The sequence below is a fragment of the Eschscholzia californica genome, unplaced genomic scaffold (genome assembly GCF_041429995.1).
Source record: "Eschscholzia californica isolate CP2 unplaced genomic scaffold, dmEscCali1.0.p SCAF_3, whole genome shotgun sequence".
NCBI lineage: Eukaryota > Viridiplantae > Streptophyta > Magnoliopsida > Ranunculales > Papaveraceae > Eschscholzia > Eschscholzia californica.
This window is the reverse complement of record NW_028238420.1, coordinates 23,943,462-24,015,550: the sequence shown is the minus strand read 5'-3', so window position 1 is coordinate 24,015,550 and position 72,089 is coordinate 23,943,462. Positions and strand designations below refer to the sequence as shown.

General features: G+C 38.6%; 4 protein-coding genes and 2 long non-coding RNA genes across 9 annotated transcripts; all 6 read right to left on the bottom strand.

Annotated features, from left to right (window-relative positions):
- Window positions 1-17,590: 17,590 nt before the first annotated feature.
- On the bottom strand, window positions 17,591-18,457 carry LOC147549132 (uncharacterized). The gene has a single exon (XM_086668241.1). It carries the CDS (start codon window positions 18,455-18,457, stop codon window positions 17,591-17,593), a length of 867 nt encoding a protein of 288 aa, XP_086524367.1.
- Window positions 18,458-20,920: 2,463 nt separating this feature from the next.
- LOC147549131 (uncharacterized) lies at window positions 20,921-21,403 on the bottom strand. The gene has a single exon (XM_086668240.1). It carries the CDS (start codon window positions 21,401-21,403, stop codon window positions 20,921-20,923), a length of 483 nt encoding a protein of 160 aa, XP_086524366.1.
- A 6,074-nt stretch (window positions 21,404-27,477) lies between these two features.
- Window positions 27,478-28,866, bottom strand: LOC147549130 (uncharacterized). Its single transcript, XM_086668239.1, has one exon. It carries the CDS (start codon window positions 28,864-28,866, stop codon window positions 27,478-27,480), a length of 1,389 nt encoding a protein of 462 aa, XP_086524365.1.
- Window positions 28,867-30,804: 1,938 nt separating this feature from the next.
- LOC147549129 (uncharacterized) lies at window positions 30,805-31,668 on the bottom strand. The gene has a single exon (XM_086668238.1). The coding sequence runs from the start codon at window positions 31,666-31,668 to the stop codon at window positions 30,805-30,807; it is 864 nt and encodes a 287-aa protein (XP_086524364.1).
- Window positions 31,669-46,059: 14,391 nt separating this feature from the next.
- On the bottom strand, window positions 46,060-47,925 carry LOC147549128 (uncharacterized). Its single transcript, XR_015238281.1, has 3 exons — window positions 47,842-47,925; window positions 47,295-47,363; window positions 46,060-46,147 (listed from the first exon to the last, which is right to left on the bottom strand). It is a non-coding gene; the product is annotated as an uncharacterized LOC147549128 (long non-coding RNA).
- A 3,318-nt stretch (window positions 47,926-51,243) lies between these two features.
- LOC147549127 (uncharacterized) lies at window positions 51,244-58,003 on the bottom strand. Of its 4 annotated transcripts, XR_015238278.1 has the most exons (4): window positions 57,413-58,003; window positions 53,641-55,972; window positions 51,934-52,053; window positions 51,244-51,724 (listed from the first exon to the last, which is right to left on the bottom strand). It is a non-coding gene; the product is annotated as an uncharacterized LOC147549127 (long non-coding RNA). The 4 variants fall into 4 exon arrangements; XR_015238277.1 differs by having other exon boundaries at window positions 51,244-52,053; XR_015238280.1 differs by lacking the exons at window positions 51,244-51,724; window positions 51,934-52,053 and having other exon boundaries at window positions 52,061-53,853; window positions 53,989-55,972.
- Window positions 58,004-72,089: the final 14,086 nt, after the last annotated feature.

Genomic DNA, 72,089 nt, shown 5'->3' with positions numbered 1-72,089 from the left:
GCTGTTCCACACTAGTATGCTTGAACAAGGAAAGCTTCTAAGTATGCACAAGAACACTCTAAGAGAAAACTCCAAGCTTTATTGCTTATGAAAAACTCTTTACAAGTGGGCACACTTCCCAAGTCACTCACTCTCTTGGATACCAACTTGGTTGCTCTCAACTTGTTCCTTAACTTGTTCCTTAACTTGTTGATTTACAAATGAGGGTCTCACCCCTATTTATACTACTTTGCCTATACAATGGATGGCTAGGATTAAGCCACTTGGTTTGCATCTAATGGCTAGGAAGCTTCCTAGGAATTCTCTAGAAAACTTGGGCTCCAAGCAACTCTAGAAGCTTCCCACCAAAATATCTCCTCCATTCTCTAGAGAAGTCCCTTGGGCTGGGCCAAGGATGAAGCTTCCACATGTGCACAAGGCAGCCCAGCTCCTATGTGTTATGTCCCATCATTTGTAGCTGCTTCTGGGCTGCTTTCTTGAGCTTCCAAGCTGCTGTCCGGCCCACACTTGTAGCTACTGTTTGGTGCTTCCATCTTGGGCTGTTTGGGCAGCAACCTTGTGCCAAAATGTTGCTGGTCCGGGCCACCTGAGCTGCTAGATGGGGCCATTAATTTTGGTCCGTGACATTCTCCCCCACCTAAGCCGCAAACGTCTTCGTTGCGTACTTGGCCGCATCCTTTACAGCAACATGTAACTCCTCCTTTGGCCTGCTCCAAGATATTCTGGTGCTCCTCCAAGGCTCTCCTTTGCCTTTGCCTTTGGCGCCTCCGTGCGTTTTTGCTATGCACAGGTCCCGCCTCTCGAGCTTCTCGACACTTTGGCTCCTTCTCGTCCCGTGCCGGCTCCTTACTAGTGCCATCTGCTGCACTAGAGCTTGGTTGGTCCCTTCCATCCTTGGTGGTACCTGAAGTTGGCTTTGGTTGCCTCCTTTGCCCATCACCTAGTTGGAGTGCGGACACCGTCCCAACCTTGCTCTCTTTGGTGCGCTCCACTGGCACCACACATGGGGACTTCTCATCTAACACCTGCAAAACATTCAAGTGTGGTATCACAGATGCCTTGGCTACCTCGAGAAAGTCCAGCCCCAAGATAACTTTGTGGTCGTCTATGTCCCCGACGTAGAAGTCTACCCTTCCACTCCAACCTCCTATCTTGAGTGGAACGTGCCTTGCCACTCCATGCACGGCCTTTGCCTCCGAGTTCACCGCCTTTATTGTTGAGTTACGATCTCCTTCGACCTTCATCCCCAACCTTGCGGCTTCCTTTGGCGTGATGAAGTTTTGATTGGCTCCACAATCGACCATTGCACGGGCCGACTGTCCATTCAAGCTCAGGTCCACATACATGAGACCCTTCCTTACCTTCTTCTTTGGCATGGTGTCCCGGCCTTCTACCTTAAGAGCACTAAGGTGAATAGCACCAACCTGTGGGCATTCCTCCTCTTCCTCTTCAGCCTTGGTCTTGCCTCTGTCCCTATCTTTGTTTTTATCTTCTTTGGCTTGCAAGGCGTTGAGTGTACTCTTCTTCGAGCATTCCCACGATCTATGGTCGCCTCCACATTTCCAGCACTTCCTAGGTGGGTTGGCATGCTCCTTGGACTTTTGGTCCTTGGGTGCCTCCCATCTCCTCGGGTCCCTGTCGTGGTTCCGACCTTCTCGTGCATTCCGGTCTCGATCACCATCTCCCCCACCATGTTCCTGGCCACCTTCTTTGGGCTTCTTTGCATAGTCCACCCTGAAATCTTCAAGTTTCTCCGCCATGACCAGGGCAGCGGACAAGTCCCCCACATCTCTGCGTCTCAGCTCGGTCCTTGCCCAATTCTGCAACCCATGTAGGAAGAAGTATAGGCGATCTGTGTCTGACATGTTTGGGATGTCAAGCATAAGGGTGTTGAACTCCTTGATATATGCTGTGATTGTTCCCGTATGCTTGAGCACCATCAACTTGTCTCGTGCTCGAAACTCGACATTCTCGGGAAAGAATTGCGCCTTGAATTCTCTTTTGAACTCCTCCCAAGTGTCGATCCTGCAACGTCCCTTGGCCATCTCGTCCGTCTTCCTTCGCCACCATAGCAAGGCGTCCTCGGCCAAGTACATTGCTGCCGTCTCCACCATGTCCTCTTCTACTTCAAGCCCCATAGCTTTGAAGTATCTCTCCATGTGCCATAGGAAATTCTCCACTTCTTTGGCATCCCTGGCACCATTAAAGCACTTAGGGTCAGGTATCCTTACCTTAGGTGCTGTTAGGCTTGGCCTGCTCTCCATGTTGGCCACCACCTTTTCCATCACTAGGTATCTCGATTTGAAGTCTTCAAACTCAGCACGCATCCTCTCCGTGGATTGGCGCATACTGTCCATGTCCCGTTTCAAGACATCCACCACCGTTTCCACTGATTTCTCGATCCCATCGATAGCATCTTGTTGACGATCTAGGATGTTTGTCACGTCCCCACAGAATTCTTCCGACTTCTCGATACGTAACGCCATCAAGTCCAGCCTTTCCTCGATAGCTACAAATCTTGCCTCCATGGAAGAAGCCTCTCGGTCTGCCGACTTCTCTCGTGCAGCCTTTCCTCCCTTTGTCTTGGGCCGTCCCTCCTTCCTGGCAGCATCTTGTGGCACATTCTCGATCTCACTCGACATGGTTCCGACGTAGCTCTGATACCAACTGTCACGGGGTAAAATCTCGGCTATGCTGTTTACTCCGTGCGGCACTTGTGTAGCTTCTCTTCCTGCACAAGTCTAAGCCTTTTGAACTTGGATGCCTATGTAACTAAGACTAATAGGCTGTTCCACACTAGTATGCTTGAACAAGGAAAGCTTCTAAGTATGCATAAGAACACTCTAAGAGAAAACTCCAAGCTTTATTGCTTATGAAAAACTCTTTACAAGTGGGCACACTTCCCAAGTCACTCACTCTCTTGGATACCAACTTGGTTGCTCTCAACTTGTTCCTTAACTTGTTCCTTAACTTGTTCCTTAACTTGTTGATTTACAAATGAGGGTCTCACCCTTATTTATACTACTTTGCCTATACAATGGATGGCTAGGATTAAGCCACTTGGTTTGCATCTAATGGCTAGGAAGCTTCCTAGGAATTCTCTAGAAAACTTGGGCTCCAAGCAACTCTAGAAGCTTCCCACCAAAATATCTCCTCCATTCTCTAGAGAAGTCCCTTGGGCTGGGCCAAGGATGAAGCTTCCACATGTGCACAAGGCAGCCCAGCTCCTATGTGTTCTGTCCCATCATTTGTAGCTGCTTCCGGGCTGCTTTCTTGAGCTTCCAAGCTGCTGTCCGGCCCACACTTGTAGCTACTGTTTGGTGCTTCCATCTTGGGCTGTTTGGGCAGCAACCTTGTGCCAAAATGTTGCTGGTCCGGGCCACCTGAGCTGCTAGATGGGGCCATTAATTTTGGTCCGTGACAACTTGCTGTTCCAGCCGGTCCTAGCTTTGGCCGGCCGAGCCATGTTGGCCGGCCAAGCTAGAACCGACAGCCTCTTCTCTCTCAAGCTCCCTCTCTTTAAACTCTTGCCTTGAAACCCTAGAACTTGGTGATGAAGAACTAAACCCTCTTGCCTCTTTCTCCTCTCTAACTCCTTTCCAAGGTTGTTGATTGATCAATGAAGAAGAAGATGAATAGTGTATTTGTCTCAAACCCTAGACTTAGTCAACCTTGACTTTGACTCAAACTTGGGTCCATTGGGTGCCTCCAAAATCTCTTCCTTCTTTCATCTTCTTTGGGCTTGGGTTTTATTCCTTCATATCTAGGCTCTTGGGTTTTAGACTTAGGCTTTAATCTACACTTGGAAATCAAGGGGGGTGCCTTCATAGAATCTTTGTTTTAAGACCGAACCTCGACTTCTTTCTTTCACAACTTCCCCGTCCGAACTCGGAATGGACTTCCGTTTTCACCGTTGGACTCGTCTTTGACTCCTCTTCTCATTTGATTTGTTTGAAGTCTTTTTCTCTCGTTTTGGGTACATGAAATGATAGTGATAATTCGCTCCCTTTATTCCGAATTAAGTTCTTTATTCCAAATATGGAACCTAAACAAGAAAAACACATAAAATGTTATTGATAACACTCGAAAAGGACTAATTAGTCTATGTTAGGCTCCTTAAATGTGACATTTTCGTGTCACATCAGCCCGCACTGGGCCCCCCAACTAAAGGGCCCACAAATTAATTTGAATAGAAGAAGGGAGCCAGTGAAAGGTCAAATTTGGGTGGGCGTGGCGCTTGGGGATCAAAATCTGTTTCTCTTTCTCTTTTAGATCTTCCCATAAATTGAAGAGAGAATCGTTTCTCTCCATGTGCATGTGGCGGCAATCTTCCCATTAAATCTCTCTTATGTTATGTTTCTAAATCTCTACCTAAATTGCCAAAAAAGAATTCCTTTTAAGATTATAAAAACTTTAGAGCTTATACTATATAAAAATGGTTTTTTTCTCAACAAAAATAAATAAATATAAAAATGGGTTTTCTTCAATTTTTGGATTCGTTAGTCTTTTCCAGAAAAAACTACACAACATTATTCAAAATTACACATAACATTTCTCTTTTAAATTTTAAAACTAACTAAAACATGTAAAACACATACGTGGTGAAGTAATGTTGTTTGAGCGAAGCCTAAAAAAAATATACAAAAGTGACCGAATAAGCTAATGACGTGTGGAAACTTTCGTGAATTTTTTTCATATTTTAGGTTTGATTATACGAAGGGAGACACAACTAAAATTTGGCACTAGGCCTCCCAATTCTCAGCCACGACCCTCATTAGCACGTGCGGTGCGCTTCTGTCTTCCCATATTCAGGGTGTGAGGCATCAACCTTGCTTACGTGGACCTCCCCAACGCTCCTTTGAATCTGAGGGCATACCTGGTTGTGTTTGAGGAGACTGTAACAAACACTCTAAAAGTCTAGTTGTCAAGTGTCAATGGAGATTCACTTTCCTAGGTGTCAATATAGAGACACTCTAAACTTTTTTGGTCTCCAATGGAGATCTCTAAAATCTCTATACTTAATGCACATATCACTCTTCAATTCAATACATAAAAAGTAGTCAAAAAGCAAAGGTTTCTATTGGTTATAATTTTAAAGTGAAACTTAGAGTCTTAAGGAGACACTCTAGTTATAGAGTGTCTCTTTCTAGAATCGCTATCAATAAATGCTCCACAGCATCATAGAGTGTCTAGTTGAGTGCCCCATTAGAGAAGATTTTTTAACAAAATCTCTAAAAATCCTAAGTGACACTCTAAGTTTTAGAGTTTGAGTGTCCCATTGGAGAGCTCTAAAGCTCCTTAGATGATCTTGCCGACCTCCCGATTCGGGGCTTAGGTGGCAGACCTCTTTGGACTCAGATATCATGTTGCCTTAAGACGGATGGACTCCTTGGGCTTCTGGTCTTTTCTTGACTTCTTGACGTTAGTCAACGAGTGACCATTTTATGTATCATCACCAGTCCCGCCACTCCTAGGCGAAAGTAAAAAAACTAAAGAGTCTAAGTATACTGTAGCTTTCACAACATATATAGTTAGATAACTTAAGTAAATAAACTAAAGGTGTTTCAGGTATACCTGGGCCAGCGCTGTGCATGAAGCCTAGCCATCCTTTGAGTATCTGATTTCTTGAGCCTCGCATGTCGGGGTTATTTTAAGGTGAGCAGATGTCCGCGTGACTGAGCTCCTGGGGCTTCTGCTTGGTAGGGCTGGTTTGTTAGAATGAACCTGATTGAGATTTCTGAAGGATTCGTCCATATGTTGATTTGCGCATGAAAAATATTAACTCTTTGTCTTGGGAAGGAAGTTTCATTTTTTTACATGATTTTGTGACGTCATAATATCTGATCTTATGATCACACATTTTCGACGTTGATCATTAGGGTAACTGCCCACGGTACCTCCAATGTCATGCATGGTGTACGTGACTTCTTCTGATTGGACGAGCAGTTGAGTCTCGTCAAGCCTCATTAACTCTCCTCTAACTTGGTCAGTCTTTTAGCCGCTATTTGACGTACGGTCATTTAGAGTTGGTACGTTTCCGAGACAACTTTATTCCCTCCTTAATGTTTTCTTTTTACCGAGAAGAACCTTTGATCTTTTTCCTCCACTATAAATAGCCTTCTTCTTGATGTTTCTTTTTACCTCCTGAGTTTTCTTCAAGAATGACTTTTTCTGAATTGCTCTTTTTTCTTGATATTTTGTGATGAGACCCTTATTTTAGTTTCGGCTGAAATTCTTTGAGTGATTTTTTTCCCGTAATGGTAATGGCGAAAGGTGGAATTGCCCGTAATGGGAATGGCGACCCATTTTGGGGTTTTCCACCAGGGGGGAGGTGGTTCTAGATGCCAATTGGGGTTCCGCCACCGGAAGGAAGGTGATTCATGGAGTCTTTTTTTCCTCAGTTTGATTTCTTCATGGAGTCTGGTCGACATATTTTCTTTGGGGGCCAAATGATTTAGCGGAACCTGCTGAGGCATCTTCTATCTCTCCTACTTGGATTCTCTTCTTTTTCACCGTTCTTCTCTCTTTCCTGTTGGATAGTTTTAAGGGAAGGTGATCGGAATTTTTCCTTTTGTCTCTTGCAATTTCTTCTGTAATAGACCTAAGCGGATGCGTCTATTTTGGTGTCCTTAACTGTGATTTCTTCTATAATAGATTTTCTTGAGAGTGAATAAAGGAATTTGTTGGCTGCCTTCTATAACTGATTAATTAACTAGCTGCTGCTCCTTTTTTTCGTCCATGTGGAGGCCCCTCTATTTAATTTTCTTTAATTGCTTCATTAAATCCCTTCGGCGATAGCACCTGTTCGCTCAGGCTTCTTGACCGCTCGACCTAATTTTGTCTAAATGAAGAAAATAATTCCATCATTTTCCAAGCTTTGTTTGATGGTTCGTGGCACTCTTCTTGAGAGTGATACTAGAATAGCCTTCTACATGACCCTCAACCATCCTGATTTCTTTGTCTGATATCTCTATATAGAGGTCAGGGGTGAAGTTTTTGCTATTGTTCTTCGTCTAGGCAACATAAATAACTTCAGGATTCTGGAGATACTCCTTTCCTCTGATCCCTTCGGTCCACTGGTTCATTCGATGCGAGGCATCCTGAGTGACTCTCGACCCATGATTTTTGAGACGATGGGGTTTCTTGTCTGTCGTGGAGGGGATGGTCAGTTTCTGACTATAGTTATCTGTGCCTCAGTGGGTTTGGTCAATCCTCCGGTTGTTCTTCCTTCTCCCTCACTGTCTTCTTCTTCTTCTTTTTCAAATATGTAATTACCTTTTGTGAATTTAGTGAACAGTCTCTTTTGGTGTTGACGTGATTGTTGCTTTCTTTTGCTGTTTGTTTTCTACACAAGGATTAGTGATGCAAGAATGGGGTTTAACATAATGACGCATGATCTAATGTTACTAATGCTCATGTCCTAACTTATTAAATTCTGTGATAATTCTTTCCGCCGGTATCCAGCAAAACAAGAACTTAGCTAGAATTGTAAAATGTTTTAGAGTGATTTCGCCGCTCAGTGCAGGAGGAGCAGAGCTAAAGGAGATGTCCTTGTGAAGGAAATGTCATGTCGATCTGAAGGAGATGTCCTTTGAAGGAGTGTTTCGACCAAGATGATAATGCGCTCAATTTTTCGAATAGGATCAAGATGACTTTATCCAGAAGATCATCTAGTCCAGTCGAATTAGGGATCGTAATGCTTAGCTATAAGCCTACTATGATGGTCAAATGAGTTCGGTCATTCGCGACTAATATCGACCGGATCCTACAATGGGTACACCAAAAAGTGGTGACTTGATCGGAGAGAAATGACTGGAGGGAACTAGGAAAATGGATGGAGTAGATCCAGTTTAATAAGTCCAAAAGGTTCAGAATCAATCCGGACAAAGATAGGAAGAACCAGACCCGGAAGAAGGCCCATACTGATGATACATAAAATGTCCAGACGTTGACTAACGTCTAAAGAGTCAAGATCAGACCTGAAGTCCAACGGGTCAACCCGGCTTAAGGCAACAGGACCGCTGAATCCTTGACAATCCGCATATTCCCTAACTGAGAGGTCGACTAGAGGAAACCAACCCTGTAACGCCCTCGGCATGTACAGATCAGCCCTGGGGTCTTCAGAGGAGTAAGGGGGGTCCAAACAGATCCGGCCAATGTCTCACGCCCAGAACTGGGAGGCAATAGCGCTAGGCGATTGACCGACTTAATCTCGAATCTTCTAGAAGGATCTCAGTCGGTTACAGATCTGGAAGTGTTTAAGCAAGTTTGGGCTTCAAGAGTCTTAAGGGAGGAAATATCTCCTTGAAGATCTATCACCTCGGCAGGATATCTACGAAATAACCTTAAACTTAGGATATTTTTATTTATCCTAGATACATGATAACTACGAAGGGAAACCCTAATTCAGCCTATAAAAGGGCCTCATATCATCTTCTTCAAGGTAAGCTGAACTAGTCTAACAGACTCCACCCCCAAAAGGATCATTCGATACTCATTATTTTACTGCAAAGAGCACCCTGACTGGCTCGAGCGTCGGAGCCGTTTTCTTTCTTTTTGCAGGTTTTCCCCCTAGATTTCTAAGAGAAGGAGCGGGAATCAAAGGAGCATCAATCATCAATATGGAATATTCGATCATAACGGAGGTTGTCATGCATCAACTCCCTTTTTCATGCTGATTTAACCGGGAGCCAATTTTCGACATCAACACATACCAAAAGAGATGCGAGCATATAAAGTTGCCGGCCAGGCCCAGCTCACTAATGGGGCTGCCCTGACCAGCCACATTAGGAATCACAGATGGGACATAAATCCCATCTGAGAGTCCCGCTCAGATTAGGTTTCTAAATCTTATCTTTTCTGGATATCTTATTTGAATCCTAATTAGAGTATGACTCTTACTTTAAGGCTCTCTATACAAGGACTCATATAAGAACAGAAAAAGTGTGGAATTTTCTCAAGAGAAATCCATCTCTACAACATCAAGTAGAAAGTAAATTTTAGAAAAAAAACTCCCAACCTATCTATCTAGTCAAGGCAAAAGAGGTCTTCTTCTCAACCTTCCATTAAGTACCTAGCTGACATTAAAGAAGGGAGATCAAGTCAGCTTTCGGGTGTCTCAAGTAGAGGAGCTACTATTTGGAGCTCTCATCTCCGAGAAAAGGCATCGGATTTAGTTCGAGGAAAAGTGATTAAGGTTATCTCCTGTTACAATACAATTCATCTTTAGTTGTTGCATGTGATCTTGGAAACTAGTGTTGGACGTATTAGACGTCTCATATTCTGCTTAGAATACTAGGTGACACCATAACCCAACAGTGCATCAGAGCCTCTTGCATGAGCTAACTTTGGCAAGAAGAATTAAATAATTTGGACATCAATTTGATTAGTTTGAATAATATTTAGGCTCAATCAAATAGATATTGGAAGAGTTTCAATTGTTTAAAGCTATAAAGTTTTCGATTTTTGAAAATAGTTTTTCGAAAGAGAAGATTAAAGTTTTAACAAATTTTTTTAAAAACTTTTCAAATATGGAGTTTTGGTTTTGACTCAATGAAGTCCAGTTGGTGGAAGAGAAAGAAAATAAATCTGGTTAGAAAAGCTTCCTGTCTGGCCAGGACGCGTCTGGGCCAGACGCGCTCGTCCCGGAGCTAGTCTGAGACTGTCCTGGACCAGGAGTCTGAGACGTGCGCATCTCGGACGAGAAATCCGACACACGCAAGGATGCTTCCATTCCAGACGCATCTAGGACGTCCTAAGGCATCTCGGACTTGAAGTCCGAGATGGCTTAGGACCGACCGAGGACCAGACGCGTCTGGGAAATTCTAAGGTGTCTCGGACTTGAAGTTTAAGATGGCAGCCCCGGACTCTGTCCTTGGGCCAGACGCGTCTGGACTAGAAGACAATGTCCCAGCTCAAGGGGCCAGAACACGTTCTAGCCCATACCAAGACGTACTTGCCACAGGCCAGAACGTGATGGCCCTCGGTCGAGGCATGCTCGACCTATGCCAAAGCATGTAGTGGCTTTTGTACCAATCGTGGTCAATGTGAACAATACGAGTAATCCAAGACAAGCAATAGGAATAGTAAAGAACAATCAAGAACAGAAAACAGAGATTTACGTGGTTCGGTTGGTGAGACCTACTCCACGACGACAACTGCGCGATGATTTTCACTATGATAAGCAGACAAGTTTAAACAAGAGATTCGTGAGATTGTGCTTACTGGTATCTCCTTAGGGTTTAGTTTATATAGCCACTAAACCCTAATCCCACTGCCTTACCGACTCTCTATCTACAACCGACATTATACACGGATAACACTAATCACCGACATTAGCCTAGCTTCCGCATTTCAGCTCTGTCTCGGAGTCCAGCTCTGCCTCACAGCCCTGCTTCGCATACCAGCTCTGTCTCAGCAATCAGCTCCGCTAACGGGTCAGAAATTCGACGGTAAGCGGGTTAGCGAGTCGTAAACCGGGTCCGATACCAATCCATATTCGAGTCACTTCTAACAGTGGCCATACCCGAGATCAAGTAATGGGTTTAGGCACATAGTGTCCCAGACCTTGACCGATCCTTGTCCCGGGTGATTCTGAGTCTGGACTCAGATAACGGACTGAGATTTTTGGGTGTCGACTCGATTGGGAGTTTTTGTGTTTTTCTCAATCATTCTCCCGCTTCCACGTACATAATTTTGCCAAAGATGACTCGGGCCGTCTGAAGGCCCAGATAGAGCTTTTTGTTTCTAAAATTGATTTTAGAAATCATTAAGGATAAAACATGAATGCGCCATTAGTGTTAGCGTTAGCGGAGCTGATTACTGAGACAGGGCTGGTATGCGAAGCATGTAGTTTTTAAGGTGACGAATTCAACCTTGAATCACACCTAAGGGAGGTGCTGATCAACTTCTTAGAATGGAAGAACGAATCCGAGAATAGTTCTCAGATTCAAAAGGAAAGCGTACTAGAATACCCAATCTCAATGTTAACTCATACTAGAGAAGGTCAAAAGGCTTTTGCAAGCAATCATATAACATTCTCTTTGAAAGAGTGATGGATGCTAGCTAGACCATCAAGACAAACTGAGGAAGAGGTTCCTACAGAAGTCATAAATGGAGAGGTACGATACCTCCAAGGCAATCTCGATTGAACAAAGATAGATAAGACCTTAGATGAGTCACTCAGATTGTTACGAACAACTTAGCAGAATACACGGGAATATCAAATCTAAGAAATGTTCTTGAGATTTGGTACAAGGAATCTAAGAAAGTGTTTCTTGAGATTCAAAGGGGCAAAGGGTCAGTAAAGTGAGAAAAACATTTGATCAAAGAAAAGGCAAGCAGTTGGCGAGTACATGATCAAGAGTATTCCTCAATACTGTGAATGTTTCCAAACAATGGCTAGACCATTTAAAAAAGGAAACTACCTTTAGCACCTGGAGGACAAAAGGAATGGAATTATGAATTCCGGTTCCAGTATCCTTGTTAACAAAGTTAAACAAGTATCACAGAATTCCTTCATCAGGTATTTAAGACCAGATGAGCGGCTCAGTGGGAGCTTAAGGGAATTACATACTTGACTAAAAGAAGTAAAGATCCAAGAGGGAGCAGAAGCAGTAATGCTAGGGATGCTGAAAGGGATCGAAGTCTTCTTTTAGACACTGATCTAGATAGAACTTAATAATGATTATTTTGTTCTTCTAGAAACATGTGATGTTTTAAACCAGTGGAAAATTAACAAAAAGTTAACATTAATAATGGCTGATATCAAGAGATTCAAACTCATTAACTTCAGCATTGCCGATTAGGTCTTAAGTTTACTTGACAAAGTCACCCTTTCAAAAGGGCATAGAGACTAGTAATCTGTTGGGACTCATATAGTGTTATGCAGACCTATAAGTTTACTTGCAGAAGCTAAAGAGAGAGACTTCAATACGTACTCTGACAAACTTCATGAAGTATGAAAACGTACAAGTCATAAAGTATAAGTCAGAATGTTTGAAAGGGTCAAACGAAGTACACACCGAAGTAAAGAAACATTTTGACAAGAGAGTTTAAGTCATCTGATTAGATTGGAGTGGTAAAAACTTGAGACAAACACTTGATAACCATCAAAGGATTTGAGAAACCGTTTCCCAACTCGCTCCATGAAACACATCTGACGGATGGTGGATTCAGTGGGAGTAATCGAAAACTGCTATGCATGATTCGATCAATGATGGGTTTAAGCCAGTCTTCCGAATATGTTGGGATATATTCTAGAAACGATGTTTTCGCACTTAACCTACTCCGTCTAAAGCTAAACCTATGTAAAAGTGTTTTACAAGGATACATGAATTAGCTAAAAGTCTGACGCAATTTCTTTAGAAGAAATTTGAGCTTTTTCCACAACCGATCAAGAGAACAAAAGTGTTTGTTGCTCATGATAGTATTCTTATAGTAATCAGCATACCTAGTAATCTGGGAGAAAAGTACTAATTATTACAAGAATAAGTGGGAGAAAAGTACAAGTCGAATTAATTCGACCATATGAGAAAAATCATGAAGAGTCATGAAGAACAATCATGAAAAATTTACAGGCCGATTAAGTTCGACCAAAAGCAACAAAACTGTTGAAAAACAGTAAAACCACGGTTCCTCGAAAAAGAAAAAGGTAAAGATTGGATCTTAAAAACCTACCGCACAAAAGCGAATGTAATTCGCAGGAGAACTCTCAAAGTAGTTGAAAGTGTCTCGAAAGGAATATCGCAAAGCTGTTGAGAACATTCCAAATTGTTGTTCAAAAGCCCTTAAGGTCAAAAGAAAAATCTCAAAGATTCAGAAGATAAAGGTTATTTCTGAAGAGATAAAAGACCTGCGCAGAGACGGAAACTGACTCTAAATTTTGGCTAGAAGCCAAAAATCATCACGAAATACATATCTCATTAAGACATGTAGCTTGATAATTTAAGTCAACGGAAGACCTAAATTAGTTTTCTAGAATAGAAAACTGAGAAGGATGAAAACATTCGAGTTTCTCGAAACTAAACTAAAGGAATTGGATTTCCCCCGTCCAGTTATGTCCATACGCATGCTTAAAGAATCCATCGACGGATTAAAGCATGCAAGAGTCAGAATTTTCGATTCATAAAGGCAATCAAAATGGTTTTGATCCCTGAGGAATGAAGAAATTCTTGAATCACGATATTCAAGAAGGTAAGTGGGAGCAACAAACCTTCCAGATCCGTATGCAGAGTACATGCAAAATGATTGAGTATGACATAAGATGTTGTGTAACAGCAAACGTACTGACTCAATAAAAAGACGACACACAAGGATAAAAATGTCGATTTGGACATCCAAGATCTATGAGCATAGATCAAAAGGATGATAGGATTAGAGAGACTCAGTACGCTGAGACACTTGAGATTCAAAACCGAAAATCTAAGACTCGGAAAAGTCTAAAAGAATTTCGACCCAAAAACTCATGACAGAGGGCGTTGCAGAAATCGGAGTCTGAAAAGACACCGATAAGCAATCACACATGACAGAGACATTTATGTTCGAAAACATAAAGTCAATCATGTTGGACATGATCAGCAATTTGATATCCAAATTCGGATTGGAAAACCGAAGCACAACTTAAAACACCCTAGAATGCTAAAGGATGAAGTAGTACAAGAGTTACAAGTCATGGTAGCAAACTTCCAGACATGGAAGGAAAGTAGGCTAAAAGTGTTCAAAGCCGGGAACTGTTGCAAATACTACATAAGAAATGAAAGCCTTAAATCTAGTAAAAGGTTACTAGAAATTATCAAGGTTGAAGATGGCAATCTTCAAATTAATTGATAATTTGCAAAGTTTAAAACGGACTACGTCGGTAGTCAAATTAAACTGTAACCTAAGACAAAGTATGAGACTCAAACACAAGTCTAAAGGCATGGGGTATATTTAGAATAGACCTCGACAAGTAAATTGAGCGAGTAAAAGGAGTTTTACGGAAGAGGCTCAAATTTACAAAGTCTCGTTATCGGAAATAAAGTCAATTATTTCACAATAGTCTAAATACGGTTTAGTATTTAAACGACAGTCCACAGATAATAAAGCATTCCGAATAGGTTTGTCAGATACGTGATCTAATGAATGAAACCCTATTAAGTGAACTTGGAATATTTATTATCATCTCCCTAGTCCAGGTCGTTGCATGGACAACAACGATTAAGGAAGACTAGCACGGGATGTCGATGAGATAGCGCAGTTGCATGGGCTATAGAATAGGAGTTTTCAATTCGACTACGTGGGTGTGTAAAAGGTTATACACTGGATAACCCTCGATATGAGAAGTACATCACTCGTCATGAAACGTCAAAATACTTCTCATAAAAGACAATTGGAGAGATTCCTAAAAACATGAGTGCCGCACTCATCTTATGTAAGGAATGTCCGACTTTGGTTCCGTTAAACGTTGCGCTGTAAAAGGAGGTTATAAAGGCGGATACTGGAAAGGACAGGATAGACATGAAGTTAAGTGGGAGCGCAAGAATGGATTGAGTCATCCTAATCACATTAGGTACAAAGTGTCTCAAGGCCACTTGATGAGTAGTAACTGAAAATGCGTGGCCACGCTCAAACGGATTAGGCGTTAATCGTTTGTCTCATACAGTTGTACTCGGATATCAAGAAAGTCTGAATGACGTGTCGTATCAGACGGGATACTAATTGACACGGGAATCGAGCATTGCACTTGTTCTAAGTCCAAGTGGGAGTTGGAAGGAGTTGAAGGAGATGTCCTTCGACCAAGGTGACAATGCGAACAATTTGTCGAATAGGACAATTGATGTAAAAGATCATCAAGTTCGATTGATTTAGGGATCGTAGAGTTTAAGCTAGAGATCAACTACGATCGTCGAATTACGAAGTAATTTACTGCTAACTTCGATCGGATCCTACAACGGGTTACACATAAGAGTGTCAATTTGATCTAGGATATGACTAGTGGGAGTGAGATATAATAATGAGAGTGTCCCATAAATATATCTCATAGCCTAAAGAGAAATTAGGCAAAGATCCCGTTTTTGGGCTTAGGCCGATTCGGGCACTTTTAGGGCTCGGATTGGGCTGATTTTCGGAGGGACGTTTCCTTATGTTATGAACATTAAATCTGCCAATTTTGGCTGGGTTTAGATGTCTTCTCCTTAGGGAATTGAGAACATACCAATAGTTGCTATTTTCGACAATTTCCCTAAATCTTATTCTAAAGGGTGTTTTAGGAAACCTAAAAGTAGGTGGACTCTTATTAGGGTTCTATATAAACACTCTTAGGGAAGAGAATAAGGTGTGGAATTTCTCTCTAAGCTTTCTCTCTAAGGTTTGGAAGATCATTAGTCCGGTCGAATTAGGGGTCGTAATGCTTAGCTAGAAGCCAACTACGATCGTCGGATAACTTCGGTAATCCACGGCTAACATAGACCGGATCCTACAAGGGTTACACATAAAAGTGATGGTTAGAACGGAGAGATATTGACTAGATATAAAGTGGCAAAGAAGTGGATTGGATCCATTATTTGAGGCCAAAAAGAGTTCGGAAGAGTCCGGACAAGTGTACATAACCCCGGGCTAAAAAGGGAGCCCGGGGGTGCCCATAAAGGGGCCGGCCATGTGATGTTCGACCTTAGGAAGGGCCGGCCAGAACATGGCCGGTTAGACCTCTTGTGTGGGCCGACCATAAAGCCCATAGAGGCTTATATTGGCCGACCACACATAAACCCTTTTTAGGGTTTCATGTGGGACACAAAAAGATATGTCTTGAAGGAGATATTTTAGGAATCCTAGTTTGGGTCAAATAGACCTCCTTAAGACATAATTATGGACGAAAATCAAGAGACAATTCAAGAGAGCTTTTAGAGAGAAAAGCCAAAATAGAGAAAAGGAGTTTTCTCGATTATCTAGTCTAGAAGAAGGTGTTCTTCATCTCATCCTTCAAGAGACACTCGGTGTCTCGAGTAGAGGAAGTACAATTGGAGTTCTTGATCTTCCGAATCTTGTCGGAATTTTGTTCGTGGGAAAGCGATTAAAGGTAATCATCTTCCATATCAAGTTCATTGATTAGTTCATGTATAATTAGATCCTGGGAGTCTAGTGTTAACATTAGATATTTGAGATTCCGCAATAAACACTAGAAAATGTGTGTTAGACACATACGTAACCCTACAATTGGGACGGGCGGGTCGGGCGCGGGCAGTGCAGTAGTCGGGCACGGGCGGGTTCGCGCAATGTAACATGCTGACCGACATTCTTTTCGAGCGGGTCGGACGGGCAAAATTCTTGCTCCGCTATTGCCCGCATGATTGACCGGGTAACTTAAAGATTGACCGGCTAACTTAAAGACCGGGCGGGTACCGTCCGGGTAGCCTGACACTGCCCCTAAAAAATTAAGACCAGTGCAAAATCCAAGTCTCAAGCCTTATGCCCATTTCTAGGTATAAATTAAAAAGTTGACCAAAGTTTCAATTATAAACATCCCAGATTCTTCTCTATTTCAATATAGGCAATGTGGGACTAAATTCTTAATGTAGCAAGGGACTATGTGACCAAGTTTCATTTATCAACATCCTAGGTTCTTTTCTATTACAATATAGACAATGTGGGACTAAACCTTAGATTTAATGTCCTATTTCACTCCTTCATTTCACTATCTGAACTGTGATAACAAAACGCAGCCGTGATACAGGTTTTAGGTCGAAGAAAGAGAGATATTCTCAACCAATTGCTAGATCTTCCTCTCTTCATCACACCAAAATACTACTCTTCCATACTTACCCACACACACACTCTATATATATATATGTTGTGTCTACACTACTGTTCTTTTGCGAGTGACACTGTTGAGAATGGACACTCATGATAACTACGTTATTGGGTTATTTGTTGTTGGAGTACTCATGATAAGTGAAGAAGACAAACTAAGTACGGGAAGAAATTCTAACTGTTTTGATCAATTTATTTGCTTGATTAAATTTGGAAAAACATTTGTATTTTGATCAAGTTTGTTAACAGATTTGTTCTTTTGATATATTATATACAAATCTTGGTATTATATTTATGTTTATTATCATTTGAATTTTGTGATGGATTATGCTCTTTTGTTATCTATTTCTTAGAACAGGATTTGAAAAGTGAAAACTCTAGTCTAGGAATTGAAACATGAATTCGGCTTAGTAATCATAAACTATATTTGCCATGTTAAATTTACATACTTGAAGATCAAACAAAGGAAACAGGTGATAATAGAGTAACAACTAGTTTGGTTGCAATGAAAAAATTTGAAACAAATGAAGAAGAAAGAAGGATTGAGTTGTGAAACAGAAGAAAAATAAGGTGCCAACGGAAACAGGTGAGTTCGGCCCTAGTGTAGAATTACATGTCCCTCTCACTAACGTTGTTAACATTCCACAACTCAAACACCTTTGTTATTTGAAATTGTCATTGGGATTTTGGGATTTTGGGGGACCGACCCTTACAAAGAAAGAAACCAAAAAGGAAGTCTAAAAATCAAATAAACCATACTCTTACATCTCAAAACTGGAACTAAGAAATTGAAAACAATGAAAATCTAAGGATGTCGCACTCTTACTACTCCTCTTTTGTCCTCGCGTATGAGCCTTTGTAACTCGTCTGGAAGGTCATTTGGTGTCATCTCAGTATAACCCACCTGTGAACTCATTTTGGAAAGAAAGTTTGTCACTTGATTTATTTCTCTATATACATGTATTATTGAGCATTCCTCTAGTCGTACCCATAACTCTCTAATTTCTCGGACAATTCTCATAATCTGCCAAGGGGGTTCCTTTTCTAACTTTGTCAAGATTAAGACCGTGAGGGCTGAATCCGTGGCGATCTTAACCTTGGGCCTATTATACTTGAGGGAAAGTTGAAGGCCCAACAAAATCCCTTGCATTTCGTGCATCAGAACTGATACCCGAGTTGTCTTAACTGCTGCAGCAACAATGGGATCCCCCTCTGAGTTTCGTGGGATGGCCCCGTATCCGCCCCACGATTCAGTGTATGATCCGTCTGTGTTTATGATAACCTCATCACCCAATGGGCCTTGACATTTACATATGGTGGGTGCCTTAGAATGTAAAGGAATTACCAGGTTCCACTTCGCTAATATCTGCTGGGCCTCACTTGTTAATTTCGGTGGTTGTTTCCAAGCGACCACTTTGATCTTAACCTCAGTAATTGTTGTTTGCAATATAGTTTGTGGTGGTTTATTGTGTTTACGAAAGACCATGTTATTTCTCTCACCCCAAATGTGGTAAACGTAGCCAGTGAATACCAGCCCACCCATTCTGCCTAGCAGTGTGCTTCCATGAAACGCATTAACACACCATGTAATTTCATCGTCCCAATTTCCCGTATAGTTACGAGACCCAGCAGCTGTAGTAAATCTGTCCAAATAGAAATCGAATATGGACATTGGAACAAAAGGTGTTCATCCGTCTCCTCAACCAATAAACATAGTGGACATCAAACATCAATATCCAGACCCCATGAACGTAGTTTTGTTTTCGTTTTTAAACCCCTCTTAAGTGATATCCAAGCAGCAAAAGAGTGTACGGAAGGTAGTTTTGTTTTCCATACACCATACTAATTTGGTCCATGGGATTGGTGTACCTTTTTGCTGAATATAGTTGTACGTGTCTTTCACCGTATATTCTCCTGTGAAGTGATTTTCCAGACTACCTTGTCCTCTTCCAAGCCACCTATCTCTACAAAGGGTAGTGAAAGGAACTCCTCTCCTAAGATGTGACAAACATGGTCAGTGAAAACCCATCTGCTATTTATTAAGTAGTTCGATACTAAGGCGTCTTCCCTTAAAGTTGATGCAGAAAGATGAAAATCCAGAAATTTATTAGCTTATGTACACGTCACTAAAACGGTATGGTGGGGAATAATGAGGACGGGTATTGTATCACGATTGATAAATAATATGGGAAATAGCTAGAAAAGGAAGAAGATAAATAATATGGGAAATAGCTAGAAAAGGAAGAAGATAAATAATATGGGAAATAGCTAGAAAAGGAAGAAGTTAGTAGGATGTTGTTGGTAACTGGTTACTTGGTTAGTCAGTCCTATTCGGTTACTTGGTTAGTCAGTCCTATTCAATTAGTCAGTCCTATTCAATTAGGTTCCGATGTTTAAGGTGCCCCACGCTTCTCTTGAGTAAAAGGAGTACCTATGTGTGGAGTCCCATCTAAGGATTTAAATGTGCTGCAAATTACAAACAAGTATCCACCCAAGAACACATTTTCCCTCACGACATCAAGTATGCGCCCATGAATATTGAATGGAAGAAAGTTCAGTCAATTTTATTTAACCAATATATCATGTACATGGGTTTAAAGAAACATCCACACTCTCAAAGACTTTAAAAGACTATGAAAGTTATGGAGAGTTTCTAGACAGATTTTTGTGTACTAATCATATGGGAAGTGCTTGAGAAGATTTATACAAGCTCAAACATTTACTATCCTAAAATTTTTCAATGTGGGATTATACTTGAACATTAATTTAAGTTTGGTTCCTTTTTAACTTAACCCCACATCTGAAAATGAGAGATAGAAGTAAGAACTTGAGCATGATATAGCTTAGACGTGAGGCTATCTACCAAATTAGAGCTGGTCCCGCATTCGGGCTAAGTCAGGCAGCTAATCGGTACGGGCTCGGGCGGGTAGCCGGCGCAAGGCAGCCACCCGAGCCCGCCCATTTTTGCTTGGCAGTACGGGTGGGTACGGCCTGATAGCGGGCAGCGGGTACCGAATTAAATGAAGGGTTACGGGTACTCGCGGGCAGACTCGGGCCCGCAGACATTATTCCCACCCCTAGCTAGGAAGGCCCTAGTTAGGAAGGAAGTTGGTCACAAAGTTGGGGCCTATTTGAGAAACAACCCAATACTTTATTGACACAAAGCATTATGATAGTTGCAGTTTATTTCTTTGAAGTCCAAAGAAGAGTTAGGTAATATGAGTACTATACTAAGGGGATAAACTATATGCTCTCAAATTTATATGTATAATATATTATATGTTGTAAAAAAAGTGCAATTAAAAGGGTTATTGCTCAAATAGCCCACAACTTTGTGACCAGTTTCCTGCCTAGCCCCCTATTTTGTCAAAAATACCCAGACGTCCCCCTTTTTGAGTTACCGTTATAACACTGTTAACTAGTCATCCCCTCTCTCTCCTCCATCTCATCACCTCTCTTTGCCACCTCATCTTCTCGCCACCTCATCGTCTTCACCGGCGAAGGTCGTCGGTCAGTCAATTTTTCGGCCGGCGACCTTCAAACATTAAAAAAAATTATTTTCTCTCTCCTCTATCTCTCTCTAAAATAAAAAAATATCCCTCTCTCTAGATACTCAGGCGAAAGGGTTTCACTTCACCGGAACTAGGTCTGTTCCCGAACATATCTTGGTCTGTTCCCGAACAAATCTTGGTCTGTTCGACGAATAGACCTAGCTCCGGCGAAGGAAAACCCCTTCACGCGGAGTATTTAGAGAGAGAGAGGAGAGAGAAAAAAATATTTTAGAAAGAGATAGAGAGGAGATAGGTGATAACATGGTTAACGGTGTTATAATGGTAACTCAAAAAAAGGGGTCATCTGGATATTTTTGACAAAGTAAGGGGCTAGGCAGAAAACTGGTCACAAAGTTGGAGGCTATTTGGGAAATAACCCTAATTAAAACTCTACCATAAGTTTCAAAACTGTTTGCTTTGTTGATCAATAAACAAAATGTTTGACTTAATTACAAGTGCAAAATATGGGGAGCCTAAACTATTTTTTTTTTTTTTTTGCATTGATAAGCTGGGAAGGGCCCAGACCCAAAGAAAGACAAGCTACAAGAGCAACAAAGCAAAAACAAAACTACAAAGACCAGGCATTAAAGCCAACATTTCCTCAATCTGATTTTACCATTTTTATCATCCTTAAGAATTTGACTCAAGGCCTCAGGGAGGCAGGACACTTCAAATTCAAGAACACCAGCAGGCCTGAGCTTAGAGAGGACGTCAGCAGCCTGATTAAGCTCTCTCACAACATGATGAACACTGCATTGCTGGAAACCACCCCAAAGCTGCTGGATTTGCACCCAAAGAGGCCACACATCCAAAGGAGGCAGCTTATGCTTATCTGCTAACAGAGAGTACACTACCATAGAGTCTGTTGCAAGAACAATTCTGGAACAGTGATGCTTAAGAGCCAAAAGTAATCCAAGGTGAACACCTTGCAGTTCATGAAAGAGAACTGACTGCATGGGAGAAGACCCTGCACCAAGAGCAAAAGCATTCCCATCTGAGTCCCTAAGAATAGCCCCATAGCCAGCTGACTCAGTGTTCAAGGAACCATCTGAGCTGATGGAGACCATCAAGACGGGCCTCACGACCGAACTAGTTAGAGGGCCTCATGGCCGAGTCCATTAGGGTTAGAGTTGAGGAGTTTCCATGTTTTAGTATTTCCTACTAAGTCTAGGTTTAGAAGTTTCTATGTTTGAGATATTTAGGAATCCTAGTTTGAGTCTATCTAGAAGTTTCTAAGTTCCTATAAAAGGAAGTCAGGTCTGTCCTTGTTATTCAGATCAGAGAATATTATGAATCAAGTTTATCGTTTTGTTCTTTACTTTATCAGTTTATTTACGTATTTTATCAGTTTATTTACGTATTTTATCATTGTTATAATGGTGGATTCCATTACTTTTACGCTTCCGCAACAATCTACATCAGTTGGTATCATGAGCCCCCAAAATCTTGATACAAAAAACGAGAAATTTTTTTCTCAACTCTTCACCACGACTTCATCTCTCCACCATTCTTCATCCCTTCTTCCAAAACTTCTGGATCCTGCGGAAGGACATAACGTTTTCAAATCAAGACTCACCATCAACAATAAGGTGTGTGCCTTTGTTATTGACAATGGTAGCGAAGGAAACATGATATCACTTCGCCTCGTCAAAGCACTCGGTCTTCCTACTTACGACCACCCTTGCCCGTATAAACTCGATTGGATTTCTGACAAAAGCGATTTATCGGTTCACCAACAATGCATATTTACGTTCTCCATCGGTTCTTACTACCGCGACTCTCTCTGTTGTGATGTTGTTGACATGGAGAACTGTCATCTCATGCTAGGACAACCTTGGATTCTCGATGTTGATGCCGTACGTTGAAGTCGTAATAATACTTATGAGTTTGTTTGGCATAAGAATCTTGTCATCCTTGTTCCGCTTGAAAAAAACCCGACATCGACTAGAGAGAAACATAAGGTACCTGTTCCACCAAAAATTTTTGAACCTTCTTCTGAAGATGATTCTGGTTCTGAATCAGGTTCTCAATCTTTTATTGCTTTCCCAGTCAATAGTGAAACCCATGAATCCAAGAAACCCACAGAAAAAGCCAATCGAAAACATAATTCCACTCCTTCAAAATGTCTTGTTACAGTTAAACCCTCAACTGACTCAAAGATATCAAGGAAGCCCAACATGAAGGTGACATCTTTTTCTTTTCCTGTTAAATTTAGTCTCGGTTCTATCATTATCAACAACAACAACATCAAATTCAAGAAAAGAAAGAAGAAAAACAACAGAGGTATTGTTCTTTCAAACCCTCCTTTTAATATTATTAGTGATATCGTTATTGATGGCGATGTAGTAGTGCCCGAGATACTTACCAGATTATCAGTTAAATCACTCACTCGTTTCAAACTCGTCTACAAACAGTGGAATTCTATGATACAAAAAGATAGAAATTTTATTGATTTTCCTCTTACCCGATCAAAATCACGAAACCCTAGTCTCTTTATCCGGGTTCGACCTCCAAAAGGGCAATCTAATATATTGACAGGTGATTTGATTGAAAGATACACAGGAAAAGAAGTAGAAGAAGAAAGAAAAACGTCAGCTTCCATCCACACCATATATACCACAATGACCTGTCATGCTGATATAATAACAAATTCCATTAATGGTTTGATTGGTTTTATTGACTTAGATTTATATGGTTCTATGATCGACTATGTTATTCGTTTATCCAATATCAGTACTCGAGAAGAATCACCATTGTCTACTCCACCGTTATTGATGGAAGGAGGAAAAACACATGGTCTCGACCCCATTTATCGATTTGGATACAATCATGCCACTAATGAATATAAATTAGTGGGTATATGGACGAAATGGCTACCCGATGCAGGTGAATTTGAACACTCTTGTGAGGTTTTAACAATAGAAGGTGGCAAAGTTGATGAGTTAAAAGTATTACAAACCCAGATTGAGTCACAACTGAGTTCTGGTACAATAATGTTTGTTTCATAGTGGGATGTTATTCTGAAGCAAATTCATATATTCAAAGCGAAGGCTAGTCCAAGGGAAATTCACGCCCACCTATCACGTAAGCGTGTGCAACGCTTGGGTAACCACGGAGAGAGTGAAGAAAAGTTGGTAGCAATCACATCAAAATCGACGCATCTGGAAGTTACCATAGTTTTCATGGCTTGATGGGAGCAATGGAAGATGGAGACACAGTATTCGGGGTCGGTGTTGAAGTGAACCTAGATTCAAAGGATTATTGGAACGTCAAATATCGCCCAAGACAAGATACATACTTCAATCGTGTTGTAGTTGAAAATCGGTCAGAAAAACTAATTTCCAAGAAGGAAGAAAAATTCGACGAGACTAATAAAGAAGAAGAGATCCAATTGGATACCATAAGCTCCGACGATTTATTTGATCCGTATATAATTACGGGAGAAGAATTTGTTGTTTCGAATCACAAAATTCTTCAACATCAAATTGTGTCATCATTGGTGTTACCTCCTCATTATCGTGAACTTATTAAAACTTTTTGGTTTTATTCATGGAACCAATTGAAATATATCGATCACATCTTCGATACAATGTCCCTTGATGGGGTTTCACCTACTCGAGTCTTTTCATTCAAGGAAGAAGTTAATAAGACACTGGTTCTTGCTTCCCAAAATACTTCTACTACAAAACTGAATTTTGGTGATGTATTGGCTAAGGTGGTTCCAAACTTGACAATTTATGATGAAGTTTTGGTTTATAAGTGTAATAGTCCCACATTGCTCACAAGAGTGTCCAGAGACTGGGCTATATGTGTAAGCTCAAGCTTAGTAAGTACCGAGGCCTTTTGGGTGGGCTTGTGGTGCCTTCGCCAAGAACAAAACCCCGTACCCGTGTGGGCTTGGGCCTGGGTGGTTAAAGCGGGGACAATATTGGCAACTGCTAAGGCTTGGGGCGTTACAAAGTGGTATCAGAGCCGAGGACGACTCTTCGCTGAGGGTGGGGGATTGTAATAGTCCCACATTGCTCACAAGAGTGTCCAGAGACTGGGCTATATGTGTAAGCTCAAGCTTAGTAAGTACCGAGGCCTTTTGGGTGGGCTTGTGGTGCCTTCGCCAAGAACAAAACTCCGTACCCGTGTGGGCTTGGGCCTGGGTGGTTAAAGCGGGGACAATATCGGCAACTGCTAAGGCTTGGGGCGTTACAATAAGTGTCACGAAGATGAGCGTGGGAAGATAATTCAAGTTATTCTTAGGCGGGAAGAAATAGAGAAAGTGCTGAAGTGGATTAAGAAATTCAAGGTTGATTTTTCCATAAAATATTATGTGGTGTTTGTAGTCTTCTTCATCAAATTAAAAGATGATGGGAGATGTTGCAATTTGTTGGAAGTTCCTTTCCTACATTTATTTTTGCAAGATTCTTTGCACTATGAGATTGAAGCTAGTGATTTCGTCCAAGTGGGTGTCCTTCGACTCCAATGCACCGTTCGTTCGAAGTGGGAATTAAGGATTGCATTGTTGAATCTCACTTGAGGGCGAGTTCGTTCTCGGTCGGGGAGTATGATGGAAACCATCAAGACGGGCCTCACGACCGAACTAGTTAGAGGGCCTCATGGCCGAGTCCATTAGGGTTAGAGTTGAGGAGTTTCCATGTTTTAGTATTTCCTACTAAGTATAGGTTTAGAAGTTTCTATGTTTGAGATATTTAGGAATCCTAGTTTGAGTCTATCTAGAAGTTTCTAAGTTCCTATAAAAGGAAGTCAGGTCTGTCCTTGTTATTCAGATCAGAGAATATTATGAATCAAGTTTATCGTTTTGTTCTTTACTTTATCAGTTTATTTATGTATTTTATCAGTTTATTTACGTATTTTATCATTGTTATAATGATGGATTCCATTACTTTTACGCTTCCGCAACAATCTACATCAGGAGGAGACCATCTATAGCCCTTAACAGCAGGCCTGGTGAGCTGCAAATCAAGATTCCAATTATCAACAAACTCCATATTAAGAATGGACCATTCAATCCTGCATTTCCAAGAAGAAACTTTAATCTTGACCTCATCCACAATCATGTTAACAATCCCTGAGATAGTATTGGTCTTCAGCTGAAAGACCCTTGCATTCCTTTTAAGCCAAATGTGGTATATGAAAGCATTAAATACCAAGCAACCAACTCTAGCCTTCACTGAGGAGCCTCTAAAGTGATCACAGCACCACCTGACCTCTTCCTCAATAGACAGGGAGCAAGGCCTAAAAAAACCCCAGCAGCTTCAAAAGCTGACTCCAGACACCCTGAAAGAAGGTACAACAAAAGAAGAGGTGAGCTGGAGTTTCAGAGCCTGTGGAGCAGATACCACATTTAGCAGGGACAGGAAGGCCCCATTTCCTAAGCCTATCCCTGGTCTTCAACCCATTATGCAGAAATAACCAAGTTATAAAGCAATGCTTAGGAACACAGTTGGAGAACCAAACCAGACTCATCCAAGGGACAATCTGCCCTCTAGGCCTAACAACATTTATAAGTATCCTTCAAGTTGTACACACCTTTGGAGTTGGACTTCCAAACCAATTTATCCACCTCCCCAACAACTAGAGAGACATTGCTCAAAGCAGCAAAAACCTCAGGAAGATCAAATTTCAAGTGATCAGGAACAAACCAAGCACCCTCTCTAATGAAATTAGCAACCTTGATCTCAAGGTGTAAATCAGAATGGTACCTATAAGAATCTGAATACCATTCATAAAGCATCCTAAAAAAGAGTGTCACCACCATCTCCAATAAGGTGGCAAAGAATACCTTGAGCAACTTTCCTGCATCCTAGGATCTTCCTCCAGCACCAGGAGCAGTCTTTAGGAGCTTCCATGAGCCAAAACTGCTTGCTCTTGATGAGATTCAACCTAACCCATCTGACCCAAAGAGTGTTCTTGTTAGAAACCAAATCCCAAATGTGTCTCAAGTTAAAGGCTAGGTTAAGGGCCTCTAGGTTCCTAATACCAAGGCCACCCTCAACCTTAGGCAGGCAAACAATATCCTATCTGATAGTAGCCTTGCTAGGTCCAAGTTCAACTCCTACCCAAAGGAATCTGTTAAATATGTTGTTAATCTCCTTATAGACCCTCTTGGGGAGCACAAAGACTGACATCCAGTATATCAACATGTTATTCAAAACCACATTAATTAAGAGCAGTCTTCCAGCAAAAGTGAGGGACCTAGCCTTCCAAGAATGCACTCTGACCTGCACCTTTTGAATGAAAGGAAGGCAGTCAAAGTATGAAAGTCTAGTAGAAAGGAGGGGAACACCCAAGTATCTGATGGGCAAGTCTCCTTCAATGAACCCAAGGGTAGCCTTGATAACCTCCTTCCCTGCTTCATCAAGTCCAGCAAAAAAGATAAAGCTCTTATGATTGTTAGCAGCCAGCCCAGTACACACAAACAGAAGGTCCAGAACTCTCCTTAGAGCTGAAGCAGACTGATAATCACCTCTCATGAACACCATGAGGTCATCAGCAAAACACAAGTGGGTGACAATGGGATTCCTGCACTTAGGATGCAAATGAAAGTCCCCAGCAACCTGTTCTTTATGAAGGAGCATAGCAAAAACCTCCATTACCATCACAAAGAGGTAAGGGGAGATAGGGCAGCCCTGCCTAAGACCTCTCTTGCCAACAAAACACCCATTCACAGCACCATTAACCACCACTGAAAATTTTGGGGTAGTGACACAGGCTTCAATCCACTAGGAGCCCCATCCTTCCTTCCATACCCCCTAACAATCTCATGAGCAAGCATTATATTGTCTTGGACGGATCTCCCTGAGATAAAAGAAGATTGATTCTCTCCCACCAAAGAACCCACCACACTCTTGAGCCTAATAGTAAGAATCTTGGTGATGGTCTTGTACACCACATTGCAGCATGCTATAGGTCTGAAATCCCCCATAGTATTCACATTAGGGACCTTTGGAACCAGGGTAAGCAAGGTAGCATTCACCTCCCCTAAAAGCTTCCCAAACTTGAAAAAGCTCAGCACAGCTCTAGTGAAGTCATCTCCCACCACTCTCCAGCACCTTTCGAAAAAGAGAGATGAGAACCCATCTGGCCCTGGGGCTTTGTCAGAACCAATGGTGGAGAGAGCAAACACCACCTACTTCCTAGTCACTGGAGTGATCAACCCCTGCAAAACATCACTAAAGATAGAATTAGAAAACTCAAAGGAGCTTAAACCAGAGTCCCCACCCTCATTTGCCTCCTCAAGGCCAAAAAAAGCTTTATAATGGTTAACACACTCATTGACCACCTCCTGTTGGTCCTCAATGACCACACCAACACCATTAGTGATCTTGTGGATGCTATTCCTAGCCCCCCTCTCCTTAATAGTGTTATGAAAGAACTTGGAGTTACCATCCATCTCAGTTAGACATTGCACTCTAGCTTTCAGTCTGAGCATGGAGACCTCAGCCTCAGCCAAATGAGTATAGCTACTCAATACCTGCTTCTCAATCCTTCTCAAGTGAACATCTTGGGGTTGGTCATGAAGAACAGCTTGGACATCCTCCAACTCCTTCCTAGCATCAACAACTTGCTGGGATAAGTTAGAGAAATTGGCAACCTTCCATTGATTAAGCTTGGCCTTAACCTTCTTAAGCTTAGTAACTAGTTGGAACATAGGGGTACCCAACACATCACATTCCCTATCCTCCTCAATCATCTCCATGAACCCAGGCTCATCACACCAACAATTGAAGAATTTAAAAGGTTTCCTACCAATAGTTGGGACCTCAAAGAGGGAAAAAACAGCAGGAGAGTGGTCCACCTGGCCAGGGGGAAGGAAATCAGCTCTAGAATCAGGAAAGAGGTGCAGCCATTCCACATTGATGAGGACCCTGTCAAGCTTAGAAAACACACTAGCAGGACCCTCTTGTCTATTATTCCAAGTAAAGAAGCAACCATAATAGGGGCAATCAAACAGGGCTGAGTCTAGCACACAAGCAGCAAAGTCCTTGTAGTGACAAGGTCTAACAAGGTCTCCCCCTTGTTTGTCATCAGGGGTGAGAATGGAATTAAAATCCCCCAAGAGAGCCCAAGGACAACCAAATCTCCCAACCAGGGACTTGATATCCTCCCATAACTCCTTTCTAAGCCCACAACTATTGTGACCATAGACCATAGCAAGAGAAAAGCATCTGGCATCACCTAGTGTAACTTGGACAGCAATCAGTTGGTCAGAGGAGAATAGCTGTGTTATTGTCAGAAGATTAGGGTCCCAGCCTAACCAAACTCTACCACCACTATGAGCAGCATAGTTATCAAGATATTGCCAATAGGGGTTAAGGGATCTCTGCACCAGCCCCTTCTTATCAAAAGAAACTCTAGTTTCAACTAAACCACACAAACTTAACTTATTCTTTCTCATGAGGTCTGTCACCTCCTTTATTCTAGTGGGGCTATTCAAGCATCTCACATTCCAGCAGCCCAAACTAACCATTTGAAGGGTGAGAGGACTTCCTGGCTTGCACACCCAACTTGGGACCATCACCACTTGATGCAGAAGCTCTCTCCTTATTGGCAAATAAAACAACTACCTTAGCCACACTGTTTGTGTGCTCAATTGCAGATGGTTAAACTTGAGAGCTGCATGGAACTCCAGGAGCCAACAACCCATCTAGAGAACCAGCACCTTCTATACCCTCCATAGACTGGGTAACTAGCCCCTCTTGCTGTCCACCCTCTGATAGGCAGACTCTTTTAGAAGCCTGGTTGGTAAGATCTCCAGTTACACTAGCTGAGTGAACCCCAACATAAGCCTGCTTGCTTTTCCACTTAACCACAGGTGTCCATTCCTCCTCCATTCTGGTGGGATAACCACACATTTGAACAAATGGGGCAACATTAGTACTCTCCATAAGGTTGGCAGGCCTAAGTTCCTTCTCAAAAGCATCATCATTGAGAATAGCAAATCTAGACCCCTGACTAGCTAAACCCTTGGTAACCTCCTTGGCCACAGGGACCCTCTTGATTGACCCCTCAAAAGGTGCATTAGTCTTCCTAGGAATAGGAGGTCTAGCAGGGACATTGCTCACATTAGCATACTGTCGAACAGGAGCACCCCCACTATTCCTACTCTCAGTGGCATTTTGTCGAACAGGAGGACCCCCACCATTCCTTGGGTGCTGATATTGCTTCCTAGGAGGGTTATTAGCTCTCTCCTTGCCAGGTATAAGAGGGCAGCGACCAGAGAAATGACCAAATTCACCACACACAGTGCAAATAGCTGGTTTCCAAGCATAATAAACTCTAATAGTGTTGATCTTAACCTCATCAGTAATCAAACTCACACTGGCTGGAAAGTTACACTTCCTATCCACTTCAACACAAACTCGAGCAAAGGACATGCGAGATTTAGCCTCGGTTGGCCTATCCAACATAATTGGCTTGCCAATCAGACTAGCAATGCGAGCAATACCTTTGGGATTCCAATAAAAAGAGAGAACATCCCACAGACTAATCCAAACAGGTATAGATTCAAGTTTCTGTAGTTCTTTTTCAATAAAAGGTGACCAGGGTTTCACAACAAACAAGTGGTTTAAAATGAAAATAGGTTCATGCTCTAAAGCAGCTTGCCTATCTTCTTCAAGAACAAACTTAATCATGTAAGCAGAGGAGCCATGAATAGTTAGAGATAACTCACCCTGTGGCTTCCATGCCTTCTTGAGAGCAGCAAGCACATTATGGTACGACATTCGACGACCCACAAATGAACCCACAAGCCAATCTTCACATTCCTTCTGCTCAGAAACAAATTCAGAAGTAGAGAACCTCGCAACTGGTTCACCATTCACCATCATTGGTTCAGTAAACTCCAGGGGAGTACTGCTCATAATCTTCTTGCCTCCCATAAACAAGGAAGCCCAATCATCTTTCCAAGAGCCATTACCTGTTGGCAACGACGAGGGATTCTTAGAGGAGAATCGCTCATCGTCCGACTTCTCCTTCCCTTTCGTGTTCTGTTTTGAGGACGACCCATCCCCGAAAGGGTCAGGGACTTCCTCGCCAGAAGCAGGGAGAAGAAACTGTGGCTCCCCTGCCACCGACATGCCTCTCCTAGAGAAACAAACCAGCAGTTAGAAACCAGTCGGAAGGAGACCAACAACAGTAATTCCAAGAAGATCGGAGGAAAAAACAGGTGTCGGCCAACCACCAAGCTGCCAAGAAAACCGGAGAAGAAAGCCGCCGCCAAACCCTAGAAAATCGCCCACCCTAGAGTTTCTCTCTCTTTGAGCCTAAACTATTTAAACCTCAGTACCTATTATTTTCTTTCTTGTAAAATTTATACCTAATTGCGTTATAAACTAATTACGAATTTAGGATGACCAATACTTGTCTTTGTCTTATGTGGTGTTTTTTTTTTTTTGATGAAAATTGGCATTAGCCTTAACTTTATTCATGGATTGGAAAAGAGTTAGTGTTGGGTTTATCTGCCCCCAACTGGCTTACAAACTGGAGTTTGATTAGAGTTCCACACATTACTTTCATTTGATATGAGAGCATCTTTTGCTAAAGTATGAGCCGCGCAGTTAAGATTTCTTGAGCAGTAAGTGAATTCTATATCATGTAGTTTATTGAGTTCGGATAGTATATCAGTCATTATTGGACGAATTCTCCATGGCGTACTCTTCTCGATCGATAGACAACTATTAATCACCACCATCGCATCACCTTCAACAATAGCTGGAAATTTGTTCACTTGTTTCACTAAATTCAATGCCAATTGTGCCGTTTTTGCTTCAGCCTCTAACGAGCAAGATGCCGCAATCTTACTAGTTCCAGCTGCTACAAAATTTCCTTTAGAGTCCCTACACACCACTGCTGCTGCTGCCTTTCCATGAATAAAGGCAGCATCAAAGTTGAATTTCACTCCTCCTGCTTTCGGTGCTTGCCACATCGATGGTGTTTCGTCATTCTTCTCCCTTCTAGTCTGTCTATTAGGGCCATTGTCGGTCTCTTTAAAATCATTGTGCATTAGTTTTGCTGCATGAATAATGCCTCCTATAGACGGTTTTATTCCTTCAAACAACCATTTATTTCTCGCCTTCCATATAAACCACACAGTATAAAGTTTCTCCGTACTTGCATCTTCTTCTCTGCTTCTTTCGATCCATTCACATAGTATATCAATGAAACGCGACTCATCGACAATTCTTATGTCTAAGGAATAAGAAGCCCATATTTCTTTCGCCATTTTGCACCGTTTAAATATATGATCCACATCCTCATCTTCTTCCTGGCACCATGTACATGTTTTTGATATATGGTCACTAAACCCGAGAGTTTTCATTTTTGTGGGCAGTGCATTGTGTAAAATTCTCCATAAGAAAATTTTTACCCTCGGAGCAACCTGTACTTTTTTCCAGAATTTGTGCCATGTTAATCCACTTGATAACTCCATATGGAAAGACGTTGTTGGCTTCGTTCTCTCTATAGATTAATATAGAGATTTGGAAGTGAAAATCCCCTTGTCTGTGTGAACCCAAACAATTCTATCATCAGTACAATTTTGGCTTAATGGTATTTGCAATATGGCACTACTTGACAACTCGTCAAACATCTCCTCAATCATCCGCTTTTTCCATTGCCTATCTTCATCAATCAGCTCACATACCTTCTTAACACGGATCTCCTCTTGGTAATCTTCATTTCGACCTGGTTTAAATCCTCTTAGATTTGGTACCCAAGGATCTTCCCATATGTTTATGTTTTTACCATTCCCAACTGAATAACACATACCTTCCGCTATATTTGATCTCATTTCTAACATACTGCGCCATGTAGAAGTAATTGGTGATTTAGGTTGGTAATTCCAGAAATTTATATTCTTAAGATACTTCGACTTTAAGAGTTGAACCCAGATCGCCTCAGGTTCCATTAGAAATCTCCATACAAGCTTTCCTACTAATGTCTTGTTCACACTCCCCACATCTCTAATTCCAAGGCCACCTACTTCTTGACTAGCTTGAAGTTTCCTCTAATTCAGATGATGCATTTTAAAAGTATCCGTGTTATGTCCCCACCAAAATTTTCTTTGCTTCCGTTCAATTTTATCTATAACCCCCTTTGGTGCAATATTATTCGAAAGAAAATAAATTGGAATGGATGATAACTCACTTTTCAAGAGAACCGTGCGACCCGCGTGTGATAAGGTATTTCTCTTCTAGCCGGCTAACTTCTTATCTATTTTTTGCACAATAAAGTCATATGATGACAACTTGTGTTTTGGCTTTAACAAGTAATTTCCCAAGTATACATCATGTTTTTTCATTTCCTTCACCCCCAAAATATTTAGTACCATTGCCCTTTTGTCCTCATCACTATTAGCACTAAGATGTATAGAGGATTTCTGATAATTAATAAGTTGACCCGAACAAGAAGCATAAGTTGTCCTTTCAATCCAATAATATTTGTTTCGGACGCTTTCCCAAAGAAGAAGAGATCATCGGCGAACATCAAATGGCTAACACTTGGTGCCTGTCTATTCACCTTAAGTCCATTGTACAACCCATTAGTTTCAGCTTGTATAACAAGCTTAGTAAGGGTTTCCGAACATACGATAAATAGATAAGGGCTTAACGGGCACCCTTGTCTCAGTCCTCTCTCGCTATAGAAAAAGCCCTTGGGTCTTCCATTCAATAATACCGAGAAAGATGCAGTAGTAACACAGTTCATAATTAGTCGATGAGTATTGGCAATAATTCCATTTCGAATAAGTACTTCACTTAAAAACTTCCAATCAACCCCGTCATATGCTTTATACATATCAACCTTCAACGCAAAAGCACCATCTTTTGCCATTGTATGTGCCGTAGAGTGGAAAATCTCTTGTGGAACAATAATATTATCAGCTATTTGTCTTCCCGGTACAAAAGCATTCTGTGTTGACGATATCAATTGTCCCAAAAGAGGACGAATTCGATTGGTCGATATTTTGGTAATGACTCGATACAATACGTTACACAAAGAAATAGGTCTATAATCAACAGGGGTTTCTGGATTTGAGACTTTGGGAATAAGAGCAATATGAGTATGATTGAAGTTACTTGGCAATACTCCTTTGTCAAAAATATCTCTGATTTGATTTGAGACTTCATCACCAACAATGTGCCAACATTTCTTATAAAATAATGCAGGAAACCCATCTGGACCCGGTGCTTTGCATGACTTCATCTCTTTTAAAACACCCCATATCTCATCCTTCGACGGAACAACACTAATCATCAAGTTGTTTGTAGATGAAATTGGTCGATTTGTCAATTCAAAGGCATCTGGAAACGGAGTTATCGGTTCTGCTCTGGAGGCCCTGTAAAAATGATCAAGGAAAACATTAGCAATTTTAGTTTGGTCAGCAGACCATGATTGATCTGCCAACTTAACAGCAAGAATACAATTTTTTGTTCGACGATTAAGGACCGAAAGATGGAAAATTTTTGTATTGCGATCATTGTCGTGCACCCAATGCTTCTTCGCTCTTTGCGCCCAAAAGCTCTCTTCCATTCTTCGTAGTTCCATTAGTTTCTTAAGTATTCGGTTTTCCTCCTCCATACCCAACCTTGAAGGTGACTGATTTTGAGCTTCTAATAGTTCTTCCTCAGTTTCCTTAATTCTTTTAAAAATCTGACCCACTTTATCCCTACTCTACACCTTAAGCGTCTTCGCCAATTGAGGTAATTTATGTGTTACCCCTCCTCTTGCTTGCTGCCAAGAATTTTTAATCACTTCCTCGAACTCCTCATGTACTGTCCAATGCGCCTCAAATCTAAAAGGGATACCGCCTTTAATTCTAGGCTTCGATGTGTTAACGATAATAGGTGCATGATCACTGTTAACTCTAAGAAGATGCTTCACTTGTGCATCGGGATACCATACTCTCCAATCTATTCTCACCAACACACGATCTAATCTTTCTATGATATGACTTTGTATTTCTCTCCCATTCGACCAAGTATAGGCTGGTCCCGAATATCCAATATCAATCAACTCACAATCCGTAATCATATTTCTGAATTATTCTGTAGCTTTTTTATTTAACCCTGCACCTCCCCATTTTTCTGCTACACTCGTTACAGCGTTAAAGTCTCCAACTGCACACCATGGTTCCTGCATTTGTGATTTAAATCTTCTCATGAACTCCCAAAATTCTTCTCTATCATTAGCACAAGGAGGCCCATATACACACAACAAATTCCACTTCTGTAGGTTACCTACTTCCTCAATCTTGGAGTGTATATGATTTGGTAAACTAGAAATTATCTCCACCTTTACTTCATCATCCCAGCCACAATCCACCACTACGCCCCAAAGAAGGTACAATATGATATTTCTTATAGTTAAGCTTTTGTATCCAAGTTTCAGATGATACTTGAGATAGTTTAGTTTCAGACAAGAAAACAATGGACGGTTTAATTGTCCGGAGGAATGAATTTACGGACAGAATTGTCGGAGCATTCCCCGCTCCTCGACAATTCCAGCTTTGTACAATCATCGTGTTAGCGGCCTTGAAGGGCTGGTCGCCTCTACCCGTACTTCAGTCAAGTTGTCTGTGTCATTCTTTCCTCTCTTCCTCTCTTCTTCCTCTGAGTTTTCATCAACTAAACTAAGAGAACGACTTCTTTTCTTATTTTTTATCACCTCTGTATTTTCTTTCAACTCTCTCAGCTTTGGTTCCGTCTTCTTCCCTGGTCCCCTTTTGTACTTTTTCTGTATTTTCCCATTATCTTCTTCTCCTCCTCCTCCTCCTCCTCCTCCTCCTTTAAGTGCATTCTTTTTCATTATTCTTTGTTCCATGTTCCCTGTACTGTTTTGTAATTTATTATACTCTCTTAGATTTGGTGACAACTCTATACCAATTTGGCCCTTCCCATTTAACCCAACCACAGTCATTTCATTTGTTGTAAGAGTGGGTATGTTTGCTTCTGCTGTTTGTCCCCCTGCGGTTTCCATCGGGTCATCTTCTGCTCTTTTGTTTGATGATATGATAGGATTTTCTTGATGTGGATTTGGTCCCCCTTCCGTAACTGTTGCAATCCGAGTACGAGGTATATTATTCTCGTCCATAATTGTTTCATATGTGAGAATATGTGTTTTCCTTAATCGTTCCTCCTTAGTTATGGAACGTGCATAATCTTCTGATTCTCTACTACCCGAATGAGGTAACTTTCTCGAATTACTGGATTCTGCTTCCTTTGAATTTGATTTTTCTAGATTCTCTTCGGCCCTTCTCGTCGGAATCCATTTTCGGCTCTCTTCTCTGATTCCTCTTTGCCGGAAATCAATCTTTATAGTATTTCCAAAGTCCGCCTTCATAACATCACTGAATCTTGGTATAAGGAGCTTCTTAGCTTTAGCTTTTATATCTTCCGGCCAATTATCTGATATTTTCTCTCGTATCTTTGCTCTAGTAATACAATCCGCCATTAAGTGCCCAATTTTTCCGCAAAAGTAACAACATCTTATAAGTTTCTCATATTTGATCTGTATTGAACTTTGTCGTTTGTCTGGTAATTCAATAGCTATCTCACTTCTTAGAGCCTTGGTTACATCAATACGAATTCTAATTCGAGCGTACATACCCCACTTAACAGTTTCCTCTTTCTGAATCTCCCTTGTGATGCCAATTAGGTTACCAATCTTGCTTACTGTTTCAATTGTCAAAAACTCAATTGGTAACCCATGAATTTGTATATTGAATTCAGTTTGATCAAATCGGTAATCTGATGGGAGTTTGTTTCTCTCACATCGCTCCCAAATCAATAATTCATCCTGTAAGTACCACGGCGATCCTTCTTCCACTTTCTCTCTATCAATTGTTAATTCAAAAGTAATTAGGTCCATGAAAATCCTTCACCCAAAATTTTCCTACTGGTTTCCAGACTCCTATTAGGGTCATCTTCAATACATTAGTAGTCATCTTCCTTCCTGAGATTAGTTTTATTGCCAAGCTTTTTCTTGCTTCTTCTTCTGAGATTGCATCATCCTCTGATAACTTGAAGATATTTTCATCTTCCTTCCCCATTAAAGCCCCCATTAATACCACCACAGATTCATAGTCATCATTTCTTATCTCTATATCTCTATCCTACCGATCGTCCATCCCTTGTGAATAGAATCCGGCGAGAAGCTTTCCTTATCAAAAAATGGCTCTCTCAACAGAACCCCCTCTCTTAGGTGGTCAATATAAGGGACAAACATATATTTTATGTGGACAAACAATTTCGGACTCGTTACAACTCAATTATATTTGGCTTAGTTTACTAATACTTTATACCAAACGACATTACAAATTAATTATGGATTCATGGTAACCAAGAAATGTCTGTCTTAGGTGGCCAATATATGGACAAACATATATCTTATGTGGAGAATAAATTTCTGGTTCAATCTAACTCAACTATATTTGATTTAGTTGACTTCTATTTAATAGGGGGTTCGGTCTTAAGACGCGCCTGACGAAGTCCGTCTCGCGCCCGTCTTAGACTTCTCATGAACTCCTAACGTGCATGGCAGAATACAAGACGTGCTTGGACTTTCGCTCGAGCCTCTTTGCTTGCCTGAGACCGTCCTGACCAGCAGCTTCTCTCCAATATGTTTTTTATTTGTTGTTTCCCTAATTGTTTAGAATTATTCAAAACGTTGAATTTCTGAATTTGAAATTATAAATTTTTGTTTTTGAAGCCTTTTCAAAACTGAAAGTTTTAAAAACATGTTCATAAAACCTATTTCAAATTTTAATTTTGAAAACAACTTATATAATTTTAAATCTAATTCAAAACTAATCAATTGATATCTGAAACTCATTTTCAGATTTATCAATCTAAACAAACAAGTCAAAATTCAGTCCAAAAGTAGTAAAAAATTAGCTCGTGCAAGAGGCTCTAACGCCATTGTTGGATACTTGAGTCTCCTAATATTATAAGTGGAATCTTAAGCATCTATACGTCTAACACTAGGTTTGTCCGGATCTCATGCATGCAAACTAATGATGAACTAGGTCGGGTTAGTAATATACCTGCATCGCTTTCCCATAGACTGAACTGATCGCTTTTGCTGAAGAACACGAGCTCTAAATTAGAGCTCCACTGCTTGAGACACCCGAACAATCGACTTAATCTTTCGACTTTCAAGCCAGCTAAGACTTTATTCAGATGTTAAGACGAAAAACTGAATCATCTTTAGACTAAATAAGTAGCTGGAGCTTTTTCTCTATTTTTGTCTTCTGCTTGATTTTGCAGAGATGGAATTTTATTGAGAAAATTCATCACTCAATTATGTTCTAATGGGGTCTTGATATAGAGACTCCTAAAGTCAGAATCCTGAATCAAGATTCAATAACGACCACAGAAAAGAAGAAACCCGTAATCCTATTCTTAGTAGAATTTCCAAATGGGACAAAGTGTCATCTGGGACTCTATGTCCTAGTCGATCATGCTCTGGTCTAGGACTTTATAAGGTCGATCTTAGCGAGGCCCGGGTCAGGGGCCCTAGCAATTTTTTGGCACTTTCGCCTGCTTTTTGCTATCTTTGTTCGGGCTTTTCCCAGACTCTTTTGGGGTACTTTTAGGCGCATTTAGTTAGGGCCCTTTCATCTGATTCCCTCTAGTCGTTTAACCCGTTGTAGGATCCGATCGAAGTTAGTCGCGAATCATCCAAGTGATTCGTAAATCACAGTTGGTTTATAACTAAAGATTACGATCCTTAAAACAACCGACTTGATGATTTTCTTCATCATTTATCCTATCTGACAAATTGAGCGCATAGTCATCTTGGTTGAAGGACATTTCCTTTAATGTACTCAAATAAATATTATCCTCTAACAGCGCTAACACATGACTTTCAGCAAGCAAGTATCCTCACAGCGCATGGTCATCTTCGTCGAAGGGCATTTCCTTGCAAGACTTAACTGACTTTAGCATCAAAGTCTCTATTTCGCAGACCCCCCATTCCAGGTCATTATTTATAAAAAAAGAACATTCAAGAGAGATACGATCAATTTTCTAGAAATGCCTAGAAAATCACTTTCCACGACATCAATGGGGATAATAAATCTTTCTGACATAATGCAGAACCACGGGGACCAAGCCTCCATGAGCAATTGATGGAGTCTTTCAATACTTTTTTGTGTTGTCATAACATCTTTACTAACTGTTTGAGTAGTTTTATCAGTCTACATTTGACTAGTATAAAATGAGTAGTAAGTTTTTACCGTGGTGATTCTTTTAACCTCGTATTGTGAATGAATTGTTTCATCAAACTAATCAGTAGTCTATATCGAATTATTAGAGGGCCTACCAAAAATATAGTTGAGTAGTAAATTGGTAAGACGTTTTGCTTATTTATATAATTATTTGACGATCTACTTCAACATTGCACCTAGGGAGTAAGGGTTGTACAATCAGTCGGTAACTGACATTTAAGACCCAACCATAAACCTATCTAAAGGGTAGGTTGCTGGATAATTCAATCGGAATCAATCTGTTTATGGTTTGGTTCAGTTATCGAACCAATATATCAACTCCAAGAGCCTTACAACCGCTAGGTATTTTCCTATTTAATAACTCTATTGTGTCCAAATCATATTCAGATACAAACACTGGTTAGATATAACATGATCACTCTTTGTCAAGTTTTTTTGTACTCAGTTAGAAAGTCTTTAGATTAAATATTCTTTCCCAAGCCAAGCATAAGATTCAGGCACAATATATGTCACCCTAACTATTTAAATGGTCACTTCATGTCTCAAACAATAGCTATAGATGTCAATGATCCAGTAAACAAATCGAATCAAACCGTAGGATAAATACACTAAGAAACAAGTCTTTATGTGTACAAATATAAAAATGTAGCACGCCCAAGTGCTAAGATCAATCAAAGGCCTACAAAAGAGGTCAAAGAATATTTCTATAAAAACTACAATTTCTAGAAGACTAATTTAGTACATGCAGTGGCGGACCGAAGAATTTTTAATTCAGGGGGCACATTTTAGTAGTAGTAAATAAAGATTTAGATGAAAGTGAAAAATATTCATAACACACACACACATATATAGTTGACCGCACTGAGTCTTCGTTTTCTGACACAAAATTAGACTAGAAGCTTCTCAATTTTCAACAATTTAATACCTTCTCAACTTATTCTAATATGAAAATGAAAAATACAAACTCGCAGAAAGAATATGAAATAAAAGTACAAAATCATAAATTAAAAACTAAACCAAGTGAATCCTGGAACATATATTAAATATTGTTAGTTGATTAAAGTGATTAGAGTATGATTGAAAAAAAAAAAGTGTATAATAAACTTCCCATGAAATAAAACTGGGATGAAAGAGTTGTGTTTAGAATAAATATGAACCTATTGATTAAAAAGAACCCACCATGAGCGGATCAAGATTTTAAGTCAATCCTAACTTACCTAAAGTTATTAGAGAGTAAAGTTTGACTTGTCACGTATATGAATTTGTAGAGTATAACTTAAAGCCATTTTTTGGTGAATACACTATCTCTCTATCAATATTCTAACATCAAAATAAGTTAATTCTGGACCTTCACATAAGAATAAATGAGATTCGCGTAAATTTTATAAACGATTAAACCATCATAAAAATACAATAGCAACGCACGAAACAAACCATTTAATGTTTGTTAGTTATATAAAGAAATAATATAGCTCATAAATGATTTTCGGACGAAAATATAACATCAACGAACACACATGAACTCTAATAAAATGGAAGACAAAATTGAGTTAGCAAAGAAAATGGCCAAAAAAAAAATTAGGGTATGGGCCAAAAGTTAAAATAGACAAATACAGAGAACAAACAAGAAAGTAGTTCAAAAAATGAGAATAAAAAAATATATTGTCACTTATTGGATTCCAACATGTGACCATTTGATTGTATAACAAGCTAAGGAACCAGTTAACTAACCCAACCTATATTTTAATATTTACTTAACTTAATAAAATAAATTCACAATTAGAGCCAGGATCCCCAATCCTGGTTCAGCTCTTGAAACCCACTTTTGAGGTGTGGGAGGACGTGCCCCACAAGCCCCTTAGGGAGTCCGCCCCTTAGTACTTGAGCCTATAAACACAAATATGTTGAATGCCCTCGATAATTACCAATTCACCAAAATACTGATGTTAAAATACAAAATACAACAAAAACACCTGTGCCAATACATTTTATAAACACTAAATTTGTATAAAATACACATTCACCACATCAAAACACTCGCAATAAGAAAAAGACGTAATAACACACCAAAATACAAATTTAATACTAATTGTACAATGTACACAGAATAATACTATTCAAATTCATACCAAAAGCATTAGTCTTGTTCAAGAAATGAAATTAAATCAAACTAAAGACTACAAAAATTAAAGGGTAAAACATTAACTAGACATGCCAATTCAGCAAGCACTAGCCTAAAAATACAACTACCCTTCAAATACACCAACATACATACAATCGAAGCACACGAAAGATTAATTTTGTAAACTCATGGAATAACATAAATACAAAAAAAACATAGGAATTATACAACACAACAACGAAAATGTATTGAATAGCTAATTCTAAAATGTACACAAAAATACTATTGCAACATACTATTTTAGTTCGGGCTTTTCGCACTTTCGCCAACCTTTTGCTATCTTAGTTCGGGCTTTTCGCGCACTCTTTTGGGATACTTTTAGAAGATATTGGTTACTTTACTAATTGGACTTAAAAAGTAAACAAGTATCACTTTTAAGCTCGTCTGAAACTTTAGGTACAACACAAGCATACAAGTATCAAGGGAAATCATTTTTTTGACTAAGAGTATTAATATGGGGAACAATTTTCGCACATGCCCCTTACCAGACTCGCCACTGGTTACCGAACCAATATACCTGAACATTGTTGTTCTGTTGGATAACCTCAAGGGTAACTCAAAGAGCCTTACAACCGCTGGGTATTTCCTATTTAACAACTCTATGTACCCAAATCACATTCAGATACAAACACTGGTTACAAATAACATGATCATTCTTTGTCATCTTTTTTGTACTCAGTTAAGAAGCCTCTAAATTAAATATTCTTTCTCATGCCAAGCATAGGATTCAAGCACAATATATGTTACCTTACCTAATTAAGTTGCCACTTCATGTCTCAGACAATAGCTGCTATAGATATCAATGACAGCACTAGGAATCAAACTATATGATATACACTAAGAAACAAGTGTTCATGCGTAGAAATATAAAAATGTAGCACGCCCAAATACTAAATTTAGTATTTACACTCTGATCAATCACAAGCCTATAAAATAGGTCGAAAAATATTTTTATTAAAACTACAATTTCTAAAGGACTAACTCGGTACATGAGCCTGTAAACACAAATATGATGAATGCCCTCGACAATTACAAATTCACAAGAATATATTGATGCAAAAATACAAAATAAAACAAAAACACCGATGCCAATACATTTAGTTTGAGTTGTGTATTGTATATACACAACTCAAACTAAATGATACATTCACCTTATCAAACACTAAATTTGCATTAACTACGCATCCAATAAGAAAACACATAATAGCACACCAAAATACAAACTTAATACTACTTGTACAATGTACACAAAATAATACTATACTATTCAAATACATACAAATGTAATTCATACAAAAGAGCATTAGTCTTGTTCAATAAATGAAATTGAATCAAACTAAAGGCTACAAAAATTAAAGGGTAAAACATTAACTAAAGGCTACAAAAATTAAAGGGTAAAACATTAACTAAAGGCTACAAAAATTAAAGGGTAAAACATGAAGACTAATAACTATTTTATGAATACTAAGTGAAAGTTCATAAATTACCTTTCAATTGTTCTGATGGAACTTTCGACTGAAGGTAAACCTAGCAACAAATTACCTTCCTCAAGTTTAGAAATTCAGAAGATATACCCAATGTTCTGAAACTACAACTTACAACATCATAATTCACTACAGCAAAATTAGTCATGACATGAACATAAAAACATCTGAAATAAAACAAGTTGTTTTACTTGTTTTGCAAAACAACAAAAGCTAAGAATGTGGGTATTTTCCAGGACGACGCGTACAATTAAGGAGCCCCCCGAAAGCTGGCTTTCAGATTGTACCTCAATATATTCCTTAAATAGAAAGTAACTTGAAAGTTACCTTTCAAGTAAATTACAAGTGAAGTTACTGCTTCAGTAAAACTAGAAAACTGGATTTAAGGTTGCATCACGGAAATAAAAATATTTCATGATAAAAGTGTAACAATATCGTAAAGCAGTAAAAGTGAATGAATAATATACCTCAATGTATTCCTCTCTGACCGTTAAAGCAGTTCCTGGGTGTATGCGTTTAATGGTAGCTCATAACAAGAGGATACATTGAGCTCGCATTGTGAATTTGAAACTCAGTTAACAACAGCCTTGTTGTTATCAAATTTGCGGTTGCATAATGGGCTAGGAAACCCTTTCTCCTATAACAAAAAAGTTATGTGAATAGAGAACTAATATTCTAAGACAACAGTGAGCTCAAGCAAGGGAAAGGAGTAACGTTACAGTTTTACTATGAGCATGTTGTAAGTATCTTTTATGATCTCAATTTAGAGTCAGTCAATTGTTTTATCAGAACCGATAACTCGTCGATATAGCTCAATTATTATAAGGCCTACTTCAAATATAGTTGTGGAGTCAATTGGTGAGGGATTTTGCTTATTTGTATGATTATTGGAGAGCTTTGAGACCATTAATGACATCTTGGTAGAATATAAGAGAGCCTATTTAACTAAATAATCTTGGTTCATTATCTGAAATTTTTTCATGGTTAGCACTAGAAACTTATGGACCAAATTAAAAGCAGTCAAGAATGTAAGTTACCCTAACATATTCAGATTTAAGTAGTTCTGACACAAACACTAGTTAGAAATAAGACTCATGAACCTAAGGACCAACTCTAAGAGCCTTTCAACCGCTAGGTATTTCCTAATCAACAACTATATTGTGCCCAAATCATACTCAGACACAACCACAGGTTAAAAATAAGATGGTTCGCACTTAATATGTTCATTACTCAATTAGAAAGCCTCTAGATTAACATCCTTTCCCACGCCAGACATAAGATTCTGGCACAATGTATATTACCTAACTATTTGAGTTGCGACGTCATGTGCTTTCCCAAAACAGTTATAGATATCAATGATCCATTAACAAAATTGAATGAAACAATGGGAAAAATACACAAAACAACCAACTTTCACAAACAAGTATGACGTGTACAAATATAAAATGTAGCACACCCAAATAATAACGACTAATTTGGTAAATGCACCTACAAACACAAATATGCACACTGCACTCGATATTGACCAAGGAACGAAATTTCTCGAAACGTTTTCTAAATTTAGATTAGGTGCACGAACTCATACTTACAACTATTTCCTACATAGTTTCCACCGACATGAGGAAATTTTCGACCGAAAATGTTGGGCATTTCGAAACTTCCACAACATGATGGAAATTTCGATTGATATCATAGAAATCTAGTAAAAAATTTGGAGAAACTAGTACTAGAAACATATCTCTTCCTTCATCTTTTTTATCTTCATAACACTCCTAATATACCTGTGTAATTGGCGATACATTTTCAAACTAACATAGTTTGTTAACTATTAACTATCATAAGTAAGAATGTTATCTTTCAGATGTTATAGCCAAAAAGTTATTCAATTTACCCCCGGACGTAACTGTGTAATTGTTAATGCCCCCTCAAACTAATAGATTATGTTAATTGGTTGGAAACATCATCTTTATGTTCACTATGGTTTAATAATCTTGTTATACATAATCTAAACTATATATTTCCACAAATGTTTCCACTTTTGGACCGAGCGAAATTTCCACCAAAACCGAAATTCTATTCCTTGATAATAACAACAAAATTCACAAAATGCTGATTCTACATTACATATTCACCAAAATACTAATTCTTTTTGCTTGAGTAAAACTACTAATGCTATAAAAGACAACACAACAAAAACATCCGTGCCAATACATTTTACGAACACAAAGAAGCGTACGAACATAAAATGAAGCGTATTTAGTATTGTATATACACCACTCAAACAGTGACACACACAAGATATTAAAATATTAAATTTGTATAAACAACTTAACCAATAAGAAAAATACATAATAGTACACCAAAATACAAATTTATTACATGCTAATTGTACAATGTACACAAAATAATACTATTCTAATCATACAAATATAATTCATACAAAAAGACCATTTATCTTGTTCAGTAAATTGAATTGAATCTACGGTAAATGGCTACAAAAATTAAAGGGCAAAACACTACCTAGACATATGCCAATTCAGCAAATACTAGCCCAAAAACACAACCACCCAAGAAATACACCAACATATATTAAAAGGAAGCACACCAAAGATTATTTTTGTAAACTCATTCAATAACACATATTCAAAACGAAAAAGGCACATAAAAAATATTAATCCCGTACATGCTCTTACAGAGGTAATCGACTAATAAAGAAATATTGAATAGCTATAAACACTACTACACAACCCAATAATAAAAATATAATTTACGCCCACAAGAGACTAACTGTAAAACAATTAACACACCAAATAACTCGATACGTATACTTAACTCAACAATCAAAACACCACTTACACGATAAAACAGTCAAAAATACTAATACCATAGACAAACAATCCAAAATATAAATTTCATATACAAAGCAATTCAAAATACAAATAGTACATACAACTATTAACACAATAATATATGTAAGTACGCGTATAAAGAAAAGTCTGACATACTAACTCTGATCCACATAACCCGAATACTCGGTACAACCACCAAAAGTTACAATTAGAATTAGGACATACACAGGTAATCATACTAAATTTGCACGTGAATACCAAGTAGATATACTAAATGTTTATTTGCGGAATACCAAACCAACAATTACGTGTACTACTCGGCGTGCTAAAAAACATCATCCAACTGTAATGAGCATCAGAAATACTAATCTTGTATAGTATTCAAGTATATATATAAGAACCACACAAAAATACCAAATAAAAACATAATGATACAAAAATACCAATATAACAATACATAGCACATTAAGACTAATAACTAAATACAGGTAACGAAAGCTTAGAGATTAGCTTTCGACAAGATACACCCATCTATATCTGCTCGAAGTTTAAAAATTCAGAAGATGTACCCAATGGTCCGAAACTACCAACATAAAACATCGGAATCACTAGAACTTAATTGGTCATGACATAAACATAAAAAACATCGGAAATAATATAAATTGTTTTACTTGTTTAGCAGAACAACAAAATCTAAGAATGAGAGTATTTTCTAGGACGATGCGTACAATTGTAGTGTTATTTAGGAGCCTCAGGTTTTTGTATGCTGCTCTAGATGATAGTTTCGATTTATCATTTTAATTCATATAAATAGAACAGTAACTTGCAAGTTAGATTTTAAGCAAACCACAAGTGAAGTTACTACTTCGATAAAACTAGAAAGCTGGGTTACTTTAGCATCACAAAAATAAAAATATTTCTTGATAACCATAAGCATATCATAAAGCAGTATAAACGATTGAGTAAAGTACCTCAATATATTCCTTTTTAACCGTTCCACCACGGTCCCGTCACAAACCTTGCATTACGGGTTCTAGCCTTCAGTCTTAAAGCAGTTCCTGCATGCCCACGTATCCATTGGTAATGGGTGTGTGCATTTAACGATAAGTCGATAACAGGAGGATCTTTAGACCTTATATCTATTGTTTCATAGATATATTAAGCTAGCATTGTGAGAATTTCAGTTAACTTCTTACATGTCAATAACAACAACATTGTTATTAGCGAATTTGTGGGTGCATAATGGGCTACAAAACCCTCTCTCTTATAATAAAAAAGTTAGGTGACAACACAACTCCAGATATCTTAAGATCACAGTATGCTCAAGCAAGAAAATGAAACAACATTACCGTTTTATAATCTCTCTTAAGAGAAATAGAAGTTGTTAAGAATGACAACTTTCTCTTGCCAAAGTTATTCTTATATGAATTCAGTAATCTTTCCTCTACTCAACATTTATGGTATAACTCTTTGAAATCCCCCCCCCCCCCTCTTAAAAGTAAATCTATTCATCTAAAAGTTGAATTGTCCCCTGCTATTCTTCATTGGGTTACTTAATCAACCAAGCCACTCTTACGTGCAATGACGAGTTGTATGCCCTAGACTTTAACCACTTTCACGCAAATAACCACTTCGATCCAGAAAATTATCAAATAAATAAAGAATGTATCGCTTCGACCTAGGGGCAAAGTACTTGAGCTACTATTTCTTTTTCTTCCAAAAGTAACCAAAACCACAACCACTAAATTCAGCAAAGACCAATTCCCTTCACCACCCTGACATTATAGATTCTTAAATCACTGCAGACGATAAACTCAACAATGGCACTAGCTCGACTGAGTTGGTCTATATATTACTACTAGGCATGTGTGCCCTATGTCTCAACATACATCAAGAATAGTATTCTTTTATTCTGTTAGATATTTTAAACGTCTTCAAAATTGTTTAATTTATCAAAAATAAGTAATTCCTCAAGAACTTGACGAAGTCAAATTACTTTTTCGACCCTTAAAAAGGTAAAACACCTAATTGAATTTGCAAGGAGTGATTAATTAGCTTTAAGCTCAACAGGGAAAAGGTCTATAAAATCATTAAAAAATCACATAACAAGCATTGATAGCATTACCGAGTGCAAGAAGAAGACAAATTTCAGAAAGAAAATAATTTAAATACAATTACTTGTGTTTCTGAGATGTTGGGGCCCACCTGACGACCCTTCGTAAGGTATGTTACGTACGTCTTTCCATCAAATTATGTATTCGACCACATGTTCGCCTACCATACACATTGAAACAGTTAGGGGAGGTCTACTGCAAGAAGCAGATTCCTCAATAAATCGGATAGAGGAAGCCCAATAAGTGAACGAAAGATAAAACGAATCCTGAAAACCAGAATTATGTCAACAGAAAAAGTCAAGAAAAAACTTCCAAATTTTTACTGAGTTCACCGCTTGCTCTTGCCGGAGTTGTTCATCTAAAAATGTTCAAGTCCTCCGACTATTACATTTGGTTTTGGGGTTAGCTATCCACCAACAAGTCAATCTTTCATGCAACAACTAGGTCCGAGATAAGCAAACATAGAACTATTGGTTGCCATTTTCAGTATGTCTGCTTATGTTTGCTAAATATGTGTGCCCTGTTGCCATTTTCAGTATGTCTGCTCATTTCAAGAAACTATCCGCATAGTACAACATAATCAAGTAAGAACTAAGGTATACGGACCGGTCTATCTATTTCGAGGTGAATTTGAATACCTTGGAGACTCCAGCCACTTCTACAACGTAATCGGAATTGGAAGTAATGAAAGTATGAAACACAATCATATGGTCTTGAAATACTGGAGATGTACCCATTGGTCTGAAACTACCAACATACAACACCAGAAATCACTACAGCTGAATTAGTCATGATATAGAACGTTAAAACATCTAAAATAGAACAAGTATCGACAAATCTGGCCTCTTAGCCTAATGCCAAATTGCATATAAAATTATTCTTTAATTTCACAAGAATTAAATGTGCTCCAAGCTGCTTAACCAATAAGAATGAAATGTATCCTTCTCGAGAAACTGAAGAAGTCAGCTTATGTGGCCGTCTATTCAAACAGTTTTTATTTCCGAGAATTTAGGACCCACCTGAAAGACGATAATTAGTCCACGCCCTCTAGAGGCCCTCGTATTTGTTTCCTTCAGCAACTTACCTAACCACACATGCACCTCTAACAGGCATTCCAAAAATTTAAGGGCAGGTATTAATGTAATAAGCATGTTCCGTTATACAACATCAGCAAGAAGCCGAGGAAAAGAAGAAAGAATACTGAACTCCATAATGATATCTGCAGAACAATTCATGCCAAAACTCAGTGTGTTCTTACAATGACCATGTACTAAGATATTTAGCAGGGTCTCCAGTTTGTCAGAGAGAAATAGAAGATCGTAGCTTGCTATTGTCGAAGTTATTCTTCTAAATTTTGAAATATCGACGCTCCTGAAATCGTAATAGAATCAAGCTATTCATTGGTCGGGTTAACTAATCCAGCAAACCAGTCCTTCAAGCAACAACTATTTATGAGACAACTAAACCTAGTATATCGTGCATGCTCATTTCTAATATATCTGTCTCTGGTTGGCTAAACATGGAAGCATTCTCCTTTAAAAAATATAAAAACCTAAACCAGAATAGGTAAGCTTGTCCACAACAATTTGCTCATAACGAAAGTTTTCTTAATTTATATCTCAAATGGAATATATAACATAATGAATAACTTGAAATGCTTAATGAAAAAGAACCAAGAACATAGTGTGAAATGGGTTAGAATTTAAACTTCACCTGCAAAGCTTTTCCACAACAATTTGCTCCGAACCATCCCTAACTTCGTCCACATTATAACATAACATAATAGAGCAAGGACACGCTTGATGAAAAAGAATCACGAAACTGTATTTATAGTATAAAAAAGTTATAATTTTTAATTTGCCACTTCTTGTAACTCTAGATGCTAAAAGTTTTGCTTCAACAAATTTCTCATTTCAACAAAATATTCGAAACCAGTGAGTTGCTATAGGACATGCTTATAATTAGGTGCTTCCAATATTTGAATGATAATCCCACAATGTTCTTCTATGTTCATATCAATAACTTACCATAATACCATCTGGAACAAAGCAATATAGTTTAGGCTAAGCCGATAGCTTATGATTATGTTTCTTTTTTCTTATTTGCTGGATAATTTTGGGGATCGAAAACTGAAACCGATATATAGATCTTTCAATAAAGTATATGGGACGATTAAACAAGTACCTGGTACTAGAAGAATTAATGATGTTGTCTGAATTCCTTTGCAAACAAATAACCAGAAAACATAATCCAACACATTCCTTCCTCAGTAGGAAGAAAAAGAGTCTCTGAGCTTGGCTTATATCTTCAGAGTTCGATTAATTAAGGGTGCTTCCAACTCTAATTATTAAATATGCATCTCTGAGCATTACATTTACGACGATTTGCTAGTCATTATGACAAAGTATTACCTGATCAGCTCGGAATATATTGCACATTAACCCACATTACTTGGCAACTTGCGGTTATGTAAGCATTAGCTTATTAAATTGCACAACCACAAATGCACATGTTCATGAGCTCCAACGCAAAAATATCAAGAATCAAATTCCTGAAAAACTTTGAATGGGACTTACACTAACAATTTAAAATATTAGTAGCCTCCATACACCGTAAGTGTAGAAGTATAAAGACTAAAGTATACCAATTGCCAGCCATTACTTGTATTCTAAATTATAGTCTGTTTTAGCTCCATCTCAAAAGAATCGACATTATTTGGACCAACTGCCAGCCATTTTCGCAGGAATGTTTGAGAGCCTCAATAACATCAACGACTTTAGAACCTTCAAAAATGCATCTTGGAAGAATATACAATGGCCTATTCAACTAAGTAGTCTTGATTCGTTTGGTTAGCCAACTCAGCATCAAAAACAAATTGTGTGGCATTTAGCACCCGGAACTAAGTATTCCTTCAAATGTACCCGATAGCATCAAGTAAGTTTTAACCCGGATCAATTAGTTAAAATGGTTCCTAAAATGTCTTCAGGAGGCAAAAGTTAAATGGTCTTGGCATTATCATGTAGCTTCCAAGACTCAAGGGCTTCATGAGCCTTCAAGCCACTAGGTGATTCCAAATTAGCAGATTTGTTGTCTCTAAATTGTTAGCTCGACTAAGGCCCTCGAATATTATATTGCCAGCAGTCATATTGTTCATTTTTTTTGTTCAAATTCTTTCCTCGCGCAAAATCAGGAATAAGAATCAGCCGCAATATAGCTTCCTCTCCTTGTTATTTAAATTGTTATCTAATCAAAATCATATGTTCTATAATAAAACAAGTTATTATTTCTCTTTTGCCACTTCATGTAACTCGTGATGGTAGAAGTTATGTTTCAACAAACTTGTCGTCTCATCAAAATATTTGACACCTGTCAGCTGCTACAGAACTTGCTTCAAACAGAGCTCTTCTAATATTTGGTGTCACTAAAATGATAATTTGACCGAGATATAAAACTTGTGATTGCGTTTCTTCTTCCTTATTAGCAGGATAATTTGAGAGAAAGCATACAGGAAAATTAAACAAGTACCTGGTAATAAAAGAATAGCGCTGCCCAAACTCCTTGGCAAATAGAAAACTAGAAAGCTGAATGCCAGTAGTATTAGTGCAAAGAAAACGAGTCCCTCGTATTAAATCCTCAGAGCTTGATTGGACGACGGTTGCTCCCAACCTTAGTTATTAAACAAACATCTTCAAACATCACATGTATCAAGTTCTGCTACTCATTAAACCAACGTATTGCCTGATCAGTTCATAGTGAATGGCACATTAGCTGTTTAATTACAACGTGACATCATCGCATATTCATAAGCTCCAACAGAAAAAAGTCCAGGTAGCTAAGTTTGTATACACCGTTAAGTGATGAACGTGACTTACACTAAAATATCATCAACAAAGTGGGAAAAAAGGAGCACAACTAAATAAAGAATCTCCATACACCATAAGTGTTAAAGTACAACCACAAAAGTAACCCAACTGCCAACCGTTACACAAGAAAATGCGCCTGGAGATTAACGGTTGAAGAAAATGACAAGGAAAAGAATGTGACTCTACAATCTAAATTTCATAAAAGGGCCATCAGTACCATGTGTCCAACTAGCTGCGTTCAGAAATCCCTCAAATAGTTCACCATCATGGTTATTGCTTAAATTAAAAATGACAAGAAAGTACAAATAAAAACAAAAAGCTGCATGGTTCATTCCTTCCAAGTTGTCTACTAACTGGAAAACTTCAAGGTTGACTATCAAATCCAACTATAAGTGTAAGTAATTGTGTTAAACAACAGATCTTGTTTTCTGAAAGTTCTAACGTGTCTTCAGTTAGATATCTGTACAAGTTCAGTTATGCCTTCTGAACATAAGATTTTCAATGCATAGTATGACAGTTCAGTCCTTGACTCCTTGTCATTTATCATCATTCTGAATTCTATTCAAGCATATACTGGAGCCACTTCACTAATATGAATCCTCGTTCTTTAATTTGAACAGAAAGAGAAATCCGAGTAGACAGATGCCTCAGTGTGGTCCTTAATCCATGCATAATTAAAATGAAAAGGAATTAGATGTTTCATGCCAGAAATTCTGATGAGAAAAATGTTAAGCATCAACTGAGATCAAAATTGTCATAATAGTATGACTGTTCCTTTTAACTGATCAAACTTCAAAGCTGATAAAAAAAATTGGCAGACCAATCACTGGTAAACTGAAAAAAAAAACCATCACGAAACTTAGATACCTCAATGGTAGAGTCACTCATTAAAAGTTCTTCTGCGACAAGTTCGAATTCTGATACTGGGTACTCGGACAATCCAAAGCTGATACTGCCTCCATAAAGTATACTGATTTGCCCTCTTACCTTTACAACAGAAAATTTAGAAATAGCAATGTCACTCCTAAAAAAGATAGCACAGACCAATGATACCCAGACCGCAGTTCGCTCCGATATGTGGAGCACGTACAAGTAGGCTACCGTGTGAGCGTGCGGTATGCTGTGGGTATACAGCTTGAGTACTCTATTTTAGGGTCCGAACCATTTTGGACTATTTTTACTAGACAAGAAACACTTCCTATGATTTATGTAAAATAAACACAACTATTATCAGCCATTTTATCACAGTTGAACCTACAATCTTCACTATTTAACCAAACAATCTTTCAGTTAACAACTAGCTTAGCTCATAGATTTTTATAAATAAATTGTGTTAATCAAGGATGGAGATTCCTGTAGGTCAAATTTGGAGTATTGGATCGTGAACCTGCCCAAAAAGGGTATATGGTATCTAATACGCGGCACAGAAAAGGGGGATTGGGGAGTTGAGTATCTGGTAACTCTGACAAGAACTTCACACCATGTATGAGGTGAGGAGATAGAAGATTGTCATGTTTCATTTATGGTTACAACCAAGGTAGCAATTTGAAATATCTTTCACCGAACTCTTCATCTGTTGGGAAACCATCACATTCTAGATTGTCTGTTGTTTTAAACTTTTACGAAACAATAGATAACCTCTACCAATATTTCAATAAGATCGAGATTTTTGTTTAGAACATAAAATCGGAAATTTGGGTGGGATGCATTAACTATTTACCACAGTTAAGGATTGCGTAGGTCAAGGAATATATGAACATAACAAGGACTTCAGCGAATGTTTTGGATGAAGCTAACCCGAGAGAGAACGTCTCTTGAAAACTTGGTATTCTGTATACTTTCTCTTAAATAAGTTATGTTTACTGATCCAAAAGTCTTCAAAACTGGTCGTTCATACATCATCTATTAATCAAGCTGATTTACCTTTTTGATCCTATCAGAGCTTGTAAAGTTTCAAATGACTTGTGACTATAATATCCAATCTATCAGTGCCAAAGAGCAACTGCTCAATTTCAAACTAAAGCAAATTCCCTAATAAATTAATGTTCATATATTTTACGGATGGCCAGCGAGCCAGCCTACCCTCTATCCCCTTTAGAGATCAATCAGTTGTGCCGTTCCATAAGAAATTTGTTGTAGTCCTTTTAGACTCAAAGCAACTACAGCCAAAATCATGTTGGAAGACACAAAAATAGCCGCTATCAGTAGGAACTTTTACCCTTGAAGATGAGTCCTTTGAATGAACTTCCATTTTTCATTCAGCTCCCAGTAATACCACTCTCTATAGACGACAAACCTGAGGGGAACTAATATTCAACAAAAGTTAAGGAAAAGTAACTCCCCAATCGTGATGGTAGCGTCTCATCAAAATATTTGACACCTGTCAGCTGCTACAGAACTTGCTTCAAACAGAGCTCTTCTAATATTTGGTGTCACTAAAATGATAATTCGACCGAGATATATAACTTGTGATTGCGTTTCTTCTTCCTTATTAGCAGGATAATTTGAGAGATTTAAAACCACGAAAAACATGAAGATGTTTCAAGAAAGCATACAGGAAAATTAAACAAGTACCTGGTAATAAAAGAATAGTGCTGCCCTAATTCCTCGGCAAATAGAAAACCAGAAAGCTGAATGCCAGTAGAATCAGTGGAAAGAAAATGAGTCCCTTGGATTAAATCCTTAGAGCTTGATTGGACAACGGTTGCTCCCAACCTTAGTTATTAAACAAGCATCTTCAAACATCACATGTATCAAGTTCTGCTACTCATTAATACAACGTATTGCCTAATCAGTTCATAGCGAATGGCACATTAGATTGTTTAATTACAACGTGACATCATCGCATATTCATAAGCTCCAACAGAAAAAAGTCCAGGTAGCTAAGTTTGTATGCACCATTAAGTGATGAACGAGACTTACACTAAACTATCATCAACAACGTGGGAAAAAAGGAGCACAGCTAAATAAAGAATCTCCATACACCATAAGTGTTAAAGTACCATCACAAAAGTAACCCACCTGCCAACCATTACTTGTATTTAGTTTCTAGTCTGTTTGACTGCATCTCAAAAGAACCCCTCGTCTTTTGGTATCATACCTTGACTTGACGTATGGAGATACCCACAAAAATTAAAAAATATTGTAAATTACTACTTCAAAAGAAATAAGCATCTTCGAACATCACAGATAACCAAAAAACGAAAGCCAAATGCCAATTATCATTTGCAATAAACCAGTGCCAACCTTATTCTCGAGTAAACCCACAAATGTTAGTAATAGGTGATGTCAAAAGAAACTTACTGAAATTACAAAAGTAAGAAAAGAATAAAAAGAAATAAACAAAGTTCGACAAATAGGCAAGTCTCCGCATACGACACAAGAAATTAGTGTAACGACCAAGTAAAGTATTTCCTTGATCAAACTAGAATACATCTCACTGCCGTCATTAATCCCACATAACTTGGTACCTCGTAGCTATACCAATAACCACCTATCATACAATCTCGAAAAAATCCCATTATCATCATGGTTGGGTACACTGTACAGTGACATATGGAGAGACTTGCACTAAATACTTTTGGAACGTTGTCAAAAACAAATATCATAAAAATAAGCATCTCCTTACATCGCAGGTATAATTGTATAACCGCAATGGAAGTATACCAACTGTCAGCCATTATTTGTAATATAAGCAATACTTATACCTCTTTGTCAAACAGAAACATTTTAGGTATCAAACCGTGCTGTATGAAGCTGCTTGCAAGAATTAGAACTAGTATATATAATACTAACACCTGAAACAAAATAATTAATCAAAAGATAAGTATGCCTCCATCCATCTGTTACAAAATAATTAATCATAAGATAAGTATGCCTCCATCCATCTGTTACAAAATGGAGAAGAATTCACTCATTTTGTCACCCCAACTATCCCATGTTTACATACACCATAAATATTAACACCTGAAACAAATATGAAGCTATTACAAAATAAGACAAGTATCTTCTGACATCACAGGTATAAGTTATGACCAAATTTAAAGACCACTTGCCAACCATTCTTTGTAAACAAGCCAATGCCAACCTGAATCTCGATTGCAAAATTTTGGTGATAAAATGTGATGTCAAAAGGCACTCAAATCACGCGAATTTAAGTATTCCCCGAAAAAGAAGCTGATAAGTTTGACATGAAACTTCCTCTGCACCGTAAATGATGTACGAGACTTACACTAGAGGTTTCAAATATCATTAACGTAGGAAAAGAAAAACAGAAATAGAATAAGCGTCTCCATACGCAATAGGTGTGAAAATATAGCCACAAAAGTCAACTGCCAACCATTACTTGTATCTTATTTAGAGCCAACATTCCGAATCCATCCTGAATGAACCGACATTATTTGGTATCATACCTTAACATATGGAGATACTTACAGAAATTACAAAACTATCACCAAAAATGTAAACCAGCTGCCAATCATTATTTGCAATAAACCAACGCCAACCTTAATCTCGGATAGTTGGTAAGTAAAAAATGTGATGCTCAATGGAACTTACTCAAATCACAAAAGAAAAGAAAATAAATATTAAGTACGTCTCCGCACACAATACAAATCAGTGTCATTATCCTCACAGCCATCCCTACTATTATATAAGTGATCACCAGCATTACCAATTACATTCCCAAAAAAAAATATCTCAGGTATCATGGTTGTAACACTGTACTGTGACTAATGCAGAGACTTACACTTAATATTTAAAATATCATAAAATTGAAAAAGGAGAATAAGATAAAATAAGTATCTCCATACGTCATTAGGTGTAAAAGTAAACCAACTGCCAGCCATTACTTTGATAATCTGTCCCAACTCCTTCTCGAATGAACCCACGTAATTTGGTATGATACCTTGACATATGGAGATACTTACAAAAATTAGAAAAGATTTATAAAATATTTCTAAAAATAAAATAAGAATCTTTTTTTTGAAAACTTATAAAATAAGAATCTTTGACCATCACATGTAAACCGAACAAGCCAACTGCCAAACCTCAAGTGAAACCCACAATTGTTTGTAGAAAGTTGTGATGTCAAAAGAAAAGAGAAAAATCTAAGATAAGTTTAACAAATAGGTAAGTCTCCGCATACAACACACAAAATCAGTGTCACATTTCCCACTGCCGTCATTTATCCCAACTATTATATCAACGTCCACAGCACTATAGATCGTATTCCCAAAAAAAAACATGTATTATGGTTGTATACACTGTACGGTGACATATGCAGAAACTTACACTAAAAGCTTTTGTAAATTTGTAAAAAAAATGATAAAAGAGCAAAAATAAGATAATCATAAAATTGAAAAAGGAGAATAAGATAAAATAAGCATCTCCATACGCTGTAGGTGTAAAAGTAAACCAACTGCCAGCCATTTCTTTGATAGTCTGTCTCAAATCCTTCTCGAATGAACCCACATAATAGGTATGATACCTTGACGTATGGAGATGCTTCCAAAAACTAGAAAACATTTATAAAATATTTTTGAAAATAAAATAAGCATCTTCGAACATCACATGTAAACCGAATAAGCTAACTGCCAAACCTCAGTGGAACCCACAATTGTTTGTAGAAAGTTGTGATGTCAAAAGAAAAGAGAAAAAATCTAAGATAAGTTTAACAAATATGTAAGTCTCTGCATACAACACAAAAAATCAGTGCCACATTCCCCACTGCCATCATTTATCCCAACTGTTATATCAATGTCCACAAACACTATAGATCAGTGTCACATTCCCCACTGCCATCGCTTATCCCAACTGTTATATCAACGTCCACAACACTATAGATCGTATTCCCAAAAAAAACCATGTATCATGGTTGTATACACTGTACGGCAACATATGCAGAAACTTAAAACTTCTGTAAACTTGAATAAAGCATATTTATTTTTGGTGGGTATAAAGAACAATGTTGTCCGTTCCCGCCTTTTCAGTTTACGGCAACAGTTTTTTTCCTATCTCTCTGAATTTAGTTTTGGTGGGTATGAAGACACTGCCATCCATACTCTTGAATAAAGCATATTTTTGTAAAAGTTAACGTATTGAGAACTAGGAGTTCTTGAAAGATATACACTTGCTCCATCATAAAAGAAGTTTGATCCACAATATAAAGTGTTATCATTTGTTATTTGTTGTTTCGAATGTGACCTATTGCCATTCTTTTTTTTTTCAGAAACAGATTTAGGGTTTATGTTTAATGCCAATATTGCAAGAGAAATTCAAAAGCAGAGGCATATTTTAAGATTGACTAAAAGAAATTGATGTCTAGGAGGAAAGGGAAGAAAAATACCAGCAATATACACCAACAAATAACCCATCTGACTATCAAGTTCAATACTGGGTCGATTTCCTCACACTGATGTACAAGATTAAGATCGTTGGATCGAGTAAGAAGAAAGTGAAATCAGAGTTCCTCAAAGTCCAGTCATCTAGACTTGAAGATTGGGAATCGTTTGTTTGAACCGTAAAATTTAGGGTTTCGGGTATCATAAAATATTACGAACAAAAGAGTAGATCAAGTAGTAAATACCTTTGCTTGAAGAAAGTTAGGGTTTCCTAATGCCTAGATCCAGAGATCACGATGGTGGACTACCAAGAGAGAGAGAGAGGAAACAATACACTAGGGTCACCGTCATCTTCTGATAAAGATTCTCATTCTTGATCTTTCATTCCCACTTGGTTCGCGAATAAGAAGAGAGACAAAGAGAGAGAGAAACAGTCACAAATATCTCTGATGATCTCCATGGCGGAATCTAGTTGTTTCTCGATTGGGAGTAATGTCTCTCTCTCTCTATCTCTCTCGATTGTTTCTTGATTTCAACAAGGATTTTAACAATGATACCTGAATGAGGATTTGGGAAATTTGGGCCCGCTGACTCAAACTATCTAGTCAGCTTTCCGGTTGTCATATATTTCGTAAAGAAATTGCTAATTTTAGCCTTAAAAATGGGGTCGAATCACCGGTTGAATGATATGGCAGAGTAAGGAAGACCCTCGTGGTCGTACCATACAAAGGGAGGAATGGTTCAACCCATGAAGATTGGTTTCATTAAATTATGAATGTGGTCAGTCTATTTTTCTCTCCAATATATGTAAAATTATTGTAAATACATAGGTTAGGAGTGACAAGAGCAGAACCAATCTAACTAAACTAAACCGACTAATCAGGGTTGATCCAAACTGAATCATTTCAAGTATTTTGAACTACCTGAGTTGAATTTCTACATAGAAGGATATTTTTACATTTTATTTTTTTTTGATGAGAGAGAAGGCTATTTTTACATAGTGGACCATTTGAAATTTCAACATGAAATTAATTGTTTTTGCATCTTCCAGTTTTAATACTTTCACATTAGTATCATTTTGTATAAGACTTTGAAATAAGCAACTTGGTGACATTTGTTTAATTAATTACTTCTTTCATTTTTATTTTGTTGAAAGAAGTTGTTTATTTCATAGTCTTAGACAAAACGATACTAATGTGAAAGTATTCTTTTGGCTTGATTTTGGTGGTGGACCGCAACGGCTCAAAATCCGAGCACGTGCTAACGTTCACAATTCCTAGTTCAGAGAATTGTTTTTTTAGGTAGAAAAATTAATAGGGAAATTTTAAAGGCAATGTGTTTTTCGGTTAAAGACAATGTATTTTGCTCTCAAGACTTGGTCAAAACAAGTTGACCACGTGGCATTAGAGGCAATGCCACCTCTTTCTTTTCTGTCAAAGATCTCCCTCGACTTCCAGTAGACAACCTAACTTCAAAAAAGTTTCTCTCTGTTCTTCATCCTCCTTCTTTGTTGATAAACTCCGACTGGTTTATATGGGAAGAGAAGTTCTTTATGAAGGTTTCTTTTTTTTTGTCTTATAAGCATGAATCGAAGAAGATCTTGTTGATATGATAAATTGTGCCTCACTCATTTCTCTGTAAAATCTAATAATGTTGTTGATATGATTCTTATATTTACCCGTTTTACAGAAATCACCAATGATGTCCTCAAGATTGGTCGAGCTTAGAATCTCTATTGATCTTATGTATTTATGTGGGGTAATCCCAAAGCTTCCATGGAAGAATTTGTATCCCCATCCACCAAACCATGGTTACCCATAAGCTACTCCATAAAGAAGACGAAGATGCATTGATCTCTTCCATGATACGTCTTCAACTATAATTCTCCGTTTCCTGAGACAAATAAACATACCTAGAAACTAAACTCCTTTAAGTGATAGCAGAAAGGTTGAAGACACCATTTGACCGAAACAAATAAGCATACCTAGAAATTAATCTCGTTTGAGTGATAGCATAAAGGTTTAAGAATACACCATTTTCACCCGCTGAGTTTTACTTGCTTAAGGGTACCAATTCTGGTTTAAAATTAGACTTTGAAAACTTTTTTTTTTTTTTTGCAAAGGTAAGCGGGATTTTAAGGGGCCCCCCTAAACAAAAAACCGAGGTCTCTTACAAGCAAAACCAACAAAACAAAAAGCAAGAGCAAACCAACAAAACAACAAAAATCAAGCAGCCTTGGGCCAATGTCTTCGAAGTCTGATAACACCACCACAGTCCTCCTTCAGAATGGACACTAATTCTAAAGGCAGGTTCGAAATATCCAGGATCACCGTGCCCATGACTCCGGTGAAAAAGGCTCCTTCCTTTCGCCTGCCGACAGTTTGACGTCGTTAGGTCAAATTCTGATTTAGGCATTGCCTCTTGAACACACATTGCCTTTAACCAAAATACAGATTGCCTTTCGCGAGATTGCCTATAACAACTTCGAGCATTGCCTTTAAAATCTCCGAAATTAATACAATCATAATAACTAAAGATCGATGTTTTAGGGAAACAAAAAAAGTTTCTGGAAAGACGGTGAAACACCAAAAATATTTCACCAAACGCCCCATACTAGTAACCGGCCAGATATAAAATTGAGAATAGAAATAGGGGAAGAGAGAGGAGGGTTAATCATTTTCATTATTAGTTGAAGAGTAATTGAAATTTACAGTTTCATCAATTGGTTCATCAATGAAAGGCCTTGCTATTGATGTTGTTCTCTCTATATCTTTCCATGCTTAAGCTAAACTTGATGAAACATTCCAAATCTCAGAATCAACAAGCTCTATTTTAAAATCATCTTCTTTAAAACTTTTTTTGAAATAAAGGGAAAAAGATGGTTTTCAATTGAACTAATTGTTGATGGGTTTGATTCTTTGTCCTTGTCAAGAATCCGGGATAGGTTTGAGCAAAAGTTACATGTTGTTTAAGAAATCGGAGACTTGGGTATAAATAATGGGAGGATGATTCTTCCTCTAAAAATGAATCCAGCCATGGAATTACAATATTAGCAGAAAATTTCAGTTATGCAAAACGTCGAACAGTTCATGTCCAAAAAATTTTCTCTTTGTTTTACACTAAAACTTCATCACTGAATATCTGCGTTGAGACTTGGAAAAGATGATAGATGAACAAAAGAAGAAGAACAACCAGATAAACCCATTGAAGAACTACCCGATGAAATTTCAGGAGAAAGGGCTTGTTTGGTACATCAACTTCATCTCAATTCCCTATTACATATATGCTAATAGGGAAGGTCAGAGAAGAGAGAGAAGAGAAGAGAGAGAAGAGAAGAGAGAAAAGAGAGAGAAGAAGAGTTAATGGTCGCCGGAGTTAGTATCGGTGGTGTTGTCGAAGTTAATGGTTGTCTGAGTTATGGTGGTGGGAGGGGAAGATGGAGAAAGAAGAAAAAAGAATACAATAAAAGTGGATAGTGGTTGGAGGAAATAGAAAAAAATTGTTTCCACCCAAAACTTTGTACCCCGGATAATTTTTTTTATTTCCCCAAATCACCCACCTAACTAAAAAAAACCTGTATTTTTTCTATTAATCAGAAGTTGCCACAATATTCTAAGTAAGGCCAGCGCCTTGGGGAAATCAATATAGTTTCCGGGGAAATAGGTGAAAATCCAAAAAACCATAAACCAAACACACCCTAAGCGTTGCCAGCAAAATGTCGCCGACCGGAAGTGTCTGACGACGGTCGGCGACTTCTTATCTCTTCTCTCTCTCTTTCTCTTACCCCTCCCTCCTCTCTCTATCTCCCTTCTCTCTCTCTCTCTTTCTTCTCGCTCTCTTCTGTCCCTCTCTAAATCTGGCGAAGGAGAGGAACTCCTTCTTCGGATTTCTGGTTTCCAGACGACATGACGAGATCTGGTCTCGGCTGGTTCCAGATGAGATCTCATCTGGTTTGGTTTCCAGACGAAACCAGATCGGTTTCGTCTGGAAACTAGGGTTTCGGCGAAGGGGTTCCTCCCCTTCGCCGGAGATATAGAGAGATGAGAGAGAGAGCTGAGAGATGAGAGAGAGAGCTGAGAGATGAGAGAGAGAGAGCTGAGAGATGAGAGAGGGATCTGAGAGAGAAGAGAGAAGAGAGAGAGAAGAGAGAAGAAAAAGGCAAGAGAGAGGAAAAAGAGAAGAGATGGAGAAGTGAGAGGCTCGCACGTCTTTGGTAGTCTCGCCGGAATTTACGATGAAGGTCGCCGGAATTCATGGTGAAAGTGGGAGAGGAAGAGAAGGGAAGAAGCTAAAAATAATAAGTGTTAGTAAACAAAAACTTTTTGTTTCCACCCAAAACTTTTTGCCCCGGAAACTTCGCTTATTTCCCCAAAACACTGACCCTAAGTAATGATACATAAAGTTTGAAATAATACGAGTAATTACTAATAAGGTTATTTTCAAATTTTCTCTAAAAAACCTTAGAAATTTTAGGTTTTCTTATTCTCGATTCTTGTTCTTCCAATCTTCAAGTCTTCGAGTCTTCCACTTCTTCAAGGATTAGAAATAGAGAGAGAAATCTTGAGACAAATTATCTTCGTGAGTAATCAAAAGCTTTGGATCAAGAACATTCTATAGTGCAAATTCTAGAGAGAGAAGAAGAAGGTGAGGGTCTTAATGGAAGCAAGACATTAATCATGTTGTGTTTTGTCTTTAATGAATCCCCAAATCTATTCAGCTATCATCCATGTCTTAACTAGAGCTAAATTATATATACAAGCAAGGTGTTTGATGAAAGACTTCATCCAAAATCTCCAGAAGAATAAAAAATCTTGCCAGATTGCTTCATTGACTTTTAATACAGTTAACTGATGAGTCCTTTAGAACTAAATTATTTGTCTTCAAATTTCATGTGTTAGTCGCTAAGTTTGGAGAAATTAATTATGTTAAATAGTTTTTGCAAGCAAGGTTCGTTTTGCAGTCAAGCAATTTATCAGAGGCATGAAGAAGATAACCAAATTTACAAGGACTTGATGTGTAAATAGCTTACCCACTTGGTGACTACAGTTAATGAATAGGGAGATTTTAAAGCCCCCTCGTTCTTCTTAAAAGCCCCGCGCATGGCTCCATTGACTTAGTAAAATGCCTTTGACTTAGCTTGGTTAAAAGCCCTTAATTGAATGGGTGAAACAAACCCCCTTTAAAGCTGTATTTCACCCACGTTAGGAATTTAGTTGTGAAAATTATAAATCTTCCCAAAACCCAAATCCCTAGACATTCCTCTTCTTCCTCTTCTTTCACCAGAATTGTCAAAACATCACCGGTGACCATTATCAACGGGGAAAGTTCATCGAAATTGTGCAGCAATCTCACATTATTGTTGCACTAATATCTGAAGCTATAAAGTATACTCATTGTTGAATACAACCATGGATGAATCAACTGTTGGGTTTTATACCCTTATACTAATGTCAATGGCAGAAATAAGACATCTAATGTTTACATTAGTATTCCCAGGATTACATGCATAAGCCCATAATAATACTAAGCAAAACTAGAAGATGAATACCTTATTCGCTAATTTTTCCCTCGAACCTTTCCAATTGCTTTTGAGAAGACCAAGAGCTTCAAACGTAGCTCCTCTACTTGGGACACGAGCAATCAACTTGATCTCCCACCTTGTTGTTAGCTAGCACACCAATGGTGGTTGGAAGAAGAACACCTTTCTTCTTTGACTAGATAGATAGTATTGGGAATTAGCTCACTTTCTCCTCTCTACTTGATGTGGTAGAGTAAGAAATCTTAGAGAGAAATTCCACACCTTATTCTCTGCCCTAAGAGTGTTATATAGAACCCTAATGAGAATACACCTCCTCAAAGGTTTCCTAAAACACCCTTTAGAATAAGATTTAGGGAAATTGTCGAAAATAACAACAATTGATATTTTCTCATAAGGAGGGGGTGTCCAAACACCACGAAATTTTGCATACATATTTCTGTATATATCAGAAATCTCCCCTCAAAAATTCATCCCAATCCGAGCCCTAGAAGTGCCTGAATCGACCTAGGCCCAAAAACCCTGTTTTTGGCCTTTTTGTACTATCTTTGCCTAATTCCTTTTTAGGCCTATGAGATATGTTTATGGGACACTCCCATGATTATATCTCACTCCCACTAGTCATATCCTTGATGAAATTGTCACTCTTAAGTGTAACCCGTTGTAGGATCCGATCGAAGTTAGCCGCGAATTACGAAGTAATTCGACGATCGTAGTTGGTCTCTAGCTTAAACTCTACGATCCCTAAATCAATCGGACTTGATGACTTTCTACATTAATTGTCCTATCCGACAAATTGTTCGCATTGTCACCATAGTCGAACGACATCTCTTTCAGACTTCCACTTGGACTTAGAACAAGTGCAATGCTCGATTCCCGTGTCAATTAGTATCCCATCTGATACGTCACGTCATTCAGACTTTCTTGATATCCTTACTGTAAAAGACAAACGATTAACTCCTAATCCTTTTGAGCGTGGCCCCAGATTTTCAGTTGCTACTCATCAAGTGGCCTTGAGACACTTTATACCTAATGTGATTAGGATGACACAATCCATTCTTGCACTCCCACTTAACTTCATGTCTATCCTATCCTTTCCAGTATCCGCCTTTATAACTCCTTTTACGGCGCGGCGTTTAACGAAACCAAAGTCGGACATTCCTTACATAAGATGAGTGGAGCACTCATGTTTTTAGGAATCTCTCCAATTGTCTTTTATGAGAAGTATTTTGACGTTTCATCATGAGTGATGTACTTCTCATATCGAGGGTTATCCAATGTATAACCTTTTACACACCTACGTAGTTGAATTGAATACTCCTATTCTATAACCCATAAAACTGCGCTATATCATCGACATCCCGTGCTAGTCTTCCTTAATCGTTGTTGTCCATGCAACGACCTGGACTAGGGAGATGATAATAAATATTCCAAGTTCACTTTATAGGGTTTCATTCATCAGATCACGTATCTGACAAACCTATTCGGAATGCTTTATTATCTGTGGACTGTCGTTTAAGTACTAAACCAAACTTAGACGACTGTGAAACAATTAACTTTATTTCCGATAACGAGAGTTTGTAAATTTGAGTCTCTTCCGTAAAACTCATTTTTACCCGCTCAATTTACTTGTCAAGGTCTATTCTAAATGTACTTCATGCCTTTAGACTTGTGCATGAGTCTCATACTTTGTCTTAGGTGACAGTTTAGTTTGACTACCGATGTAGTCCGTTTTAAACTTTGCTAATTATCAATTTATTTGAAGATTGCTATCTTCAACCTTGATAATTTCTAGTAACCTTTACTAAAGTTAAGGCTTTTAACTCTCATGTAGTATTTGCAACAGTTCCCGGTCTAAACACTTTTAGCCTACTTTCCTTCCATTTCTGGAAGTTTGCTACGATGACTTGTTTCAACTCTTGTACTACTTCATCCTTTAGCCTTCTAGGATGTTTTAAGTAGTGTTTCGGTTTCTCAATCCGAATTTTGGATGTCTAAATGCTAATCATGTCCAACATGATTGACTTTATGTTTTCAAACATAAGTGTCTGTCTCATGCGTGTTTGCTCATCGGTGTCTTTTCAGACTGCGGGTTTTGCAACGCCCTTTGTCATGAGTTTTTGGGTTGAAATTCTTTTAGACTTTTTGAGTATTAGATTTTCGGTTTTGGATCTCAAGCGTCTCAGCGTACTGAGTCTTTCTAATCCTATCATCTTTCATGATCTACGCTTATAGACCTTTGAATGCCCAAAATGGCATTTTATCCTTGTGTGTGGTCCTTTTATTGAGTCAGTACGTTTACCGTTACACAACATCTTATGTCTTACTCAATCTTTTGTATGTACTCTGCATACAGACCCGGAAGGTTTGTTGCTCCCACTTACCTTCTTGAAGTACGTGATTCAAGAATTTCTTCATTCCTCAGGGATCAAAACCATTTTGATTGCCTTTACGAATCGAAGATTTTGACTCTTGCGTGCTTTAATCCGTCGATGGATTCTTATAGCATGCGTATGGACATAACTAGACTGGGGAAATCCAATTCCTTTTGTCTAGTTTCGAGAAACTCGAATGTTTCCATTCTTCTCAGTTTCTATTCTAGAAAACTAATTTAGGTCTTCCATTGACTTAAATTATCAAGCTACATGTCTTGATGAGATATGGATTCCATGATGATTTTTGGTTTCTAGCCAAAATCTAGAGTCAGTTTCCGTCTCTGCGCAGGTCTTTTATCTCTTCAGAAATAACCTTTATCTTCTGAATCTTTGAGATTTTACTTTTGACCTTTTAGGGCTTTTGAACAACAATTTGGAATATTCTCAACTACTTCGAGATTTTTCCTTTAGAGACACTTTCAACTACTTTGAGAGTTCTGCTGCGAATTACATTCGCTTTTGTGCGGTAGGTTTTAAGATCCAATCTCCACCTTTTCCTTTTTCCGAGGAACCGCGGTTTTACTGTCTTTTAGCAGTTTTGTTGCTCTTGGTCGAACTTAATCGGCCTGTACAATTTTCATGATTGTTATTCATGACTCTTCATGATTTTTCTCATGATCGAATTAATTCGACTTGTACTTTTCTCCCACTTATTCTTGTAATAATTAGTACTTTTCTCCCAGAATACTAGTTATGCTAATTATTATAAGAATACTATCATGAGCAACAAACACTTTTGTTCTCTTGATTGGTTGTGGAAAAAGCCCAAATTTCTTCTAAAGAAATTGCGTCAGACTTTAGCTAAATTTTGTAACGCTTTTGCAAGCTTAGCTGTTGGACGGATTTTCGCTAAATTTGTGGGAAGCTATGTCTAGACTTAGTGGATTTTGGAGGATAGGGTTTGATTCGTGTTATTTCATCTTTATCCCTTTTGGACATTCCAAATTTGGATAGATTAGAAATACACCAACAATCAACCATCTTTTTCTGACTCAAGACCTTCTTTCTTGTCAGTCGATTCATTGCTTCTTTAAGCATTCTTGGTTATTTTGGACATACCGTCCTCATCCTTTTGTGATTTGGTTGAACCTGTTTATGAGAGTCATAAGTCTCTTTGCAGGTTTAACCAAGTTTAGAATCTTTTGGTATGTATTGTTAAATTAGCACTTTATAACATCTCAATATAGAAATAAACTTCTTTATTGATTCTCCATAATACTTAGTACAGAGACGATGTTAAAAACTAGAAAAACACTTAATCTAGATTAGTGCCTAAAGTAGACTCCGATCCCTTTCAGCATCCTCAAGAAGGTTATGAACCACATTATAGATATCCTGATAGATCATCTTACATGCATTATAGTAGAGAGTCTTATGCTCCAAATGTGTCCCAACCTCAATGGGATAACATTGAAACTAATGACTCTTACATGCATTATAACGAAGAGTTTTATGCTTCACACGTATCTCAACCTCAATGGGATAACGGTGAAACTGTTAACTCTTCCTCTTTATTGCACGAAACTATGAGTATGCTAGCTAGGAGTAATGGAGTCTTATACGCCACACGTGTCTCAACCTCAATGGGGGTAACGGTGTAACTGTTGACTCTCCATCTTTAGCATCATCTTCGTTGGCCGAAACTATAAGTATGTTAAGGAGGATTAATGAAGAGTCTTATGCTTTAAACGTGTCTCAACATCAATGGGATAACGTTGGAACTGTTGACTCTCCATCTTTAGCATCATCTTCGTTGGCCGAAACTATGAGTGATCTTCAAAAGAGTGGTCAGACTTTAGAAGAAAAGACTGACAATATGTGCAGAACTATACAAGAAACGCTCAAGAGGAGAACTAGTATTATAGAAGAGGATTTCCAGGATAATATAGAGTACAATACACAACACCCTGTGTATGATGATGAGGTTACAATTTTAGAGGACTATAGTTCTCCCGAAAACATCGTTATTATGCCCAAAATCTCAGAAACGGTGGAGCCCAATATTGAAATATCCTCTCAGTGTGCTGAGTTTGAAATCCCTTCAGATCAAAATGAAGAGGTTGCTAGAGTTGAAGATGATGAGAAGCCGAAACTCCCAACTGAGGATGATGAATCTTGGTTGACCAATTTGCTAAATGAGAACATTGACTCGCCTGACCTAGGCGAAGATTTAGAGTTCTTTAGGGACACCGATGATAACATGATAAAAGAAATTATAGAACGACTGTCTAACTCGACTTCTAAGGACTGTGAGTCTGATAGCAGGGTTTCTCCATTGAAGGAACCTAAAGTACCTGTTTTAGAGAACCCTAGTTTAAGTCCGGGTGTCATTGATAGTCCTCTGGATTGCTTTGTATTTTGTCCCTCAAAACCATGTGTAGATTTTGAAGCACTCACTCCCTCTCTCGATCATCCATATGAAGACCCATTCTATCCGGTCTGTACTCTCTCTAGTGCGGTGTCAAACTTAACGACCTTATTGTCGTCTAAGTTTGGGGATTGCCCTACTTTCTTGATAGTCTCACTTACGCTATCACCAATTCACAAAAATGTGAGACTATCGTTCACTGAAAATATTGTGTTTTGGGTGGACCCACAGATGTATCGATTATTGGTTTACAGTTAGTCACGTATCCGTAATCCAGTAGGTATAAATTCTTTCTATTTTTTCGAGTCATCTGTTTTGTCTGGATGAAGACGTTAAACTTAGCGCTTTCTGGGAGGCAACCCACGGTTAGGACGTTGGAATCAGGTAATATCTTTCCTTTCATCCTGTTATTTTTTGCATAGTCTTCAGAACATCGAGGACAATGTTTGGTTTAAGTTTGGGGATAGGGGATTGAAATTTTTGCTAAGTCCTTATTTCAAAAATTCAAAAGGGTTTAAAAATTTTCAAAATTTTTAAATTTTTGGACTGAAAAAGTGCTAGTTGTTTTTGTTTGTTAATGGTCATAGAGTCTAGTTGGTTGTACTGTGCTTTTACTAAAGGTTGTTTCACGAATTTCGAGTCTTGAGGTTGTCTGTGCACTAGCCATGTGAGTGTTAGATAGGTGAAGAGTTGACTTTTCTGAGAGAACTTAATCGATCATTAGTGGAGACTTAACCTATGTGAGATTTTGAGCCTTTCTTGTTGTTTTCAATGATCTCTTCTGAGCTAATTCCGAGTAGAGTGAAGAGCTACTCAACCTCGCAATTTCGAAAGAAGAACTCATTTGATCTCTTGAGTTCAAATTCTCTAACCACTAGGGATGTCATCGGGAAGGGAAGTTTACTCTTGTAGTCTGAGAAACTTGAAACCAGTGTCAACTAGAGGAAGATAGAAAATTTCATCCATCATTTAGAACCCTGAGAATACGACATGAAGCAAAAGGAAGAGAATATTACCAAGGAAAGTGTTAAGAAAGAAGTATTTGTATTTTGAGTGTTATTACCAAAAGTGCAAAGAAAAAAAAAAGAAAAAGAAAAAAAGAAAAAGAAAAATCAAAGAAAAAAAAAGTGTATCGACCTCTAAGAAACATTGTTAGATAGTTGATCCGGTGAGAAGAGTTGGTAAGCTTCCCCATTCCGTATTAGTGGTTGTTTCCTTCCTATGAGATCAGTCGTTCACAAAAATTATAAGTCTGTCTTTTTCATGTGTTCAGTTTTCCTTCATATTCATACTAACACATAGAGTGAACCATTTTTTGAGTTGCTTTAATTTTTGAGTGTATGACTGTGAGGCAGTAGTCAAGGGGAAATGTATTGAGAAGGTAATCAAGGTCTTGTCTTTTCGGAACCGAGATGATACTCATATTGGCTAGTCACGTGCACTTTGGGTCTAGATTACTAGTGAAGGGAGTTTTAGCATTTGTGTGGTTTGGTTAACTTGGATTTCATTTCTATTAACTTTCGAAAATCTACCGGATAAACAGTTTTAGTCCATGTCACATGTAGACCCTTCTGAATTTTCGAATTTTGTGGGGATATTCACTGGAAACCCTCACGAGACAAAACTCGTCCTCCAGGGCAACTTGGAGGTTTAACGGCTTGTTGCACGTGCTAAGTGCAATCGTGATTCCCTACGAAAGTGGTGAACTGGGCTTAGTTTTATTTTTCTGTTTTGCTCGAGGACTAGCAAAATCTAAGTTTGGGGATGTTTGATGAGTCATGAAAATGTCTCATCTGAATATCTTAATTTGGACCAGTTAGTCCAATTCGAGCAGTTACTCTGATGAATTGTGTGTTACTTTTGTCCAGGTGTCTTTTACAGAATTGTGCGCGAAAGACAGATAAAACCGGGAGAAAGACGAATCCAACGGCGAAGAGGGTCTTTTACAGAATTCGAGCAGTTACTTGAGTCATGGGCATTTCGATCATTTAGAGATGAGGGTGTTCAGGAAAATTTAGTACTCGGTTGGAAAATAGAGTCCAAGACGAATCCAACGGCGAAGACGGAACTCGAATGGGAGTCTGGATGAGAAAGTTGTAGCAAGTCAAAGTTTTGGTCAAGTCACTTGACCAAAGTGCATCATGGAACACTCAGGTACACGTGGCGAAAATCTAACGTCCAAGGGTAAACTTTCGGTACTGTTTTCGGGTCTAGTGGCATGAAATTGGGATGGCAAGTGAAGAAGGATCTGGTACTGTCATGCATGCAGAGTTCGGTACTCCCGCCATGATCTCGCGGTCTGATGTTCTGGCAGCGGCACGTGGGATCATCAAAACTTGTGCTGTAATATTTCTCACACCATTGCGACGCGTAAAATCAACCCGTTGTGACTGCAAACGTCGGGTCCCACAGAGGATCATTGATTCGTCCACAATAGCTCACTTTCTTTCCCTCTTTCTCTCTTATCTCCTCAAATCTTGGGAAGATATTAGCAACCATAATATATACCTGTAGAGAGAGAAAGAGAAAGCTGGAAATCCCAACGATATACAGAGATGGAAAGTGATAGAGATGGATTTTCGGCTGAATAGGAAGGAAGATCGGCTGGAAGATTTTGAAGAGAAAGTGGGATTCGATTGAGAGGGCTCGGTTGAAGATATATAAAGTAGAGAGAGACGGAGATTTTCTTCCTTTCTTTCTTTGACAGAGATGATTTCATTATATAGAAAGAAGATAAGGATTCGGTTGGAGATTATTTAGAAAGAGATTTTTAGAGAAATGGGGAGTTATTTTTCTAGTCAGAGAGAGAGATATCATCTCGGCTAAAGAACTAAATTTTTTTTTTAAATTAATCAGCAGGCAAAGGGAGCCAGACCCAAAACAACAGAGTTCAATACAAAAGGCCTAGCCTATACCCTTAGGAGGGAACATACCCTCACAAGAACCAAAAAACAAGCCCGCAACAGTCTCAACAAAAGAAACCATACCAAAAAGACAAATAAACAAACACCAGTACAAAAAGACAAAATAAGACTTCATTTAGTTCTTTTCCTAATAACACCCCTTCTGTCTTCCTCAAGAATCTGCAGCAGCTCAGGTTCAACATCTTCCGGCCATAAGACCTCTTCATCACCAACATGCCTATGCTTAGAAAGCCAATCAGCAACCTGGTTGACTTCTCTAAACACATGATGCACATTGCACATAACAAACTTAGCCATAAGAACTTTGATTCTCCTGATCAGGAAACTAACAGCCCAAGGGTGCTCAAGAGAATCTACAGTAAGAATAGAGCAAGCTATCATGGAATCTGTTGCTAGCACCACCTTAGGCAAAGACAGCATGTTTGCCATCCTCAACCCAGCTTCAATACCCTGAAGCTCATGAAAGAGTACTGATTTAGAGCAGCTCTACCCCTCACGGCAACCAGCACCTCCCCCAAATGATTCCTCAACACACCACCATAGCCAGCATCATCCACACCAAAGGACCCATCTGAGTTAATAAGAACACTGCCCTCATCAGGTCCATGCCATTTACAATCCACCACCAGGGGAGCTACAAGATGTGCCTCAATGTTCCACTCATTAGCGACAAGCCTGCCTCTGGCTGAATCAACAAATTTAACATGAACAGATTGAGCTTTCATTCTCACCTCCTCAATTATTTGGTGCAACACCTCCTGCTTGCTCCTAGCTGAATCTGAGTGAACCCTTTTGTTTCTCTCCCACCAAATATGATAAATGTAGCCATTGAAAGCCAATTTGCCTATAAGGCCAATACCATCCTTTCCCTTAAACATAGAGACACACCAATCAACTTCCTTAGACCAATCACCTCTAGAAGCTTTAACAAGGCCTAACATTGAAAGCAACTTGTTCCAGATGAATAAAGAAAAGTCACACTGAAAGAAGAGATGCATTTCATCTTCACTAGCTTTCTCACACAAAACACACATAGGGTCCACTTCAATTCCCCAAAAGAGGAGCTTACATTTGGTAATAAGACCACCTCTCAACACCACCCAAGTTATAAAGCTGTGCATGGAGATGTTGTGCGAAAACCAAACCATACTATGCCAAGGAACCACCATTTTGCTCTGCCTTAAAGCCTCATAGGTGCTCTTGAGAGTGAATATACCCTTTTCATTAGCTTTCCAGACTCTCCTGTCCTCACAATCCTCCTCAATGGGAATTTCATGCAATCTAGATGCTATAGGACCCAGCTGGTCATAAGTATGGCTAGGTAAAGACCAAGAACCATTAGCAATACAAGCACTAACAGTGGCTCTAGCATTAAGCTTGCTGTCATATCTCCAGGCCACATCAAAATGCTCATCCAAA

Excerpts from the sequence above, each read along its gene's own strand:
- LOC147549130 (XM_086668239.1), bottom strand. The coding sequence starts at position 28,866 with ATGGTCCCAAGTTGGGTGTGCAAGCCAGGAAGTCCTCTCACCCTTCAA.
- LOC147549131 (XM_086668240.1), bottom strand. The coding sequence starts at position 21,403 with ATGGTCTCCATCAGCTCAGATGGTTCCTTGAACACTGAGTCAGCTGGC.
- LOC147549129 (XM_086668238.1), bottom strand. The coding sequence starts at position 31,668 with ATGAAAACTCTCGGGTTTAGTGACCATATATCAAAAACATGTACATGG.
- LOC147549132 (XM_086668241.1), bottom strand. The coding sequence starts at position 18,457 with ATGTCCATATTCGATTTCTATTTGGACAGATTTACTACAGCTGCTGGG.